The sequence below is a fragment of the Ictalurus furcatus genome, chromosome 7 (genome assembly GCF_023375685.1).
Source record: "Ictalurus furcatus strain D&B chromosome 7, Billie_1.0, whole genome shotgun sequence".
NCBI lineage: Eukaryota > Metazoa > Chordata > Actinopteri > Siluriformes > Ictaluridae > Ictalurus > Ictalurus furcatus.
Window position 1 is genome coordinate 4180979 of NC_071261.1, and position 72089 is coordinate 4253067.

At 39.1% G+C, this 72089-nt stretch overlaps 2 protein-coding genes and 1 pseudogene across 2 annotated transcripts in view; all 3 read left to right on the forward strand.

The window, feature by feature from the left end:
• LOC128609485 (carcinoembryonic antigen-related cell adhesion molecule 5-like) overlaps positions 1-2862 on the forward strand; it is a 19208-nt gene extending 16346 nt beyond the window's left edge. Inside the window, exons 11-13 of the mRNA XM_053627958.1 lie at positions 169-246; positions 397-452; positions 1645-2862. Coding sequence (XP_053483933.1) covers positions 169-246; positions 397-452 — 134 coding nt within the window. The 3' untranslated portion in view covers positions 1645-2862. The remainder of the gene's footprint in view (positions 1-168; positions 247-396; positions 453-1644) is intronic.
• An 8974-nt stretch (positions 2863-11836) lies between these two features.
• Positions 11837-54139, forward strand: LOC128610652 (Fc receptor-like protein 5; annotated as a pseudogene).
• Positions 54140-69224: 15085 nt separating this feature from the next.
• The window catches only part of LOC128609488 (high affinity immunoglobulin gamma Fc receptor I-like), an 8884-nt gene continuing 6019 nt past the window's right edge, over positions 69225-72089 (forward strand). Inside the window, exon 1 of the mRNA XM_053627969.1 lies at positions 69225-69255. Coding sequence (XP_053483944.1) covers positions 69225-69255 — 31 coding nt within the window. The remainder of the gene's footprint in view (positions 69256-72089) is intronic.

The window sequence follows — 72089 nt, forward strand, 5'->3', positions numbered from 1 at the left end:
GCTCCACATTTAAAATATATCTGTGTTCAGTTACATCCCATCATGCACCTGTAATTCTCCACACTGATTTCTTTTTTTTTTTTTCTCTTGTTTTTTTTTTTTTTACAAAGGTTGATTCAGATTAAAATGTTATCTGTGTTTGTTTTGTTCTGTTCACTGTCACTGCAGATGATGATGCTGGACCCAGTGATGTGATTTACACTGAGCTTGAACTCAAGCCACAGAAAAAAGCAAAGAAAAGTCAAGGTAAAGCTATCTGTACATATTTATATAAATTTGCATGTACATTACTTTTTATTGTTTTCTGATTTATTAACCAATTAATTTAGTTCATGTCTATTTAACAGTTGAGATGGCATTGATGACATTAATTCAGCGTTTCTTGTTTACATCTAGTGAAGGCCAGTGTAGAGTATGAAACTGTTTATTCACAGCTGAAGCAGAACACATAGGTAAGACAAAATCTGTTCTATTTTCAAATCTCCAATTGAGATAGAAATACTTAGAGAGATCTTAGAATTGTATAGAAACCCTAGTTCAAGTTTTGTGCCTTGCTCAGTAGGAGTTCAGTCGGAGTTATAAACAGTTATAAATATAAATAGTGTAATATAAATGCTACAGCCTCAGTTAGATTGCTAACAACTTTCTAAATTACTACACCTAAAGCAATTCTAAAAGCAAATAATGTCAAAAAGCAGCTGCAGTGTCCTCTCTTCCTGTTGCTGCAAGCCTTACCAGCTGCAGGGTATCATGATGTAATCACAGCAGAAGTGAGTCAACTGTAGAAATGCTCTATAGCTCTTAGCAGTAGAAAATAGAGATGTGCATTCTGGTTCCTCTCACGGCTCAAACACTCAGTAAACAAAGTGAGAGAGTCCTCTAGTACTTTCATTTCCTGGGGTTGATCTTTACTTTTAAAGAAAACTTCTAAACAAATTTAGGAAAACAAATGAACCTCAGTCTATAGAAAAAAAATAAACAACCCTATGGCAACCAGATCCCACAGCTGAACGTATAATGCATATTATGACAAATAAATCAGCTGCCTTCACAGTTTTTCACAGTAGAAACTGGATTTAATACACTTTTTATTTGTACTATATGTATTTATCTCCCACCAGTACCTGGCCCTATAATTTTACATTCACAAAGACTCATTTTTGCTGATGTATCATTAGCTACTGTGGAATACAGTGTGTTGATTAAACAAGCCCATGTCTCTTGTTCAAGACAACATCAAACAATCATCAATTGTTGACTCTACTGCCAATCCAATTTTTTTGGAAAATACCCTAGTAACATTTCTGTTAATAAAAGATAAAGTGGTTTAAAATCACATCTTTGATGCATTTTCATGAAATTTCCTCCTCGTATAGTACACTGACACTCCTATAGTGTCAGTGAAGTTAAGAGAAATTCTACTATAAGAAGTGCAAATATTGCAGTGTAATAACATACGTGACAGTTTCTCCTTAAATAAGCCATCACTATTTACTGCTTTATATTTAATAATTACTGTATATACTGAAATATAAATTTACATTGCCTTTTAAATGTTCCTTAATGATTTGCTGTTGGCTTAAAACACAAGTTTAACCATTTCAGGAACTAAAATCTAAAACAGCTGTAAATGTTCATTTACAGGTGCTGGAGGAGTGAATACACAACTGAACAGACGAGAGAGAGAGAAGTTCATCATGTGTGCACTGACAGTAAAATCGGAGTGAGATTGTTTTGTACAGGTTCTTTGCACTTATTTGGTTTAAAATGTGTGTGGGGGGGATTAAGAACGTGTGTATGGACAGCATTAAGAAGTATTTACAGGGTGTATTTTATTGATTGCTTGTGCCACTATTAGGACTGGTTGTAAAGCAAAAGGATTTAGTAGTAATAGTAAGAGTAATAAGTCAATGTGACTGACCTTTTATTCTTGAAAATGTTTTTTCACTCATGTGAGGGGCTTCATCATGTCATCTGTGTGCAGTTCACACCTACAGAACTGAAAGTCGTTACGATCACATACAGAGATACACTGATGTATTTTCCACCACATGGTACAACCACAATCTCCAGCCTACAGTTAGAAAGATCATGTATCATTTCATCATAACAAATATCACTTCATGGTTTCATTGTATTAAGCAACACTTTAAATAAATGCATGCAGATATCACAAACCACAAGAAGATGAATATCTATCACAAGCCCTAAACTGTGTGCACCAAATGTGTCTGTAATGTCACACGTCTTCCAGAAACTATCGTTTTAATGTATTTTTATTGCACTGTAACAAGCCTGTTAGAAAAGTCATGTGCATAGAGTGTACAGTTTTATCTCCAGCAAACGTTTGTACTCATCTCCATCCATGTGGACATAAGCAGTATCAGTATATGTAAAGTTAGAGGTGCTCAGTACAGTGCAAACTCTCAATTTATTTACTTGGTATTTTAATGTATTTTTTTTCTTTGGTTTAAATTTGTAAGCATTTCAGCGATTACAGTTGTACTTTTAGGTCACACAAATGATACCCTGCATTAAAATATACATGTATACAAAGCAGCTGTATTTTATTAAGGGGCGTTATTCACTGATTAACCTCCAGTTGCTTTACAAGTGATGACGTCCTATGAAACAATGCATATATTCATTCTCATGCATCATTATTGTTGTACTCTACAAGAAAAATACCTGCATTGCAGTAGAAATCATCAGCTCTGTTTCTCATTAATATTATGTTTAAAAAGTGGCTAAAGCTAAACAGAGAGCATGAAAAATTTCAGATGAGGAAATATTTTATCGATCCTGCATCACACAGACTGTGAATAAAGTCTACTGTAAGATATTGCAAATTTAAAAACAAAACAATCAAACAACAACAACAAAAAATGCATTCATGTGTTTTCTGTATAAAGGGGTCATTTTATTACCTTTACGCACTTGTCAAAAGATTACAACAGTGCCATCTTCTGGGTATAATTCATTTTAGAAAAGTCTACGCATTATTAAATTCTATGTCTTTGATAATGTACATTTTACATTAGTTTTTAATTTGTTTTTTTTTTTTTTTTTTTTTTTGGAAATACTAATGGTTAATGACCACAACCACCATTAACTTAAGTGGATAAAAGGCAATAATCAGCAATATGCGTTCACACAAATGACTTTATCTGAAGGTTTCATTGATGCAACATGACACCGAGTTGTTAGAAAAGATATATGTAGTGACGCCATAGTCTGATGACGTAAAGGAACCGATGAACCGGTTCATTGAAACAAAATGTCCGAAAGAACCGGTTCGTGGAAATGAATCAGACTTTCCATCAGCCGCCGCATGTAGGGTAGCGGCCCGCTTATAAAGCGGAAGCCCCGCCCATTCGGCATCAACCATTATAAAGAATAAATATCAGGTAAGTATGAACACAACAACCTCACACATAAAGATAAGTATACAACATCATAAACATATAGATATAAACATACAATATGATCATAATGTGAACATACACACATATTAACCACCTTCCTCATGTTCATTTCAATAAAAGTCCCCCTTTTCCCCCAGACACATAAACACTGGTGCAGAAATAGGACAGGAGTTTATCTCCTCCCTCTTGCTGTAGTCTCGGCGGACTGGACCCGGAAGACGGACGCGGACAATCTACAGCACAAACAAAGACAGACTATACAAATATACAGACACGTAAATAAAGATGTTCTGTTTTAAACTTATCTGGTGTGTGTAGTGTGATTATTGGGGATGTGGATCAGCAGGGAGAAGTAATATGTGATAAAAACCTTTGTGTGTGTGTGTGTGTGTGTGAAATGGAGCTGTAGCGCAGACCCACGTGTGCAGTCTGTTTCAGTGTTTCCCAACTGGTGTACCATCTGATGAGAGCAGGGTGCCGTGTAGAAATCCTTCAAACATTTCTAAAATGCTAAATTGTGTAGCTATAAAACATTTAATAGCCGATATATGATCAATATCTAATGTCTGAAATAATAACACAGACACAGAACTAATAAGACAGACACACGTGCATAACAATAATAATAAAAAAATATATATAAATAATAATAATTCCCTCCCCCTCTCTGACCTGTCAGCAGCACGTCAACATCAGTCTGTGTGTTTTATCCTAATAATGAGCGTGTGACGATGCGTGTGTAGTGCAAAAGAATATGGACAGATTTCTTAAAAGAAAAGCTCCAGGTGCTTCTGGTCCATCAACTTCATCCTCATGGAGATAAAGCCCTGTTCATACTTCCGCCTGACTCCGCAGCGCGAGCCTCCACAAACGCACGAGACGTTTATACTTGACGCGCTCGCGGTTGTAATATTATTTTAAACGAAAGGGGGCGACTCTGAGTAATCGTCCTATAAACCAACAGGAAGTAGGTGAGAGAAGAAGTAGTTTGTCTGAACAACCATAGCAACGTTTACAAACATGGCGTCTCGCGTGGAGTTGCTGAATGCTGAGGAGGAATTGTTGTGTTTGTTGTTGTTGATGTTTGTTTTCAGTAAACTTCACTAAAACCCACAGTGTGGAAAAAAAGAACAAAGAATCATATAAGAATCATATAAAACCCAGTAAACCTCGAGATTATCACATCACATTACAACAAAATATATAGCTATAAATATGAGAACATGTATAAAACTAAATTGAACAACCTCAATTTTTTTTATTTTATTCATTTCATTAAGATTTTTATTTAACATCGACCTTTACTTTCATTATATAGACTTATTTATTATTTATTGTAGGCTCATTTTGTAAATGTTAGCAATTACAGTAGATATCAGCAAAAAGTGGGAGCATCCTGCAAATGTAATTTCTCATATTTACAAAATCAGGTGATTATTATGTTCACCCATCAGTGTAAATGTCTCTTTATTTATAGAGACAAAAGAAAGTTATTACAGAATGATCACTCTGTATGTTCACCCATCAGTCTAAACGTCTCTGTGTATAAAGACAAGAGAATGAGGTTTAATCACTGTGTCTGAAGGTGTAGTGTAGTGACTGAGTTTATTTGTGAAGATACTGATGAATGAAAACATGGTGCACTCCCAAAAAAAAAAAACTTTCAGCATTGGCTTTATTCTATCAACAGTATGTACAAAGCAAATCGAAATCACTATTTTTAAAAACCTTTCCATGGATTTTTTGCCATCTGGCTCTCTCTATGGTCCTGCATGGATGGATCATAGAGAAGCCTGTACAATTGTACCTTTTGGTAAGAGTCACCTCAAAGTCATTAATTTTCGGATCCAGCAAGTTACAAAAAATGCCGTGCAAACCAGCATGAGAAACGAAGCCTCGTGCACTCAACGCGCTCGACCGCCCACTCCGTGATGACATCATTTTTGCCTCACCCTCCCTCGCGCTATTGTGGATGTGGCGAGTATAAACCAGGCTTAACGCTGTCTAGCATTAGTGCTTGTGTAGGGAGCCACAATCTTTTTTTAATTTTCAAAGGGTACCTTGACTGAAAAATGGTTGGGAAACGCTGATCTAGACAATGACTAAACTACTGCGTGTGTGGGCAGATGATGTGAAGTTAATTAGATGGGCGGAGTGTGAGTGCTGTCTTGTCTTCTGTCACACAAACTTCTATGGGAGGTCCAGATGACTTGTAATGAATAATGAAATAAGAAAAAGAGAATATAATATTATTGTGAATGAAGCAGCTTCACACAGATATAAACCAGTCAAGTTCATTTCACCAAATACTGTAATAAATAAAAGAGTTAGATTATTAGACATTATACACATTTACCCTGACTTCATGAGTATATAGTATATTTAATAAAAAACATAATGATAACTTTCTTTTCATATGTGAAGCTCAGTACCTCAGTAAAGCCACATTCATTGCAGTTACAGTGCCCTCCACTAATATTGGCACCACTGGTAAATATGAGCATTGAAAATGCCCATTTCCACCATCAGGGCAATATTTAAGAAGTTCCAGTCAACTGGAAATGCTGGAATTGCACGTGTGTCTATATTGTCTCACCGCAATGTGAAGAGGATGGTTCGAGTGGCCAAAAATCTCCAGGGGTCACAGCTGGAGAATTGCAGAAGTTAGTTGCATCTTGAGGTCAGAAAGTCTACAAAACTACAATCCAAAGTCACCTACATCACCACAAATTGTTTGGAAGTGTTTCAAGAAAAAAGCCTCTTCTCTCACCAAAAAACAAACTCAAGCGTCTTCAGTTTGCCAGACATGACGGGAACTCCAAATGGGATCGGGTTCTATGGTCAGATGAAACCAAAATTGAGCTTTTTGGCAATAAACACCAGAGGTGGTTTTAGCGCACACAGAGAAGTAGCCATATTGAACAGTACCTCATGCCCACGGTTAAATATGGTGGTGGCTCTTTAATGTTTTGGGGATGATTTTCTGCCAGAGGACCTGGACATTTTGTTAGGATACATGGCATCATGGACTCTATCAACTATCAACAGATATTAAATGAAAACCTGACTGCCCTGCCATGGCCATCCCAGTCCCCTGACTTGAAACCCATAGAAAACCTGTGCGGTGAACTGAAGAGGAGAGTCCACTAATGTGGACTGCAAAATTTGAAGGATTTGGAGAGATTCTGTATAGAGGAACGTCCTCAGATCCCTTGCCATGTATTCTCCAACCTCATCAGACATTATAGGAGAAAACTCAGAGCTGTTATCTTGGCTAAGGGAAGTATAGACTAATAGCATGCCAATAATTGTTACACACCTATATTTAAAAAATAAATATTTTGGATAAACCTGTGTTTTGTTTAGAATTGTTTGATATCCATGAGAATTTTTGTGAATTTTTTTTAACAAAATATCAAAAGGTTAAACAATAAATGCAATTTTTCACAGCCTTCTTTGCTCATATTTACCAAGGGTGCCAATATTAGTGGAGGGCACTGTATATCATGTTTTTACTTGCAGTACCTTGTAGAGGCAGTAGGTTCACACAGCATAGCCGAGCTCAGATGTACAGATGCTAATCTATGAATGTTTTCATTTAAATGGCAGCAGTGATACAGTTTAAGACTTCCTGATTCATTATGTAGTCTTATCTGAAAACTGTACACAACTGCAAATTAGCTCATGTCAGTCATTTCAGATCTGATTTACATTTTAAACAAACCATTCATATCTAGTAATGAATGTGATTAATTGACGTTATTATACAAAGAGTTTATTTGTTCTTCAGCAGATATGCGACTTTCATTTTAAATGATTAACAGTTAAGACATGAAACATTATTGTGGTTTGGTTTCTATTCTAGTTGAGCTGTGTGAGAAATGAGGAAATGCTGTCATTCACATTCTCAGTAAAGCCAAAATTAAAACAGCCACACATGCATGTTCTCACTCTAGTTTCTGTGGTAAACACCAACAGCACTCAGTGAGCTGAGCTAAAAATAAAAGATAAACACTTTGTGTAAAGGACATTAGACGTTGGATGTTAACTAACTTCCTTTTACTTAATTCTGATAAAACAGAAATACTTTTATTAGGCCCACGTGTAGCTAGAAGTAATCTTTCTGATCACATGGTTACTCTGGATGGTCTTTCTGTTTCATCATGTAAAGACCTTGGAGTGATTATTGACTCCAGTCTATCATCTGATGCTCATGTAGATAATATTACTAGGATAGCCTTCTTTCATCTCAGAAATATTTCTAAGATAAGAAACATATTGTCACTACATGATGCGGAAATACTAGTTCATGCATTCATCACCTCTAGATTAGATTACTGTAATGCCTTACTGTCTGGATGTTCCAGTAGGAATATAAATAAGCTACAGTTAGTCCAGAATGCAGCTGCTAGAGTCCTAACTAAAACTAGAAGATATGACCATATCACACCAATATTATCAATACTGCATTGGCTCCCAGTAAAATCTCGCATTAACTATAAAATACTTTTATTAACCTATAAAGCACTAAACGGTCTCGCGCCACAATATCTACTACTTAGATCAAAAGATGCAGGCTATTTGACGGTACCTCGAATAGTGAAGGCTACAGCAGGGGGAAGAGCCTTCGCTTATAGAGCCCCACAGTTATGGAACAGTCTTCCAATTAGTGTTCAGGACTCAGACACAGTCTCAGTGTTTAAGTCTAGGCTTAAAACGTATGTTTACTCAAGCCTACCCTGACTAGATTCTATTTTACTACTTCGCAGTCATAATAATCTTTTTTCTCCCCCTCTCCTTTCGCCGAGCCCCACACGAATTTATGGAGATACTAGAGATCCAGATCCTTTCTGCCTCTGGATGGAGCTCAAATCTGCTCTAATTCCAGACTGCTGGGACTATGGCTGCTCCTAACGCCATACAGACTTCATATAAATCCATAATGAACTTTTTCACACTATCTGTTGTTACCCAGATGAGGATGGGTTCCCTTCTGAGTCGGGTTCCTCTCAAGGTTTCTTCCTCTTAAAACATCTTAGGGAGTTTTTCCTTGCCACCATCGCCACTCAGTGGCTTGCTCAGTGGGGATAAATTCACACCTTTAATATCTATATACCGTGTTGATATTTCTGTAAAGCTGCTTTGAGACAATGTCTATTGTAAAAAGCGCTATACAAATAAAATTTTATTGAAATTGAATTGAAAACATAATGTTAGATGTCACTGCAGCATACATTAAAGACCTAAACATGAATTAGTGATGGGGATTAATAAATATAAAAGATCTAAACACTTGTTTATGGGATTAGTACATACAGTCCCCTCTGAAACTATTGGAACAGCAAGGCCAATTCATTTGTTTCTGCTGTACACCTGTAGACCTTTGGATTTAATATCAAAAGATGGATATGAGACAAGACTTTAGAGTTTTTATTTCTTGGTATTTACATCTTGGTGTTAAACATCATAAAACATAGAACCTTTTGTATCAGACCAAACAATTTTTAGGTGAGCAAAAGTGTAGGAACAGATAAGTTGAAGTAAACTGAAGTAAATAACACTTAATATTTGGTTGCATATCTCTTGCTTGCAATAACTTCATCAAGCCTGCAGCTCACTGACATCACCAAATTATTAATTCCTTCTTTTGTGATGCTTTTCCAGACTTTTACCAGAGTACATATCAGACTCTTTGCACTTTTTCCATTTAATTTGTTTTCATTTAAAACTTTTTTAGATTTCAATAGCATTTTATTTCTCAAGCCTATTTATTCAGTACCTGTCATCAGCATTACTCAGTAGTTGTTCATCTCCAGAAAAACACCTCCTACTGTCTCATGTAGCTTTATAGATTGTTATCTTATCATTTGCTCGAGCCATATCCCCCTGTAGATCTCGTCTGGTTTCCCACTGCAGCTAAGCAGGGGTGAGTTTGGCCATTACCTTCATGGAAGACTCTCTGGGGAAAACTAAGCTTGCTGCTGGAAGCAGCAAAGAGAGCATGGGGTGCTCACTCTGTGGGGTGCTCAGTGTGGGTCTTTGGGATGAGACATTAAACCAAGGTCCTATGGTCATTAAAAATCCCAGAACACTTATTTTTCTGTATAACCCTGGTGTCCTGGTGAAATTCCCCCATTGGCCCCCATCATGGCCCCCTAATAATCCCCATCCCTGAATTGGATACATCACTCTCCTCTCCACCGACGATATCTGGCTGTTCTGGGTGTTCTGGCATATCCAGGTGGAAGCTACACCCCCCCCCCCTCCATACAATACAAAACGCTTTGAGTGCCTAGAAAAGGTTGTACATTTAAGAACCCCATTTTGTGACTAGCAGAAGCCCTGCCTCCCAGCTTCATAGGAGGTTCTGACATCATGACCAGTGAACTTTTCTGATCTTTATGGAATGCATCAAACCCGAAACCTGAAGTAAATCTGACAGAATAGAAAAGTTTCTTGATTTAGGAAAGATCTCGTTCTTTTAAAAGAGTTAGCCTGCTTACTCAATCAAACGAGATAAAAAGCTTTACAGAAAGGTCCACTGGATGTCTTGTTGAGATCAATCATGAACCTGAGTGAAGTAGCAGAGGAACTGTACAAGTTCAGGAGTTGAATAAAGTTATGTTCTGCAAATTGTTGTTATAATTTCTGGGTTCACATGAAAAGAGCACATCAACTTTGGCCAGAACGGAAGTCTTTCTCTCTTTCTCTCTGTGTGTAAGAACACAGGAAGTGTAGTGGCTTTAACACAGACCACTGATCAGTCAGTCCTTCATCAGTGTGACAGGATGGAGCTCCGTCCACTCCGTGTGATGATCTGTGAGTAAATGTTTTCTTTGTGTCTTCATTAGAGTGAGTGGCGGCTTAAAACAGTATGTTCAGATGAAGTCTAATGTCCTGTGTGATGAGGTTAATATGTGATTAGAACATTTTCGTAAGAGTCTCTGATATGATTGTTGGATCAGTGTACATCCATATCAGTTGTGTGAGTTAGTTCATTTGAGTTGAGCCCTTGTGAGAATTTTTATTATTATTTGGTTACTGAGGTTAAGGTAAGGGTTACATTTATATGTAGAATAGTATTAATTAGTTACATTAATAATGATATCAGTGGGAGCGTACAGTACAGTCCCCTCTGAAACTATTGGAACGGCAAGGCCTATTCATTTGTTTCTGCTGTACACCAAAGACATTTGGGTTTGTGATCAAAAGATGGATATGAGACAAGAGTTTAGGATTTCAGCTTTTATTTCCTAGTATCTACCAATTGGGTGGTCTGAAAGAAATGTGCTATGTTCTACGTCGTTTAACACATCTACATATAAATACCAGGAAACAGAAGCTGAAATTCTAACCTCTCTTGTCCTTTTCATCTTTTGATCTCAAACCCAAATGTCTTCAGTCTGCAGCAATAACAATAACTTGGCCTGCTGTTCCAATGGTGTCAGAGGGGACTAAATATTTTTTTGTTTTCAGCATAGTTTATGTGGATTGCTGTTAATTGGGTGTGTCCTCACTGCAGCCTGTAGTGTAATGACATTAGATTAGATATACTACGTACTGGATGTTCTAACCTTAACACTAACCCCAACCCTAACCATAGATGGATAACAGTGACATACTGTTTCTGCCGTTGGCGCATACGTTACAACATACATTACGTAGTGGATCTATTCCAATCTAATCTAATCTAATCTAATCACACTACAGACTGCAGTGTCCTTTGGTTCATTTTAGTGCATATGTGTAGAATCTAAAATCTTCAGGATTTGGGTGTTATTTTGGGTTGTAGAGTGTCTGTGGTGACATGAAGTTTTTTTCTGAGCATGAATCAGATTTTAGTTCATGATATTTTGGGGGGCTTTTATCATGGATGGACATTTTCTGTTTCTTATAAGGTATGAAAGGAAGAGTACATGATCAGAGTGTTATGTGGTTAGTTTTAAATAAATAAATAAAAGATTGTGTTGATAAGTTGTGTGTGAGCATGTTTGTGAGGTAAGAACTGCGGCTGCATCCGAAATGGCATACTGTGACAGGTCTACTGCATTAGATTCAGTAGCCTACCTGCTGCATTAGATTCAGTACCTGCTACATTCAATTCAGTACCTACTGCATTAGATTCAGTACCTGTTACATTAGATTCGGTACCTATTGCATTAGATTCAGTACTTGCTACATTAGATTCAGTACCTTCTGTATTAGATTCAGTACCTGCTACATTCGATTCAGTACCTACTGCTCGGTCGTTGATACAGTACAGTACTGATCAGTAGTAAGTGGTAAGCATGAATACAAATGGGACATACTACTTGGTGCCGATTCTGACAGCTCGTCCGTGCCAGTCCCGTTGCATTATGGCAGAGGTTCTCAACCTTTTGTAACTAAAGCCCCCCCAAGCCTTCCCTATCATGTGGCACCCGACCATATTAGAGGAGACCAGGTATAATTATGATCTATTCTACACTATATATATATATATATATATATATATATATATATATATATATATATATATATATATATATATATATATATCACAAAAGTGAGTACACCCCTCACATTTCTGTAAATATTTGATTATATCTTTTCATGTGACAACACTGAAGAAATGACACTTTGCTACAATGTAAAGTAGTGAGTGTACAGCTTGTGTAACAGTGTAAATTTGCTGTCCCCTCAAAATAACTCAACACACAGCCATTAATGTCTAAACCGCTGGCAACAAAAGTGAGTACACCCCTAAGTGAAAATGTCCAAATTGGACCAAAAGTGTCAATATTTTTTGTGGCCACCATTATTTTCCAGCACTGCCTTAACCCTCTTGGGCATGGAGTTCACCAGAGCTTCACAGGTTGCCACTGGAGTCCTCTTCCACTCCTCCATGATGACATCACGGAGCTGGTGGATGTTAGAGACCTTGTGCTCCTCCACCTTCCGTTTGAGGATGCCCCACAGATGCTCGATAGGGTTTAGGTCTGGAGACATGCTTGGCCAGCCCATCACCTTCACTCTCAGCTTGTTTAGCAAGGCAGTGGTCGTCTTGGAGGTGTGTTTGGGGTCGTTATCATGCTGGAATACTGCATACTGGTCATGCTCCGCTTCAGTATGTCACAGTACATGTTGGCATTCATGTTTCTCTCAATGAACTGTAGCTCCCCAGTGCCGGCAGCACTCATGCAGCCCCAGACCATGACACTCCAACCACCATGCTTGACTGTAGGCAAGACACACTTGTCTTTGTAAATCCTCACCTGGTTGCTGCCACACACGCTTGACACCATCTGAACTAAATAAGTTTATCTTGGTCTCATCAGACCACAGGACATGGTTCCAGTAATCCATGTCCTTAGTCTGCTTGTCTTCAGCAAACTGTTTCGGGCTTTCTTGTGCATCATCTTTAGAAGAGGCTTCCTTCTGGGACGACAGCCATGCAGACCAATTTGATGCAGTGTGCGGCGTATGGTCTGAGCACTGACAGGCTGACCCCCCACCCCTTCAACCTCTACAGCAATGCCGGCAGCACTCATACGTCTATTTCCCAAACACAACCTCTGGAATGTAAAACATGTAGCATTCTATTCGTCTCGCATTATAAAAACATTCACATTGGGACGAACGGTGTGTCTCATTATCCATGACATTGTTAAATCTCCGGCTCTCAGCCCCTCACTGAACAGAGCAGATTCAGAGAGAGGTGTGGGTGCAGCATGAAAGCAAGACCTCACGCTTGCAGGACAGTACTGGCCACATTTGGAAAGTTGCTATGGTTTGTCCAAAAAGTCGCTAAATTTGTCACTAGGTGCTTATTTTTTTGCAAAAAGAATGTTGCTAAAGGGGTCTGAAAAGTCACTAAGTTGGCAACACTGGTCTGCAGTGACAGCTCGATAAAAGGCAGCTAAACTCCACCTGTACCCAGAAAAGAGAAAATACAGAGGGAGAGAAAAGACTGAGTTTTTCATTTATGCACAATATATTTGAAAAGCAGTAAAATACACAGAGTACACAACTGATGCCCTGTCTGTGTTTTTGTCGCGCCTCCCTTCCGATCTCTTCCCGCCTCCCCAGTGAGGCCCCTGGTTGAGAACCACTGCATTATGGGATAGCACAGTGTCCAGTGCTATTACTTTTGGTGTACTACCATAGGCTGAATATCCCTACTACCCTACTACACAGTAGGTGAAAAGCAGTACACCAAAGTCGTAGCATGTCAGAATTCTCAGTATTCATAAAACAGTAGGCGAGAAATACCCGGATGACCTTCTGATTCTGCAGTATGGATCCAGTGGACACTGTGGATACTGCACTATCCCATAATGTAACGGAACTGGCACGGAAAAGCTGTCTGCACCAACATGTCGGATGTAGTATGTCCAGGTTGTATTCATACTACACACACATACTGATCAGTACACACTGTATCAACGAGCTGTAGGTACTGAATCTAATGCAGTACGTACTGTCATGGTATGCGACAGGGCCGTTTCTAGACATAGGTGAACCAGGCAGTCCTTAGGGCGACACCAGCTTGGAGGCACCGATGAGCGCCCCAACGCCCCACCACCCCACTGACCCACCCACAAGAAAGAGAGTACCTGGCCTGGGCATTCGGGGCTATAGTCCCAAAGATTTTTTCTTTAGCCCCAAATAATTCAGTAGTGAATAATTCACCTAGTGAGCAGTTTGTCAATATGTAACTGAACATCAGTAAAATACTGAAGTGTTGTAATTTTATCTTCAGTAAATGGAGGTGAGACCAATCAGAAAGGGTTTACAGGAAAATACGTGGAAATTCTTGTGTCTTATTTGCTGACAGCTCTGAATTCTGCCAAAATCCATCTCACAGTCAGTGTGAGGGAAAAATGGATATACCCAGATTTTTTATTTATTTATTTTTAACCAGTAAAGGCACTGAAACTGAATCACTAACATCCTCTGATGCGTAAATGTTTATATGAGTTACAGTTTACGTGAACTTGATATGAGCAGAACACAAGGACAGATAATGTACTCTGCATGGTTCTGTAGCAGCTAAACCCATACGATGATAGCTTAGTTAGCTTAGCTTGACACTAAACTAGCCTAGTCTCGTGTTAGAGAGCCAAGTGGTTTTATATTTTATGGTCTGGTAGTCCTGCAAACAATGATAACACCGGAGGCAAGTTTTATGATAAATCCAACTTTTTATCTGATCAAGTCATACATTGGCAGGTAAATTACCACAGCCTCCGTTAAAAAAATAGGCTACTAGCTGAGCTGAGAACGTTGAGCTGGAGAACTGGAGAACTTTATCTCAAGTTTTACTACCTGTACCACTGAGTTGGGAATTGTGATTCATATCAAGTAGGTCCATCAGCAAGGTTTTTACAAACAGATTATGAAAGTTTATGCAGACACTTTGAGTAGTTTTCAACTCTCATTCATGAAATTATGGGGACATTAAGAAAACATCATGGGAGCATTAAGAGAACATTAGTGGAACATACTGCAAAACTATCTTTCCAAACCTATAAACATCTTTCTATTTCCATGAAGAAAACTTTAATGGCTAACAAAAAACAAACGTTAAAAATGTATGTTATGAGAACCAAACATTGTTAGCTGGGTATACCTGATATAATATTATCACCTGATTATACCCTTTTCCATGCATATACTGCCCCCCAGTGGTGACAGCCTCAAAATACATGCATTACACATACATTTACAGGTGCATCTCAAAAAAATTTTACATTGTGGAAAAATTTATTTTTGCCATTATTTAATATGTATATTTTATATTCATTACACACAAAGTGAAATATTTCAAGCCTTTTTTTGTTGTTGTTTTAATCTCGATGATTTTGGATTACAGCTCACGGAAATCAAAAATCTCAAAATATTAGAATAATGAACTTATAATACAATAATCAAAGAAACCTTGGCTTCCAGAACACCTCAGCAGTGCCACAGGCTGATTGCCTCCATGCCACGGCGCATTGATACAGTAATTTGTGCAAAAGGATTAAAGCCCTGACCGCGTATTGAGTGCATAAATGAACATACCTTTCAGATGCTCGAATTTCTGTATTATAATTTTTTTTTCTAATATTCTAAGATACTGGATTTTTGATTTCCATGAGGTGTAAGCTGTATTCATTGAGATTAAAAGAAAAAAAGGCTTGAAATATTTCACTTTGTGTAATGTATCTAGAAAATATGAAAGTATCACTTTTTGAACTAAATTATGGAGAAAAAAAAAAGAACTTTTCTACAATATTAAAATTTTTTTAGATACACCTGTATCTACAATGGCTCCTACACACCGACCCCATAATTGTTGGTGTGCAACTACAATCCATTAAATTATCAAAGGAGCCATGTGTATGTCCACTTTAGAGATCAGTCCTCAGTGTCTTCTAAAAACAGGCAGATTTTAATCACAGGTCTGTCCAGTAATCCTGTTTTAGTTTTGAGTTGTGCAGTTCGTATTAGTCCTCTACTGTCAGGATATGTTTGAGTTATTTTGTCAAGTAGCCAAGAACCCCATGGAGCTGCTGGATCCATGATGATCACAATATCACCAACAGCGAAGCTTCTGTGTGGTTTCATCCACTTCTGATATTCCTGGAGCAGTGGAAGGTATTCTCTGACCCACCTTTTCCAAAAAGATCAGACAAGTATTGGACTTGTCGCTCTTTACGCGTTTATGTACAGATCACTGTCTTTTAAAAGCCATGGTGGAAGAGGTGGTTTTGATTTCAGCTATAAAATGTGATTGGGCGTAAGAGCTTCCAAGTTGTTTAAATCATCAGAAGCTTTGTGATGGGGAGGTCATTAAGAATAGCTTCAATTTCACAAAGGATGGTGTGAAAATTCTCATCATCCAACGATTGTTGTTGGAGAGTGGAGTACAGGACCTTCTTTACCAGATGAATGAGCCGCTCCCACACGCCACTGTGATGCGATGCAGCAGAGGGATTAAAGTCCATTTGAGTCCCTCAGATAGAAACATGTATGCTGGATTTAGTCATGATCCAGTGTGTTCAAAGCTGTCTGGAGCTCTCTTTCTGCTCCAATGAAATTTGTGCCATTATCAAACTTTAATGCATGAGTCTCAGCCATTGTTTGTTCTCCCATCTTGCCCTGTAGACGCTGACAAACAAACATTCTGAAATTATTTTTCTACAGGCAGAGTTTCAATTTATAACTCATTACCTTTTTTGAAGTGTTGACATGTGGTTTCCTCCAGCATGACCTAGTTTTTATGAACATGTGGCCAGATGAGTTTGGATACATGGTGTTCCTTTGACAAGATAACAGGACGTTTCATCTCTTCTGGCATCGCTGCTCTACTAAGTCCTCCACCAACTTTGAGCACACCATCCATCAACACTGGATGAAGGTTATGAATATCACAGCTGCTCTTTACTCCAGATCTTCCATTTTGCAAGGCAGCAATCTCCCCCTTGTGCGTCTCTTGTTGAGAAAATCTGATGATTGCCGAATCTGCAACAGCAAGATCTTCTACTTCTACTTTGACCATGTAATCCAGCCTTTCAGATCTTCATTTCCCTTTTGACTCTGTCCTGCTCTGTGATAGGATCACCTGTTTCAGAAGAAAGTGAAGACTGAATGAACTTTCTATATTGTCTTAGCTTTAAGAGAACATCTTTGAACTTTAAAAGCCATGCCAGTTTCAGTTACACTCGACAGTCATCCTCACAGACATTTTTTCAGAGAAATGTTTCAGTACGTTGCACAGTCCAAGCCTGAATGTGTTCATTTACCTGTACGTGCTACTGAGGTCGGGTTTTTTTCCTCATAGGAAACGCAGCGCAGCGCGCGTTAGAACATGTGAGCGCGCGTGGACGAGCAAGGTGCGCGAGCACCTGCTTTTCCTTTGGTGACATTCGTGACATTTGGACACGTGCATTTGTTATGTTTGTTATGTCTCCTCCCTGTTCTGTCATTGGCTATTGTTTCACGTGTGTCTGAATTGCCCTCAGCCGTCAGCCATTATGAGGCTGATTATGTTTGTGTGTATATACCGCGCGCCTCCCAGCACACAGCGTAGAATGTCAGATTGGATTAGATTAGATTAGATTAGATTAGATTAGATTAGATTAGATTAGATTACGATAGATAGTCATAGTTCATGTCAGGTTTCGTGTTTAGATTCGTTTTTGTAGTTCACGCTGGTTTCTCCGCTCCCAGTTCATAGTCATAGTTCATGTTTCATGTTTTGTATCTCGACCTGTTTTCGGTGACCTCGACATAGTTTCCTGCCTTGCCCCGTGTAGGCCTGTTTGCCGATCGCCTGACCTCTTGCATGTTTTGGATCACGTTTTGGGTTTACCTGCCTGTGTTTCTCATTAAATAAAACTGTTCCTACTGCACTTGCATCCGTCCCTATCTCCCTTACGTCACGAGACGTGACATTAAACATGAGACAGTAATGAGCAGCATAGTGACCTGAGTGAAAATAGCTTTTTCTAAACCATTCATTACTGAAACAGGTCGATATATTGCATTTCTTATAGCTGAAGTGAAACTAAATACAGATTTTTGTTGCAGTATATGACATTGTTCTCATTTGTCTTCTTAAAGAAAAGAAACAAGTCAGCGTTACATCATATTCTCTGTTCCTCTTCCCTTTTTAGTGCTTATTTCACTTATCCGAGTCGGACAAGCTCAAGGTGATTTATACATATTTTATTGCCCATGTTGTGTACATGTTGGATTTGTATTAAGGTGGAGAAGATTGTTTGTACATTGTCATGCAGAATTTAAGTTGTTTACATTGACAGTGTGTGTTTGCTTTTTGACTTTTCCAGCAGTGATTAAACCAGTTCTGTCTGTGGAGCCGAATTCACCTCAAATATTCAGAGGAGAGACGGTTACACTCACATGTAGTATTTCGGGATGGAGTGGACCGTACCACTGGTACAAAGATCGTGTTTATAGTCACAGATCTGCTGAAAATTACTACACTATAAAAGTAGATCAGAGTCACAAATACAGATGTTACGGGTCTATTGATGGACGGTCAACGCTACTGAGTAATGAAGTGACTCTCTCAGTGATCGGTACATGTCTGATCTTACACTCCTGTAACATGCACTGATAGACATAATCATTACAAAACACACTGATTAAATATCAGATGGTCAGAGAAGGGTGTGTTTGACTGATTTGATGTATTTGTTGTAACTGTACAGAGAGACCAAAAGCCGTTCTGACTCTGCAGCCTGATGGACAGATATTCAGTGGACAGGAAGTCACTTTCACATGTGAAATACGAGGACATGCAGACACTGAGTGGATGTACAACTGGAATAAAGATGGTGTCCAAATATTCTTCTACACTGAGAGCAGGAAATATTCATTCACTCCTGTAGAGTCTCTCAGCGCTAAATACACCTGCAGCGGACGGAGAAGAAGCGACTCTCAGACCTAAGAGACCAGCAACACTGTTACACTCACTGTGTCAGGTGTGTGTGTGTGTGTGTGTGTGTGTGTTAATCTCTTCCTCACACCAATATTTAATAACTTCAGCATCACATCACTACATGCAGTGTGGATTAAGTTCACAAGATTTATTTAAAATGTCACAGATCCGGAAAAAAAAACAACGTTTAGTTACTTATCCTGTGTCTGGTAATGATTAATGGTGTAGTTGTACATTCACTGTGTTCAACATTCATAATAGTGAACACACTGATGAAGATGAATTCATTAAGAGTGTGTATTTATGCACCACTCATAAAGTGCATTTTGAAATAAAAAAGAAAAACCTTTTAAACTCCAGTGTGTTTGTTCGATTATGAAAAAATGTATTCAATTAATTCCATGTACAGTATATATAAAGTATAATGATATTGTCACAGCTCAGTCAGATCAGAACTTAATTTCCCAAGATGCAACACTCACTTCTCATGCACGCATGCGCTCACCATCCCCGGAGTTCTGATCAGACACACCTGGCACCAATCACACACACACACACACACACACTCTCACCGCTAGTACTTAGGGATGTCATTCACCTAGAGTCAATGTGAAGTATACGTTCAGTCAACTCGTTTCTCTGCGTTACCAAGCCGATCTAGTTAGTTAGTCTTCTCGTTATCCTCGACCCCTGTTTCCGGTTTCGACTACGCTCTCTGCCTGACCCCGTTTGTGTTGTTCGTCCGATCGCTTGACCATTGCCTGTCTTACGACTACGTTTGTTGAACTTCCCGATCCCACGCTCTACACCTGCCGCCCGCTCCTGCTTCCGTGCCGACTCGAGGTTCCTGACAGATATTATAAGACCATGTTGTCCATGTAATAAAGTCACACAGCTGTAACTGTTTAACAAATGCTGAATATAAATACATTATTAGACACAAATCATCTGATTAAGATGATAAAACTCTTGTTGATGTTGTAAAGAGGAAAACTTTAATATCATTTCATATCAACAGAAAAACCCAAACCGACTGTGAGAGTGAATCCTCAGAGCTCCGTCTACACTGGAGACAGAGTTACTCTGAACTGTAATCTGCTGTCTAATGGATGGACTTTTCTCTGGTACAAAGATCGAGTCCAAGTAGCTGAAGACACCAACACACTCCATGATACAGTCTCTAATGCAGGAGAAACAGTGTATCAGTGTAAAGCACGCAGAGGAAACTACGACTCAGAGCTCAGTGATCCAGTTACAGTTAGAGGTACGTCATGGTTTCTGCTCTCTCACTGCATGATTTAAGTTATTTCTTATTATATTTTAGATATTTATAAAGCCTGTCATTCATGAACAGTAGAGCAAAAGTTAAAGTAAAGTACCGCTGAGTGTGTGTTCATCAGGAAGAGAATCTCTGTTATAAGAGATACAGACTATCAGATATCAGTGTTATGTAGGGATAATAAATCTCATGGTAGTAGAAAGATGGAAATCATAATTACACAGCACTCATGTTAATCAGACTCATGATGGTGTTTATAACTGTAACTGAAACACAGACATTAGTGCTGAAACACTCACTACAGAATATTAAATTATGATCAATATAGAAAGAATGTACAGTGTGTGTCTGATACCAGAGGCCTTAAAGCTACACTGTAAATAAATCACCTGCTTCGTCTCTATAAGTGCTGACTAATCACTTTGGAAATCATACATAAGAGACCTGGAGCCAGATCACATCAGGATCTCGAGTAATTGTAGGATTTTTTTTTCTTTTGCTCCACTCTGCTTCCTTACCAATGACCAAAACATGGAATTATACAGAATAAAATGTGATGTCATGAATCGCCTTTCATTTTATTAAACAAATCTGAATAATACTTTACTATAAATACATCTATCACAATACCGAATGATTAGAATCAGGATCTGTTGAAGATGCTGGACTTTTTGGTGCAAGTGGTTATAACTTGTCCAAAACATTTACATGTGTAATGTTACATTCTTTTCCAAAATCTTCTAAACTCTCTACACTCATGAAAACCAATCAATCAAAAGCATATTAATTATTTCAGGAAATATCTTACTATCTTTGTACAGCGCTCCCAAAACCTGTGGTGTCCATAAATCCTGATGAACAGGTGTACAGAGGAGAGACTGTCACTCTCAGATGTGACATACAGGATGAAGAGGACTCTGACTGGATCTACAGCTGGAATAAAGATGGTTCTGGTGTCAGTAGTGAACAGGAGTACAGAATCAGTAGTGCTGAAACATCTCATGCAGGTAAATACACCTGTAGAGGAAGAGAGAGAGGAGGCTCACACTCCTCACACACCAGTGATGCTGTTACACTGACTGTATCAGGTGAGTGTGATCATCTCCTCAGCACTCAGTACTGGTGTAGATTAGAGCTGCACAATATGCATACAAAGTGTGATATGCAGTAAAGATGTTGGACTTTGAGATGATGATGTGAAATGCAGTCGATGAAGACTAAAGATGTGATTTTTATTTATTTGCTGAGTCAATGTGCTGCAAAATGCTGAACATGAAAATGTCCCAGGTTTATCCAATAATAAATAATATTAGTGGCAAAATATCTCTTCTTTTATTATTACTGCATTAAGTGTAAAATGAAATAATAAAATGCATTCTGCTGGTTCAAACATTTTATATTGAAGGATGTTTTAAATAACAGTCAAACATAATGCAGTACATTTTGTCTTTACACTTTTTCTTGAATAAGAGAACAATGTACTTCACATTAAATCTACTCTCACAAAAACTAAATTACTTTCATAAATACCACAAAATATTTTGATAGATATTCATGAATAATTTCACTATGACAGGAGTCTTTACAGTGTATCAGTAATAGTGTGTTTGTCTGTAGTAGTGATTAGTGTGTTAAACAGTCTGAGACAGAACATGAACAGTTAACATCCTGAACTGTGTGTTTCATCTCCAACTGCAGAAAAACCTAAACCTGAACTCACATCAAGTCGTGAAGGAGCTGTACTGAAAGGAAACTCCGTGACTCTGTCCTGTACACTGAAGCTGCAGTCTGCTGGATGGAAATTTTACTGGATCAAACCCACACAGAGCACTGAGACTGAGACTGAAACAGACTACTACAACATCAGCTCCGTTAGAGTCTCTGATGGAGGTCAGTACAGGTGCAGAGCTGGAAGAGGAAACCCAGTCTACTACACACACTACAGTGATGCACTCTGGGTAAATGTTACTGGTGAGTGAAAAAGGTTGGCACTTCTTAACAGATTTTATATATTATTACATACGTCTACACTGCATCATCACTAATTACTTAAATATATAGTAGTTATAGTATTATAGAACTCTACATTATTGAAGTATATTTGTATTTGCAGTGTTAATAATGTTATCAACTAGCTTATCAGTTCATGCTAAACAATACAGCACTGTCCAAAAGTCAGTCTGATTTTTATTTTGTGTTTATTTAGATGTTTATTTTTATGTCTTCTACATTATCAGTAGTAAAGCACAAATATAACTGTCCTAATGTTCAATTAAATGTTCCAGAGAAACGCTTGTATATGGCTAAAGAAACATATTAAGTTTCAGATACCTTTTCAGACTCATATCTTGAAATTTGAATACTCATGAAACTTGTATGTATTAGATCTATGGCCTGTTCATTTATGCTTTATATATGATTAATTATAATTTATTATTAGTATGATTATAATTATTTAATTATCCATGGTATTTTTCCCTCCAGTTCTATCAGATGGAAAAGCTCCACTGTCGGTACTGAAGCTCCTCAGCAGTGCAGTAGCGGCCTCTCCGTATGTGCTGGTGACCATCATTCTGGCAGTGAAATGTTACAGAGCTCGAAGTAAGACCTCAGTGTTCTTCATTAGCCTTAAAATTAAACCCTGACATTTAATAAGAGGCTAATTTGAAGTGTTCATGAGTGTGTATTTTACAGCTGACCCTGATGAGGACAACAGACCGTACAGTGTGATAGAAGCTGAAGCGTCTGTCTGAGTCTCAGGTTATTACATTATTTTATCATCTAGCGTTTATATAACAGCAGCTCCCCGTGCAACAGAGAACACTGCATTTAGCCCATGGAGCTGTAACGTGATGAACGAACGACTCTGACCCGAAGACTCGAGAGCTGAAATAATCATTTCTGTTTCCGGGGAACAGACGTGAGAAATGCGACGTGACAAAAGAAAGAACGACTCGGATCGGGAGGTGAGGTGAACTAACAGACTGTATAGCCTGAAGACCTAATGCTAAGCTATTAATTAATCATTTCTGTTTCTCATAATTTGGCCTTGGCTGCAATAGCCTATATTTTATCTTTTATTCCAAATGTGATCAACGTTTGCGTAAGTACTAGATGTGTTGGTGAATTTAACATGTAACATTTTAATTATATTCTGCTGAAATGAAAGAAATGACTTGAAAAAAGATTTTTCCATTTTGCTGAACGAGATTCAAAGATCCGAGTCAGTAAAATGGTCCGAACTTCCCATCACTACTGCTCACTGCAGAGCCAAATAGATGGAGCTGGACGTCTAGCTCCACCTCTCTTGATCTAGTCTAGTAATCTATGGGTCTAGTCTAGTTTCACCTCTGTGGATGTAGTCTAGTTCCACCTCTATGGCTCATTTCGCCACCTACTGGCTGTTAACGTCAATGCAAGCCCTTCATTAGATCAAACTTACCTAAAGGGGAAAAAATGTTGATTGTTAATGCACGAAGGTTAGGTCAAAGTAACCATGAGACTTGCATGGAACTGGAGATGCTGGCATAGCTAATATTGCCTTACCTTTCTTTAACATTTTTCATGATTTCATGATTTTTCTGCACTGTTTCTGTGACAAACTGCATGACTAGACTACCTTCCATTTTCCCCACTGTATTAAGGCTATGTAAGCTATTTGTGAATTTTCTCAGCCATATGTGATTCATTAATGTAATAGTGTGCTCCTAATATGCTGTTTGCTTTTAAACATGGGAACTGAGTTACCCTTGCAGGTGTGATTAAAAATAAATAAATAAATAAAATGATCACCTATCTGCTTGTCTTATCTCTTTTGTTGCTTTTAAATGTACACTTAGGGTCTCCACCTCATGAAAGAAAAATGAATGCATGTACAACGAGAGTATCATTGTGAATATAATTTAGATGGAAATATGTGAATATAATTTTGGATGGACTCAGTCCACATGTGATTGTCTTCATATGGTAATAAGCAACTTGTCTTGTAGTCTGAACCCATCCACGTGTCACACTAAAGAACAAAACAAGAGGACACGTGTGGTCTGAGACTGGTAGCAAGGCAACCAACTCCATGAACATTTGGTAGTAGACTGGGAGTGTTACTTAATTTACAATTTATTAGTCACATACTCCACTGCCCTCAAGTGTTGCTGAATTTATTTTATTTCTATTCACCTTCATTAACAAAATCTACATCTAACATAAAAATCAGTCTTCACTCTAGGAAAAAAAAATATAATAAGATACAAAATAAAATTTTAGTATATTCGGTTTCAAGAACACTTTTTTTCCCCACAAAACTTTAATGGGATAAAAAAAAAACAACATTTTACAAAACCTAAAACTACACGTAAAAGCAATATTTTCACAGATCTACCCCACTAATTAGCTTGTTAACGGTGAGGTTTGTGCAGGCAAGACACGTGAATATTTCTTTTATCGCATATTTCCTGCATGAAAAACTCCATGTCCTCTAATCTCTCGAAGGTGAAAAGGAAGGGAGCCCGGATTTTATCTTCGTCCATTTCACTTTCATAAAAAATAGTGTTGATAAACAGGTCCTGCATTGTGATGGCCAACAAGGCATCATCCTCGTTCATCCTCATGATCCGTGGTAAGTGAACTTTCCCAGCAAAGTGGGGTCTGTTCTCCTCCACCCCCTCACAGGCAAGCAGAGTCTGTTTCATCACCGCCGAGTCCTTTGTACAAAAAGATAAGACATTTCAATAAACATGTAATTAGTCAAGTGCTGCTCAAACACTTTTATGAAACAAGAAAGGTAATTACATAAACAAACAATAGTCAAACAATACATAAGCGTTCCCTGTATATACATGGGTTCTCTGTGTTGGGGTGACCTCCATGAGATCTGGCACAGATGGGGTGACCTCCATGACATCTAACACAGATGGGGTGACCTCCATGACATCTGGCACAGATGAGGTGACCTCCATGATGTTTAACACAGACAGGGTGACCTCCATGAGGTCTAACACAGATGGGGTGACCTCCATGATGTTTAGCTCCAGTAAGATTGTTTGTTTGTTGACTGACTGTTGGACTTGACGTTGAAGAAAAAGTGACAAAACAGTAAAAAAAAAATTTCCAGTGTGCATTATTTTTTATTTATTACAAATGACCTGCATACTGGGAATGCACATAATGGACATCTTCATCCAAACTATAGTTATGAGTATCATACCTTACCAGAGGAAATGCCTGTAGTGACTGATGGCACCACCACCTCCTGATTACAGGCATGTCAGACTGATAAATGATGACAATTGAAAATCTTAATCATAAAATTTTAGTTGTGTTTACGGTCCTTTTTGCTGAAAAAAATAACCATAAATTGATAAAAAAAAAAACTCACAGCTGTAAAATCAAAGCGCTTTGCAAGGGTCACATACAGGGCGTACTGAAATACAAAATCAAAACTCTGATGTTATATTAACAAATGCAGTGTTTAGCACACACAGAGGCAATGGTATAGCAATTATATGACCACTTACCATCAACATGAATATCCCACAGTCCGTCCCTCCAAGCTGAAGTGGTGTCCCTGTTAATGAAGAGTGGAATAAGACCAGATACTGTACATACAGTCTATAGTGTACTGTGAATGTAGTATATGATGACACTCCACTGCTGATAATAATGGTTTACATGCAAAGAAGTTAAAAGCTGTTCCTCACAGTCTCTCAGTAAGGACATTGTAGCTGTCGCTGAAAGCAACATGGGTCTTTTCTTTCTTTAAGCCTTTAAAGTATTTATTTGTTATGTTATTATTACAATAATGCAATGTAAATATTAATAGTAATTTGCCTATGTGAGATTTGTTTTACAAGGGTTGCAGAAATAGTGACACCTACAGGTTAAACTAGTGAGCTGCATTTAATTTAAGTTACTGTGGTCATGTGATTAGCCTAACTAATAGCAGTGCAAAAATGTGCATGCAGTTTTTTGGTGCTACGCTGTACACGGAGTTAGATGCTAAAGAAGAGAATAATTAAACAGTAAAGCGTTACAGCAACTCCTAGATTTCTGGTCGGAAGGCGCACACGGTATGTTGGTTTGTGATGTTGTGCATTTCATGTTTGTATTGCAATGTAATAGCGCAATGTTTCCTAGGGCCATTAATGCTAGTTTAATATGTGAGCAAGATGAATGAATACTCATGGACTCTTAAGAACATGCTTATGTACAATATGCTCATGTGAGAATGTGTTATGCACTTTATTTCAGTTTTTCACGGTGTTTGATGGTGTTTGATGGTGTTTGATGGTGTTTGACGGTGTTTGACGGTGTTTGACGGTGATTGAATGCGCTTAAGTTGTGAAGGAATGCAATTAAAGAAACGACAAACATCAGTTGAAGCGTACGTTTTAATCTGACCAGAAGAATAAGTTTGGGAGCAGCTACAGTGAAAAACGTGGCCTACTGCCTTTGGTAAGGCAGTGAAGAAGAACGTAGGCCTATTCTGGAAAAGCAGTGAAAAACGTGGCCTGCTGCCACGAGCCACAGTGAAGAACATACTGCTTCGTGAACTGCAGTGAAAAAGTATTGTTTGGTGTGTTGTAAAACATCGCCATCCATGGACATGTACAACGTAGCCATTGGAGAGTGAGCAACGATCGCCAGCATCCCAGGGAATATTGTACGGGCCCGCCCCTTGTGAAGTCTCCGTCCCGCACTCAACGTAAACGACCTGCCTAATCATCCTGGCATTCATCCAACGTGACCTCGCGAGCTTCAGTTCAGCGTGAAGGTGGAACCCAGAAGAAGACGGTGCTGCAGCTGCCAAGAACGGCCACAGGGAAGCAACAACGCGACATCTTTGGACAATTGAGTTTGTGAACATTCATTACATCTGGATTCCAGGTCAGACTGTGCATTTACATTTCTCAGTTTTGTTTAAATTGTTATTTATTGCAATTCCAATTTATTATTTGAAACAAAGGAAAAATGAGAACTGCATCTGAATAGTTTTGTAAGTTGAATAGCAGTGTGTATATAACGTACTTGTTTGATCATTTGAAAGTGTGTATTTTCCTGGTCATTCTAGTTTACCTTTCATCATTTAATATTTCAGTAGTGTTGTTTCAAAATAGTTTACTAAAATGGATCAAAGCACACCAGATGTTTGTGTACTAGAAGGAGTACTACAGGCTCTAGAAAACGAGAAAACAGAATTAGAGAAGGAATTAGAAACTGAACTTGAAACCTCAGAGAAACAAAGAATTGAAGAACGGTTAGCTGAAATTAATAAAGACCTCCAAATACATAGGATAGGGCTCCAGGAGCCAACACCTGGCGCTGAACAAGCAGTGAGGCGGTCAGAAAGAGAAAAACACCCAACAGAAAAGATGCTTGAGCTCATTAAACAGGAGAGCATAAAAAAGGAAAGAAAGTTCATGTTAACATATGTAACCTTCAAAGCTGAGGTTCAGTATATTAGAACTAAACTAAAGGAAGAATGTTGTAAATCAGACTTAGGCGAAATGATGAGAACCTTGGAAAAGTATGAGTCAGAATTAAAGCAGGAATATAAGAGCTTACGTGCACTGACCACACCAGCCCAAGATATACGAAGGAGAATGGATATCTGCACATCAGTGACTTCTGAAATAACTACACTTCTGAAAGTGCGTTACGCAGAAGCTGATAAAGAGTTTAATGCAGAAGCTGTTAAGGAAACTCTTTCAAAATTACTCCAGAGAGAAGACGCAAGGTCAGTTTATGGGTCAACTGTGTCAAGAGCTGGAGTGGGTAGTGTGCAAGATAGTCAAGTGTCAGTAAAGAAAGCAGAGGCGGCGGCACGCTTGGCATCGAAACGTGCTGAACTTAACAGGGAAAGGGAAATATCTGCACAAAGAAGAGAGGTGCTAGCTCAGCAAGAGAAGTTAAAACTGATGGAAGAACAAAGAAATCTTGAAGCTATGGAAGCTGAATACAATGTATATGCTGAAGAGGAATTAAAATTGAATGCTGAAATAGGAGAAACTAGAGAAATCTTCACTTTGTCTCCAAGTCAGCTTCCAGTGCAGCATAACAGCACTCCATGCACCCAGAATCCCAAAGACCTTTCAATCCCTTTTTGTTCTGAAAGCAAAATAGAACCAAAATCAAATGAAGCCTCGCTAGTTCAAGCATTAAAAGAATCCCTGGCAATGACTAGACTTCCAGCACCAGAGCCGTTCATGTTTACAGGAGATCCACTTAAATTCACTGAATGGCGTACCTGCTTCAAGGCCTTAATCGAAACAAGTTGCACAAACCCAGCTCATAGGCTATATTACTTGAAAAAATACATCAGTGGAGAAGCACTTTCTGTGTTAGAAGGAACATTTTATAGAAGTGATGAGGAAGCCTACACACAGGCTTGGGATGCCCTTAACAAACGTTATGGTCACCCCTTCATAGTTCAAAGAGCATTCAGGGGGAAGCTGAGTAGCTGGCCCAAGATTGGACCAAAGGAATCACTGAAATTAAGGGAATTTAGTGATTTCCTCATCTCCTGCAAGAATGCAATGCCTTACGTTCATGGTCTAAAGGTTTTAGATGATTGTCAAGAAAACCAAAAGCTGTTACAAAAACTTCCTGACTGGGCAACAACCCGCTGGAACCGGTACGTCACTAAAGCACTAGATGAAGGGAAGCCATATCCTGCCTTTAAGGAGTTCTCAGACTTTGTAGCCGAAGAGGCACGTGTTGCTTGCAATCCAGTTTCTTCTCTTTTTGCATTAAAACAAGCAGATGAGAAAAATGGAAAGGAACAGAAGCGTCTCAAAGCCAGCACTCTAGCAACGTCAACAAAGGTGTTTCAAAGATCAAGCTTCACTTCAAAGGACTCAAGTGCATCAGGAAGTTCTACAACCAACTCTCCTGCCACTCAAACCAAAAGACAAATAGATTGTGTGTGCTGTCAACAAAATCACTTTATTTATAAATGTGAAAAGTTTGCAGCGATGCCTCTAGAGGAAAAGAAAAAATTTGTCATTAGCAACAATATGTGCTTCGGGTGCCTCAGAGTCGGACATGTTGCAAAAAATTGCAGAAAGAGGGCTACTTGCAATATTTGTAGACAAAGTCATCCATCTCCACTTCATGAAGAACGCCCTGTAGGAGAAAAGTTAGAAGCATTACCACAAAAGGACAATTCTTCCATTGCCTTGTGCACCGTGAGAATGGACAATGGTGATCGCACTTCCATGATTGTTCCAGTGTGGCTCTCTAGTGTGGCCAAGAATAGTCCAGAGACTTTAGTGTATGCATTACTGGACACACAGAGTACCAGTACCTTCATTGACCATGATGTCTGTGGAAAAATTCAAGCACACACAGAACCTGTCAAACTGAAGTTGTCAACAATGACTGACAAGAGTTCAATACTGAATTGTCACAGAGTTGTTGGACTGAAGGTGAGAGGGTACAATTTACAAGAGTACATTGAGCTACCTCCAGCATACACTCAAGAATACATCCCACTAGAGAAGAATAGCATTCCCACTCGTGAAACAGCAGCAGGGTGGACTCACCTTCTGAGCATAGCCGAAGAGATGCCAGATCTGTTGAACTGTCCTGCAGGACTTCTGATTGGCTATGACTGTGCACGGGCTCTGAAACCAAAAGCAGTGATATCAGGGGAAGAGTATGAACCTTATGCAGTCAAGACAGATTTAGGCTGGAGTATAGTTGGAGCCAAAATGCCTTGCACTGACATAAGGGATGGCGAAGGGTTCTGTCATCGTATCTCTGTGAAAGAACTTCCACCTATCACACCTGCCTCTGTGATCAAAGCATTAGAGAGAGATTTTCTTGACACAAATCCAAGAGAAAAGACAATATCCCAAGATGACATTCAATTTCTGCATCTCTTGAATGGGAAAATTCAACATAACGAAGAGGGACATCTGGAGATGCCTCTACCATTTAGAAAGCGTCCTCAGCTTCCAAACAACAAGCAGCTGGCTACAGTCAGATTGAAACATTTAAAAGGAAAAATGGAAAAGAGTCCAAAGTACAAGGAAGATTATATCAAATTCATGGACAATGTCTTTAGAGATGGTGATGCAGAAGAAACAAATGCCACCCCAAAGGAAGGCAACACATGGTACATTCCGCACCATGGGGTGTATCATCCTAGGAAGCCTGAGAAGATTAGGGTCGTATTTGACTGCTCTGCCAAATGTGAAGGCACCTCTCTGAATGACCACCTCCTCACAGGACCTGATCTAACAAATACTCTGACTGGAGTGCTGTGTAGATTTCGCCAGCATCAGATCGCGATTAATTGCGATGTTGAGAAAATGTTTCACCGCTTCCACGTAACCCCAGAAGATCGGGATTTCTTGAGGTTCCTGTGGTGGGAAAATGGGAACACTGCAAGAGAGCCCAAAGAATACCGGATGCGAGTTCACATATTTGGAGCAGCATCATCGCCTGGATGTGCTAACTATGGCATGAAATACCTCGCCAGCAAATATGAGAATGATTACCCATTGGCTGCAGTCTTCATCCGGAAAAATTTCTATGTGGATGATGGGCTTATCAGTGTCGATTCAGTTCAAAGAGCCAACCAGCTTGTGAATGAAGCACGGGAAGTCTTTAGTAAAGGACAGCTGCGCTTACACAAATTTGTCTCTAACAACAGAAAGGTTTTGGATGCAATTCCAGAGAGTGAACGGGCAAGTGCAGTGAAGGATGTGGACCTGAACTACAGCGAGCTTCCAATGCAGAGTGTGCTGGGAGTGAAGTGGAGCATAGAGACGGATGCGTTCTCATTCAATGTCGTCCTCAATGAAAAGGCAGCCACCCGGCGAGGAATCCTATCAACGGTAGCTAGTGTATACGACCCATTAGGATTTCTCTCTCCCTACATCTTGACTGGGAAAAGAGTGCTGCAAGAGATGTGCAAACGAGGTGTAGGATGGGATGAACATGTTCCCCTTGAACTGAAGCCAAAGTGGGAAACATGGCTCCATGACCTGGAAAATCTTGAGAAAATTCAAATACCAAGATGCTTCATTCCTGATCACCTCAGCACAATACGAAAAATTGAGCTGCATCATTTTTCAGATGCCAGCAATAATGGCTATGGGCAATGTTCTTATATCAGGATTGTTGCTGATGAACAAGTACATTGTGCATTAGTCATGGGTAAGGCCAGAGTGGCACCCACAAGGGTGGTCAGCATTCCACGCCTTGAGCTCACTGCAGCTACAGTCTCTGCTGCTGTGAGTAGTGTCCTTAGAGAAGAGCTGGAGCTGAAAATAGACCAGGAGTTTTTCTGGACTGATTCACAGGTGGTGCTCGGGTACATCAAGAATGACGCCCGACGCTTTCATGTTTTTGTAGCAAATCGCGTCCAGAAAATAAGAGACACTACTGATCCTAGTCAGTGGTTCTACGTCGAAACAAGCCAGAATCCAGCCGACCACGCATCTAGGGGTCTCAAGGTGGCAGACCTAATAGAATCAAATTGGCTCAGAGGACCAAAGTTCTTATGGGAACAAGAAATTGTTTTTAGCCAAAGATCCCCAGAGCTTTTTGTAGGTGACCCAGAGGTCAAAGTCCTGAAAACAGATGCTGTTGAAAGAGACAGCTTCCTCCATAGGCTGTCAAGACTCTCAGATTGGAATACAACCCTCAACATTATTGCTCGGATTCAGAGACTGGCACACAAAGACAGGTCTGGACCCATTAGTGTAGAGGAACGAAGAGAAGCCGCTCTTGTGCTCATCAGAGCAGCACAAAGAGAAGCCTTTGAAAAGGAGTTGAAATTGTTTAGTCAGGAATCCACAAAGCTACCAAAAACTCACAAGATGTATCAACTTGACCCTATCTTTCAGAATGGATTGCTCAGGGTTGGTGGCAGGTTGAGAATGTCCTCCGCATCAGTTGAGTTGAAACATCCAGTGATCCTTCCTAAGGAAGGCATTGTCACACAGCTTATACTTGACCACTGTCACAAAAGGACTCAGCACCAAGGCCGAGGTCAAACCTTGAATGAGCTCAGAGCCAGCGGATATTGGATAATAGGTGCAAGCAAGGTAGTGGCCAAGCACATCAAGAGTTGTGTCACTTGCAGAAAGGTGCGTGGACGGACTGAAGAACAGCGAATGGCAGACTTACCTGTTGACCGAGTAGATCCATCTCCTCCATTCTTGTACACCGGAATTGACTGTTTCGGGCCATTCAACACGAAACAAGGTCGAAAGGAATTCAAGCGGTATGGTCTGTTGTTCACATGTCTAAGCTGCAGGGCCATCCACTTAGAAATGTTGGAGGATCTCACAACAGACGCATTTTTGAATGCTTTGAGATGCTTCATAGCAATTAGAGGAGCGGTAAGACAAATCCGATCTGACCAAGGTACTAATTTCCTTGGAGCAAAGAATGAGTTGGAGAGAGGTCTAATGGAACTTGACAAGGAAAGGATTTCAACTTACCTTGCAAGAAAGCAATGTGACTTCCTGATGAATGTGCCTGAAGCAAGCCACATGGGAGGCATTTGGGAACGCCAAATACGGACGGTTAGGAGCGTGATGAGTTCTGTTCTGGCACAGGCTAAAGGGAGACTGGATGACACCTCTTTGAGGACATTCTTCTATGAAGCCATGTCAATTGTTAACAGTCGTCCACTCACAACAAACACAATCAATGATCCTAAAGGTGTTGAACCTTTGACACCTAACCATTTGCTCACAATGAAGTCCATTGTGCCCCTCGCGCCTCCAGGCAAATTTGTCCGGGAAGATTTGTATGCCAAGAAGAGGTGGCGTAGAGTGCAGTACCTCTCAGAACAATTCTGGAGCAGGTGGCGCAAGGAATACCTGGCCAGCATAAGCCTCAGACAACAGTGGCATGTGCCCAGAAGAAATGTGCAAGTTGGGGATGTCGTTATTGTCAAGGATGACAATATTCCCAGAAATGAGTGGAAGCTAGCCAGAGTTGTTGAGGCAAGGGCAGATGGTGATGGTCTTGTGCGAAAGGTCAAAATTCAAATAGGACAAAGTAATTTAGGAAAGAAAGGTGAGCGCATAACGCAACTTTCTTCACTTGAGCGTCCAGTTCAAAAATTAGTGGTGCTAGTGGAGCAGAATTCATAGACTAGTATCCTAAAACATTAAACAGGAAATATTAAACTTTCAGACTAAGCTGTTCAAAACCAAGTGTCAAAAATTAGTTGCTAAATGTATAGGAAAATTACACGATTTATTCAGTTTATTCAGAATATGGTTAACATAAATCTTTGTAATTTTGGTGGCAGTGTAGCTGTCGCTGAAAGCAACATGGGTCTTTTCTTTCTTTAAGCCTTTAAAGTATTTATTTGTTATGTTATTATTACAATAATGCAATGTAAATATTAATAGTAATTTGCCTATGTGAGATTTGTTTTACAAGGGTTGCAGAAATAGTGACACCTACAGGTTAAACTAGTGAGCTGCATTTAATTTAAGTTACTGTGGTCATGTGATTAGCCTAACTAATAGCACTGCAAAAATGTGCATGCAGTTTTTTGGTGCTACGCTGTACACGGAGTTAGATGCTAAAGAAGAGAATAATTAAACAGTAAAGCGTTACAGCAACTCCTAGATTTCTGGTCGGAAGGCGCACACGGTATGTTGGTTTGTGATGTTGTGCATTTCATGTTTGTATTGCAATGTAATAGCGCAATATTTCCTAGGGCCATTAATGCTAGTTTAATATGTGAGCAAGATGAATGAATACTCATGGACTCTTAAGAACATGCTTATGTACAATATGCTCATGTGAGAATGTGTTATGCACTTTATTTCAGTTTTTCACGGTGTTTGATGGTGTTTGATGGTGTTTGACGGTGTTTGACGGTGTTTGACGGTGATTGAATGCGCTTAAGTTGTGAAGGAATGCAATTAAAGAAACGACAAACATCAGTTGAAGCGTACGTTTTAATCTGACCAGAAGAATAAGTTTGGGAGCAGCTACAGACATAGTCCAATGGCCAGGTGAAATTTGATTTACCAAGTTTCTATAATAAAACATTAATACAATACATTTCATTATTATACAACAATATATCTTCTGGAGCAGTCACATGTAAGCAGAATACAAAGTTGATCATAATGTATTATACCATGGTCAGTCTCAATACTGGATTCTGATTGGTTAGAAGGTGATGTGCATTAAGACACCACACTATCTGGCACAGATCGGGTGACCTCCATGAGATCTAGCACAGATGGGGTGACCTCCATGATGCTGCACAAAGTTACTGCACAGGCAGTTCCAGAGAGCTTGCGTAGACAGATACTGACAGTGTCTTCCCAAAATTAATGACAGTGTGTGTGTGTGTGTGTGTGTGTGTCTGTATGCGTGTGTGTGTGTGTGGCAGGATAAGTGAACTACCCGATTGACCCTGCTCGGGGTATGGCTTTGGCAGATCAATAAGGTCGGAGCTACCCTATGATTTAAGGACCTTTATTTTGGCAGGCGCATATGTGTATTGGTGATTCAGAGTTCCTCGCTCCCTGGCATTTCCGGTTCAGTTTCAGTTCCCGGTTCAGTTCAGGTACGTTGGGGCTTTGCTCAGGGTGTAATGAGGTGAACATCTCAAGGCTAATTTGTTTATTTATAGTTTTGGAGCGGTGCTGGTGGCGCGTGCGTTCAGTGATAGTAACATTAGCCGCGCGTGCGTTCAGTGACAGTAACATTAGCCGCGCGTGCGTAATCATACAACTTCGTGTCTGGTGTTTGTTCAACCCAATAGTAAGTGCACCTCTCCCTTTTTCACACTGGGACTTGGTAGATTTAGTTTGACTCTGATATTTGTGCTGAGGTGAGAGTGGGGAGTTGAGCATCTAAATCTCCTCTAAGACAAATCCCTAGCTGAAGACGCTACATGTGACACTATTGATGGGGTGTATGTTGTGGCTTTGTCCTATTGTCTCCACACTATAGTGGCTATACTTTTCATTTGATTTACTGTTAACAATCATTCTGGTTCTGTTTAGGAGCTGTTTAACTGCCTCTATTTCATGTGGTGGTGTCAGTGGGCCGGAGTGTTCTAGCCACCACATCACAGTGTCTGTAATATTTTAGTTTTTCTTTCTTTGCTTATTGTTTAGTGTATTGTGTAATTCTGGGTTAATTGGTGTTTTTCTTTCTCTCCAGGAGCCAGTGAGTCTTGGTGGACAGGGCAAGCTAGCTGCCTTCATTCGGTGGTGTGTGCTTCACAGCGTGCTCAGTGTGCCGGCACAACAACCTCCTTATGGTGTAGGTAGTGTTTAATGATTTGGTTTTAATTAAGGTGGGTTTGGATGACCTCCCAGGAAGTAGCTGGCCTGCCTTGTTCCCACCAAGCCTGGGCCTGGAGAATTGCTTAGTTTTAAAATTCTTATTGTGCTTCATGGTTGAGTGACTTTATATTTATAAGTTTTAATGATGCTTAAGTGTGATAATAAAATGTAACTTTTATTGATACTCATGTCTCACTCTCATGTTCTTTGCCTTCAATCGGTAAAACTTATTTGGGAGTATTTCCCTGGTTCTCCCCCAGGGTGGCGTAGTCGGATTTACTAAACTGTGAATAACAGTTCTTTCCATGCAGGATTGATATATAATATAAATCCAAGAACATTACTGAACTAGAGGCCACTGCTCATGAGGAATGGAATGAGATTCCTCAGGACCGCTGGCAGAAGCTCTGCATCTCGTTATCAGCAGGTCATAACAGCAAAAGCGTGCTCTACTAAGTACTAAAAATGCCATGAAGGGGTTGAGTAATTTTGATTGTAACTGTACGACTATACTTATCATAATACACACTGCCTACACTTGCTAAAAGTTGCCAAAGGCCGTGTCCACATGTGTCGGGTTATTCACGCCCACTGTTTTGGTAGGGGATGGGATGGATGTTAGCTAGCTCATTTAATGCCAATCGTATGAATCGGTTATAATAGACAGTGTTAACATTAGCTGAAACAAAACTTAAAATGTGTCACTGAACCACAAATGATCTATATTTAGCTTCTCATTTTTTGATGCTATGGAAACATTTTACACACGTCTCAAAGTTCAATTTATCTTTAGAGTTCAGTTTTACATACTGCCATTATGTTGAATTGTCTGTGACTGTCAGACTGAGTCAACATTTCCCACTCTGATCATCACTGGGCTTTAAAGCGGTTGTGGTGTTTTGCTTTTCTCAGCAGTGTGGGTTAAACAGTGAGAAAGAGAGAGGAGGTGCTAAACTGATTTTGCACTGCTGATCCATCATTTCACATTCTCAGGCTAAATGAAGAAAAAAATATTTACATGATGGTGAAAATAAATTAATATTGACAACATATATCTTGACTATAATTATATAATAATTTTATAATTAGACTGGATTGCTTTTTTCAAAAAAGTTCACAATATTAATACTTTTGACAACACTACTCTCACATCTAACTCCACATGGACCAGCAAACTAACCCCTGCATGTAGTGATGGCCAGTTCTTGAATGAATTGTTCTTTTGAGCTGATTCTCCAGAAGTAATCAGTTAAGCTGGTTCACAAAATCAAACTGAATCTAACTTTAATTCCGGGTTGATGACGCAAGATGCACAGCTGTAGTAGCACGCTCCACAGCATGTCTGACTCAAAAAGAACCGTATGAGTCGGTTCAACTAACTGTCGAGGTTTGCCGAGGATTAGCGAGGATTCAGACGAGTGAGTTACTGACACTATGCACATGACTTGAACGAGCCTGATGTGAAATGTAAATTTCTTTAATAACAAAACAAAACGTATTGGAATTATACTTATGGCTAGTTTTATTAAATACATTCTTATTAAAATATGGAAAATCCTTTCTATCAAGAAATATAAATGAATTTTATTATAGCTTATTGTGTATGCAGATTATATTTTAAGTTGTTAAGCTAAATCATGGAGTTTATAAGACTAGTTTATTCTTTCCTTATACTTTAGACACATAGAACATATCTGTGTTTGTACATCAGTGTATGTTATGTATGCTGTAGGTGTAAAACTTTAATGGAGGAGACTTGTCCAAGATGTGGCCTACTCAATACTGGTCAGTGGAATCCGACATGAAGGATCAGCAAATTAAACTGTGACCACAAACGCCATTAACTTAAGTGAATAAAAGGCAATAATCAGCAATATGCGTTCACACAAATGACTTTATTTGAAGGTTTCATTGATAAAGCATGACACTGACACATGCACTACGCCATTGCTTAATGATGTTAAAGCAGGGGTCGGGAACCTTTTTGGCTGAGAGCCATGAACGCCACATATTTTAAAATGTAATTCCATGAGCCATACAATATGTTTAAAACTAAATACAAGTAAATGTGTGCATTTTATGTAAGACCAACACTTTTAAAGTACAATAATTCTCTGAATTCTTTTTAATAACGTTGTTATGCTGCTGCTAACCAATGATGAAAAAAGTACTTCTTAGCATTAATGCGACTTCTGGTGCTGCATGGTTTTGCTGATGGCTTTGTAGTCTGGTTGATACGTGGTGAGGTTAAGCTTCATGCAGGCGTTGAGACTTCCATCCGTTAAACGTGATCGTGGGTTGATCTTAATGTTCTTTAGATGTGAGAAAGACTGCTCACATGCATACGTAGAGCCAAACATTGTCAGTACAGCAATACTCACACGCTGCAGTGTGTGCTATGTGACGGGAAGCGCGTTCCAAGTTTTGACAATCAGCTGGTCCGCGGGTTGAAGTTTTTTCATTTCTCCCCACTTGTGTTTGCTCGCCAACTCTGCTTGCTGTCATGCAAGTCTTCCCAAATCTTCATTCAGTGACTTGAACTTATTCACCCACATGTCTGAGGCCTTCAGGTCAGCAGCTTGTAGCTCAGAATCTCTGACGGAGACACCGGGGATGTAACTCAGGTCGGCGCTGTCCACTGCACACTCGTGTGGATGGGTGATGAACTTAAAAAGACGAGTGCGCTCACGAAATTCTCCAAAGCGCGCTTTGAATGACTGCAGGAGATTAGATGTGAAGCCGCTATGTAGTATGGCGTGTGTCGAAGTGCTGCTTTATATTTGACCGTTTCATCGATGCAGTTTTATCATTGCATATTAGACACACTGCAGAACCTGCTCTCTCCACAAAGGTGAATTCCTGTCCATTCCTGCTGAAAAGTACGATACTCATCTTTTTTTCTTTTAGCCATCTTCTTCGATAAAAGGGTTTCTGCAATTAGCTAGCTGACTACTTGATTAAAAGGAGGGAAGTTTACTTCCTGACCTCACAACGACCCATGTGCGTTACGCATTATCCAATAAAAATTTGGTGTTGTCCCGGAGGACAGCTGTGATTGGCTCCAGCCACCCGCAACCATGAACATGAGCGGTAGCAAATGAATGGATTGAAATACATGAGAATGTTTTATATTTTTAACGTTATTATTATTTTTTTAATTAAAGATTTGTCTGCGAGCCAGATGCAGCCATTAAAAGAGCCACATCTGGCTAGCGAGCCATAGGTTCCCGACCACTGCGTTAAAGGAACTGATGAACCGGTTCATTGAAACAAACTGTCCGAAAGAACCGGTTCACGGAAATGAATCGGACTTTCCATCAGCCCCCGCATGTAGGGTAGCGGCCCACTTATAAAGCTGAAGCCCCGCCCATTCGGCATGAACCATTATAAACAATAAATATCAGGTAAGTATGAACACAACAACCTCACACATAAAGATAAGTATACAACATCATAAACATATAGATATAAACATATAATATGATCATAATGTGAACATACACACATATTAACCACCTTCCTCATGTTCATTTTAATAAAAGTCCCCCTTTTCCCCCAGACACATAAATACTGGTGCAGAAACAGGACAGGAGTTTATCTCCTCCCTCTTGCTGTAGTCTCGGCGGACTGGACCCGGAAGACAGACGCGGACAATCTACAGCACAAACAAAGACAGACTATACAAATATACAGACACGTAAATAAAGATGTTCTGTTTTAAACTTATCTGGTGTGTGTAGTGTGATTATTGGAGATGTGGATCAGCAGGGAGAAGTAATATGTGATAAAAACCTGTGTGTGTGTGTGTGAAATGGAGCTGTACGCAGACCCACGTGTGCAGTCTAGACAATGGCTAAACTACTGCGTGTGTGGGGAGATGATGTGAAGTTAACTAGATGGGCGGAGTGTGAGTGCTGTCTTGTCTTCTGTCACACAAACTTCTATGGGAGGTCCAGATGACTTGTAATGAATAATGAAATAAGAAAAAGAGAATATAATATTATTGTGAATGAAGCAGCTTCACACAGATATAAACCAGTCAAGTTCATTTCACCAAATACTGTAATAAATAAAAGGGGTTGATCAGGGGTGCCCAATACGTCCGGTCGATCGCAAAGGAAGTGCTGGTAGATCCCCATTAAAAAAAATAGATGTTAGCGATGATGTAGAGGGCAGCCAGTCTGAGATCTCGTCTTTTCTCTCACCATGCGTGTGCGATCAAACGCGCCAGCGCTAAAGGCTATCGAGCGAAATCACTGAGTTAACTTTCCAATTTATTCCTACTGAAGAAAGGGTACAAAATGAGTGAGGTAGCGGGATCAAGCAAGAAACCGAAGACTTATCACTTCCATGCGGAATGGGAGGATGATTTTTTTTCACGATGTCATATTCGAAGTGCGTTTGTCTGATCTGCCAAGCTACCATTGCTATTCCGAAAAAGGGAAATGTGGAGCAGCACTTTAGGACTGTTCATAAAAACTACGATACTGACTACTTTTACATGGACAGCAGTAATCTAATTATTGACCTTACTCTGACTAAGATAATAATGTGATTAAGGTGTTTACGTGAATCGCTTTTAGAATACTCCTGTCATGTTCCCGTTTTACATGTTTTAGAACATAATTACATTAACGTCACACGTTATTACGTCACCGCGCCATGCTGTCCGACGTCCCTCCAGAATTTCACGTGTCAACATACAGTTCGTCTTCGTTATGGTACCGTATACAGTTTTGGGTGTTTTTATTTTTATTTTTTTACGAACGTTTTAAGTGCAGTTAATTATTTGTAATGCTATACGTGCTAATAGACGACTGCTTGAAGCCGTGGGCTGCGTCTCAAACCGCGTACTTACCGTCTATATAGTAGCCGAGATACATGTATTTTTCCCCACTACAGGCCTATAGTAGGAAAGTATGCGGTTTGGGACGCGGCCGATCTCTCTTGTTCGCCGTAAAACGTAAAACTGCCGTGTGTGATCGTGTCCTGTCGCAAAATGCGGTGAAAACTCTCACACGACGTTCATAGTGTGATGAAGGTGTTTACATGTCTGTAATACTCGTCTGTAATGCGACTAAAACAGCAGTACTCCACCTGTCTTAATTCGATTAGAGCTTAATTCGAGTGTGACCTTAATTAGATTAAGGTAAGTAAAAATAGCTGTTTACATGGTAGTTTCTTAATCAGAGTATGGTCTTAATCGGGTTAAGAGTGGATTATTTAGCAAAAATGCTAAACATGAAAGAGATCGTAGATGTGGCAACAAAGATCGCCTGTTCTATACGTGCTAGATCACTTCAAATACGGCTGTTCGTGCGCATCTGGAGAAGGCAGACTGCGACCACTCTGAGCTCCTGCTACACACTGACGTGAGATGGCTTAGTAGGGGTAAATTCCTGCAGAGATTTCGAGAGCTCTGTCCGGAGATAAGCGAGTTTCTTTTTGCTGTTAAACATGCAGAATGCACCCAACTCAATGATGATCAGTGTCTGCTGGACCCAAGTCCAGCATTTTTAACCGATCTGACCAACATGTTAAATGAGCTTAATTCAGAGCTGCAAGGAAAAGACAAAACCGTGGTCAATATGATCGGCTCAGTTAATGCCTTTAAACGGAAAATGCAACTTCTGTCCTCAAAGCTGCAGCGCCATGATTCTGGGAACTTCCAAAACCTCGCGTCAGATCTGGAGACGCAGCGGAATTGCGGCTTGTGCGCAATTGAACATTGCACGCTACACGGAGCAGATTGACAGCTGTCGGTCAGAGTTTGACAGACGCTTTCAAGACTTTGCTTTACTGGAGCCAGTCGCTACATTCATGTGCTACCCATTCAGGGACAATGTTGAGGTTGATTCACTCGCATCGAAAATTGCAACGCTGTTTCACCTGAACTCGTCTGAAGTGGAGGATGAGATTTTGAAACTACAGACTGACATTCAGCTGAAGTCCGGGGCTCATGGACAGTTTTGGAACTTCCTCACAGGGGAAAAGTACCCAAACATGAGGAAACGTGCAACCTCCTTGACTGCATTATTTGGCTCTACTTATTTATGTGAGTCAGCCTTTTCCCACATGAAAATTATTAAGTCCAAATACCGTTCCACAATGACTGATCATCATTTGGAGGCCTGCTTGAGGCTGGCTACCAGCAGCTACTGTCCGGACTATGCAACCCTGGCTGATTCTATTCAGTGCAAGTCATCAGAGTAAGGTAATGACCAAAAATGTACTGAATTGTAGTGGGCCATAAGGGCTCATGCAGTTATACAAGGTACATGAACATATATTGTGTGTTTATACATATTTGAAGTATACTCAGTATATATATGAGTAAATATATGTTTCGCATTTTTAGCGTAGGTAGATCTCTTTGACTGGTTATGTTACAAGTAGCTCGCAAGTCAAAAAAGTGTGGGCACCCCTGGGTTAGATTATTAGACATCATACACATTTACCATGACTTCATGAGTATATAGTATATTTAATAAAAAAACATAACGATAACTCTGGGTTCATATTTGAAGCTCAGCACCTCAGTAAAGCCACATTCATTGCAGTTACAGTGCCCTCCATTAATATTGGCACCCTTGGTAAATATGAACAAAGAAGGCTGTGAACAATTGTCTTTATTTTTCAACCTTTTGATCTTTTGTTAAAAAAAATAAAATCACGAAAATACTCTGCTCTCATGGATATCAAACAATTGCAAACACAGCACAGGTTTATCCAAAATATATCAGTGTTAAATATAGGTGTGCAACAATTATTGCCACCCTTATGAATTCATGTAAGAAAATGATATGTGAAGTGTATTCCCATTGATATTTTACATTTTTAGTACACCTGGGTGACTACGAACAGGAAATTGTTCAACCAAGATAAATATGAGGTAACACAGGCCAAGTCTCAACGCACTGTGAAGAGGACAGGTCGAGTGGATAAAAAATCTCCAAGGATCACAGCTGGAGAGCTGCAGAAGTTAGTTGTGTCTTTGGAGTCAGAAAGTCTCCAAAACTACAATCCGACGCCTCCTACATCACCACAAGTTGTTTGGAAGGGTTTCAAGAAAAAAAGCCTCTACTCTCATCAAAAAACAAACTCAAGTGTCTTCAGTCTGCCAGACACTACTGGACCTTCAAATGGGATCGGGTTCTATGGTCAGATGAAACCAGAATAGAGCTTTTTGGTAATAAACACCAGAGGTGGTTTTGGTACACACAGGGAGGTAGACTTATGGAAAAGTACCTCATGCCCACGGTTAAATATGGTGGTGGCTCTTTAATGTTTTGGGGCTGTTTTTCTGCCAGAGGGCCTGGACATTTAGTTAGGATACATGGCATCATGGACTCTATCAAATATCAAGAAATATTGAATGAAAACCTGACTGCCTCTGCCAGAAAGCTTCAAATGGGCCGTGTTTGGATCTTACAGCAAGACAATGATCCAAAACATACATAAAAAAAATAAAAACCTGTGGGGTGAACTGAAGAGGAGAGTCCACCAGCATTTGAAGGATCTGGAGAGATTCTGTATGGAGGAACGGTCTCAGATCCCTTGCCATGTATTCTCCAACCTCATCAGACATTATAGGAGAAGACTCTTGTCTGTTATCTTGTCAAAGGAGGTAGCACAAAGTATCAACTTAAAGGGTGCCAATAATTGGTGCACACCTATATTTAACAAAGATATTTTTATATAAGCCTGTGTTTTGTCTGCAATTGTTTATCCATGATATGTGATAAACAAGATATGTGATTTTAAATGATTTTAATGATTACACATTTTAAATGATTAGCAGTTAAGACATGAAACATTATTGTGGTTTGGTTTCTATTCTAGCTGAGCTGTGTGAGAAATGAGGAAATGCTGTCATTCACATTCTCAGTAATGCCAAAATTAAAACAGCCACACCTGCATGTTCTCACTCTAGTTTCTGTGGTAAACACTAACAGCACTCAGTGAGCTCAAGGTCCCGGTTCACTATGGTCATTAAAATTCCCAGGACACTTCTTGTAAGGAGTAGGGGTGTAACCCTGGTGTCCTGGCGAAATTCCCTCATTGGCCCTTATCTATGATGGCCCCCTAATAATCTCCATCTCTGAATTGGCTACATCACTCTCCTCTCCTCTCCACCAATGGATGGTGTGTAGTGGGTGTTCTGTTGCATCATACACACTGGTGGTGGTTGAGAGGACACCACCCCCCCCCCCCCCCTACCGCCCGTTCAATGTAAAGTGCTTTGAGTGCCTAGAAAAGCACTATATTGATCTAAGGAATTATTATTATTATTATTATTATTATTATTATTATTATTATTATTACATACAAATAAAATGGATGAAAATACGTACAGATTTATTGGAAAAATCTAAGTCTTGGAATCCCTTTCACTGATCACATCTAGGTTGTACATTTAAGAACCCCATTTTGTGACTAGCAGAAGTCCTGCCTCCCAGCTTCATAGGAGGTTCTGACATCATGACCAGTGAACTTTTCTGATCTTTATGGAATGCATCAAACCCAAAACCTGAAGTTAATCTGACAGAATAGAAAAGTTTCTTGATTTAGGAAAGACCTCATTCTTTTAAAAGAGTTAGCTTGCTTATTCAATCAAACGAGATAAAAAGCTTTCCAGAAAGGTCCACTGGATGTCTTGTTGAGATCAGTCATGAACCTGAGTGAAGTAGCAGGGGAACTGTACAAGTTCAGGAGTTGAATAAAGTTATGTTCTGCAAATTGTTGTTATAATTTCTGGGTTCACATGAAAAGAGCACCTCAACTTTGACCAGAACGGAAGTCTTTCTCACTTTCTCTCTGTGTGTAAGAACACAGGAAGTGTAGTGGCTTTAACACAGACCACTGATCAGTCAGTCCTTCATCAGTGTGACAGGATGGAGCTCCGTCCACTCCGTGTGATGATCTGTGAGTAAATGTTTTCTTTGTGTCTTCATTAGAGTGAGTGGCGGCTTAAAACAATATGTTCAGATGAAGTCTAATGTCCTGTGTGATGAGGTTAATATGTGATTAGAACATTTTCGTAAGAGTCTCTGATATGATTGTTGGATCAGTGTACACCCATATCAGTTGTGTAAGTTAGTTCATTTGAGTTGAGCCCTTGTGAGAACTTTTTTTTATTATTTGGTTACTGAGGTTAAGGTAAGGGTTACATTTATATGTAGAATAGTGTTAGTTAGTTGCATTAACAATGATATGAGTGGGAGCGTACAGTACAGTCCCCTCTGAAACTATTGGAACGGCAAGGCCTATTCATTTGTTTCTGCAGTACACCAAAGACATTTGGGTTTGCGATCAAAAGATGGATATGAGACAAGAGTTTAGGATTTCAGCTTTTATTTCCTCGTATCTACCAGTTGGGTGGTCTGAAAGAAATGTGCTATGTTCTATGTCGTTTAACACGTCTACATATAAATACCAGGAAACAGAAGCTGAAATTCTAACCTCTCTTCTCCTTTTCATCTTTTGATCTCAAACCCAAATGTCTTCAGTCTACAGCAATAACAATAACTTGGCCTGCTGTTCCAATGGTGTCAGAGGGGACTAAATATTTTTTATTTTCAGCATAGTTTATGTGGATTGCTGTTAATTGGGTGTGTCCTCACTGCATCCTGTAGTGTAATGACATTAGATTAGATATACTACGTACTGGATGTTCTAACCTTAACACTAACCCCAACCCTAACCATAGATGGATAACAGTGATGTACTGTGTCTGCCGTTGGTGCATGCGTGTTACAACATGCAGTACCTAGTGGATCTAATCCAGTGTGTCATTACGCTACAGACTGCAGTGAGGACCTTTTGGTCCATTTTAGTGCATATGTGTGGAATCTAAAATCTACCATCTTCAGTATATGTGTGTTATTTTGGGTTGTAGAGTGTCTGTGGTGACATGGAGTTTTTTCTGAGCGTGAATCAGATTTTGGTTTGTGATATTTTCATGGGCTTTTATCATGGATGAACATTTTCTGTTTCTTATAAGGTATGAAAGGAAGAGTACATGATCAGAGTGTTATGTTGTTACTTTTAAATAAATAAATAAAAGATAGTGTTGATAAGTTGTGCGTGAGCGCGTGTGTGGTAAAAACTGCGGCTGCTTCCGAAAAGGCATACTGTGACAGGTCTACTGCATTAGATTCAGTAGCCTACCTGCTACATTAGATATAATGTAGCAGGTACATGGTCAACATGGTCTTATAATGATATTATAAGACCATGTTGTCCATGTAATAAAGTCGCACAACTGTAACTGTTTAACAAATGCAGAATATAAATGCATTATTAGACACAAATCATCTGATTAAGATGATAAAACTCTTGTTGATGTTGTAAAGAGGAAAACTTTAATATCATCATTTCATATCAACAGAAAAACCCAAACCAACTGTGAGAGTGAATCCTCAGAGCTCCGTCTACACCGGAGACAGAGTTACTCTGAACTGTAATCTGCTGTCTAATGGATGGACTTTTCTCTGGTACAAAGATCGAGTCCAAGTAGCTGAAGACACCAACACACTCCATGATACAGTCTCTAATGCAGGAGAAACAGTGTATCAGTGTAAAGCACGCAGAGGAAACTACGACTCAGAGCTCAGTGATCCAGTTACAGTTACAGTTAGAGGTACGTCATGCTTTCTACGCTCTCACTGCATGTTTTAAGTTATTTCTTATTATATTTTAGATATTTATAAAGCCTGTCATTCATGAACAGTGAGAGCAAAAGTTAAAGTACCGCTGAGTGTGTGTTCATCAGGAAGAGAATCTCTGTTATAAGAGATCCAGACTATCAGATATCAGTGTTATGTAGGGATAATAAATCTCATGGTAGTAGAAAGATGGAAATCATAATTACACAGCACTCATGTTAATCAGACTCATGATGGTGTTTATAACTGTAACTGAAACACAGACATTAGTGCTGAAACACTCACTACAGAATATTAAATTATGATCAATATAGAAAGAATGTACAGTGTGTGTCTGATACCAGAGGCCTTAAAGCTACACTGTAAATAAATCACCTGCTTCGTCTCTATAAGTGCTGACTAATCACTTTGGAAATCATACATAAGAGACCTTGAGCCAGATCACATCAGGATCTCAAGTAATTGTAGGATTTTTTTTCTTTTGCTCCACTCTGCTTCCTTACCAATGACCAAAACATGGAATTATACAGAATAAAATGTGATGTCAAATAAATGGATTAAAAAAACAACAACAATTATTCATATGAAAAATCTCAAACTCCTGTTCATTTTATTAAACAAATCTGAATAATACTTTACTATAAATACATCTATCACAATACCGAATGATTAGAATCAGGATCTGTTGAAGACGCTGGACTTTTTGGTGCAAGTGGTTATAACTTGTCCAAAGTATTTTTCAGAGTTACGTGTGTAATGTTACATTCTTTTCCAAAATCTCCTAAATGCTACACGTTCATGAAAACCAAAATATCAAAAGCATACTAATTATTTCAGGAAATATTTTATTATCTTTGTACAGCGCTCCCAAAACCTGTGGTGTCCATAAATCCTGATGAACAGGTGTACAGAGGAGAGACTGTCACTCTCAGATGTGACCTACAGGATGAAGAGGACTCTGACTGGATCTACAGCTGGAATAAAGATGGTTCTGGTGTCAGTAGTGAACAGGAGTACAGAATCAGTAGTGCTGAAACATCTCATGCAGGTAAATACACCTGTAGAGGAAGAGAGAGAGGAGGCTCACACTCCTCACACACCAGTGATGCTGTTACACTGACTGTATCAGGTGAGTGTGATCATCTCCTCAGTACTCATTAACCTCAGGTTCACCTCAGCACTCAGTACTGGTGTAGATTAGAGCTGCACAATATGCATACAAAGTGTGATATGCAGTAAAGATGTTGGACTTTGAGATGATGATGTGAAATGCAGTCGATGAAGACTAAAGATGTGATTTTTATTTATTTGCTGACTCAATGTGCTGCAAAATGCTGAACATGAAAATGTCCCAGGTTTATCCAATAATAAATAATATTAATGGCAAAATATCTCTTCTTTTATTATTACTGAATTAAGTGTAAAATGAAAGAATAAAATGCATTCTGCTGGTTCAAACATTTTATATTGAAGGATGTTTTAAATAACAGTCAAACATAATGCAGTACATTTTGTCTTTACACTTTTTCTTGAATAAGAGAACAATGTACTTCACATTAAATCTACTCTCACAAAAACTAAATTACTTTCATAAATTCCACAAAATATTTTGATAGATATTCATGAATAATTTCACTATGACAGGAGTCTTTACAGTGTATCAGTAATAGTGTGTTTGTCTGTAGTAGTGATTAGTGTGTTAAACACTCTGACAGCAGAACATGAACAGTTAACACCCTGAACTGTGTGTTTCATCTCCAACTGCAGAAAAACCTAAACCTGAACTCACACCAAGTCGTGAAGGAGCTGTACTGAAAGGAAACTCCGTGACTCTGTCCTGTACACTGAAGCTGCAGTCTGCTGGATGGAAGTTTTACTGGATCAAACCCACACAGAGCACTGAGACTGAAACAGACTACTACATCTTCAGATCAGTTAGAGTCTCTGATGGAGGTCAGTACAGGTGCAGAGCTGGAAGAGGAAACCCAGTCTACTACACACACTACAGTGATGCACTCTGGGTAAATGTTACTGGTGAGTAAAAACAGGTTGCAAAACACTGCATCATCACTAATCACTTAAATATACAGCAGTTGTAGTATTAGAACTGTATATTATTGAAGTGTGTTTGTATTTGGGTTAATAATAAAACAAAAATAAAATAATAAAATTAATAATAAAATTATGTTTCTGCAGAGAGTCCTAAAGCTGTGGTGACCATAAAGCCTGATAAACATGTGTTCAGAGGAGAGACTGTGACTCTCAGATGTGAAATACAGGGAGGAGGAGACACTGAGTGGACATACAGCTGGTATAAGAAAGATTACACACTCTACCCATACCGCACAACACAGGAGTTCAGCTTCAGCTCAGTTAGAAATGATGACAGTGGTGAATACACCTGCAGAGGGAGGAGAAGTGACTCTCAGAGCTCAGAGATCAGTGATGCTGTTACACTCACTGTATCAGGTGAGTGTGTGAGTTTGTTTTATCTTATCATTAATTATATATAAGATTACCACTCTGTATGATTTTATTTATTTATTTTTACATTTGTTGTCCATCAGATGCGGCAGAGGCAGTAGTGAGTGTGTCTCCACTGCGCTGGCTGACTGAAGGAGACTCAGTGACTCTAAGCTGTGAGGTTAAACACTCCTCTACAGGCTGGACATTCAGCTGGTACACAGAGGTTCCCTCCAGAGACAGTCAGGGTTCCCTCAGGTACAGTACAGCGCTCCTCTCAGACAGCAGCAGAGGATCTGGAGGCTCCTACACTCTCAGTCCTGTTACTGTGAAGCACACAGGAGTTTATATGTGCAGAGCAGAGAGAGGAGAACCGGTCTTTCACACACGGGACAGTAACCTACAGCCACTGTGCATCACTGGTGAGGAAATAAATCAACAATAGAGTTGAGTTGGAGTGTAGCAAATGTACATTTATTAATATTAAGTGTTGTATATGTGCTAATGTGTTGTGTAATAACTGTTTATATTTAAACTCCTTAGTGAGGAATGTGTAAAGCAGCTGAATAAGCACCTGATAGTAGATTTTTATTCAGATATCATTGTCTAATCAGAGCAAGTATTAGTCCTGTGGTAATTTTAATGTTACACATGTTTACTAAACTGTACACTGAAATTAACATCATAATAAAATCAAAATACATGTTAATTTTCAGAATAAGATCTGAATTATAATGTGTGTGTTTCAGGTGAATCTCCTCCAGTGTCTCTGATCATCAATCCCAGCAGAACTCAACACTTTACTGCTGACTCTCTCTCACTGAGCTGTGAGGACCAGAGTAACTCTACTGGATGGACAGTGAGAGGATACACACACAGTGAGACAGTGTCTGATTGTTCATCAGGTTCAGGATCTACATGTAACATCAGCTCCCTCTCTACATCACACACTGGAGTTTACTGGTGTCAGTCTGAATCTGGAGGACGCAGTAATCCTGTCAACATCACAGTGCACCGTGAGTCTTCAATGTTCTCATCAGTAATAGATGTACAATATACGGGAATAAACATAACACTTTTATAATCTACTGAATTGTTGAAAATAAATTATAATATTGTTATAAAGAAACTGAGTGCAGTTTCTAGGGTGACACAGATTTGATGTTTTTATTCAGTCGATTCTAACAAAAGACCAACAGATAGCGCTGTGTTCAGGGCTGCAGAGATCTGAGACACAGAGGTTTATACACACATCTGCACACAAAGATCAGACTCAGAGAATAAAAAAGAGGAAAAAAGGAATACAGAGAGATGAGACTTTTTGGATGTTGTTGGCTCAAATTTAGCCTATTACCCAAAAACACTTAAAATTCAACATAGAAGCCAATACTCACATCTACCTCTGAGCCCAGTTGGAGATAGAAAAAATACACCAGCCGTGAGTGAGAAGAAGCAAGGGTCCAGCTTTATTGTTCCATTCCACCACACGAGATCCACACCGATGAGAATTCTCAGAAGTGATCCCCATACCCTGAGCTTAAGCTCCAGTATTTATACTGTACTTACACAGTAAATAACCCATATGTTTCAAGAAGACTATGATCTCACTACCAATAGGGTTAAAAAAGAGCTCATCTACCTTACTCTTATGTTCCAGAAAAGGGCTATTCCACTTACACATAGAATCAAAACCGGGGGTTTCAATTTACACATAAAATCAGAATCCAGGGATTTCTAATAACCCAGAAAGTCAAAACCAGAGAGTTTCAGTTACCCAGAGAACAAAAACCAGAGATTTTCAGTTACCCAGAGAATCAAAACCAGAGAATTTCAGTTACCCAGAGAATCGAAACCAGTGAATTTGAATTACCCGTAAAATAGAAAGTGGACAAGACTAAACAATCTAGAGTGACCTTGGTCTTACTGTTATCTCGCGGGGGGGGGGGGCAGCTTGACTCAGCCACCCTTATAAATGGCTCCTCATGGTTCTTTCTTAAAATTAAGGCCTTCCTTGCGAGACAAGAACCTTCACCATTTGAGTCATGAGTAAGTTACATTTCTCTGTATTTCTAGTTTATAATTTATTTTCATATTTGCTCTATATTTCTTATTTTATATATATTTATACTACTTGAAAAGTGGTTTACTGTACTTCCAACTTCTTAATATCATTACAGTTCTACTGTCCTGCATATCCTACTATTCTGTTTTTTTATAGAGAGTTTCTCTATTACTATAAGATATTATTAAAGTTATTCATGTGTGTGTATGAGAAAGAGAGAGTGTGTGTGTATGTTGTGTCTACTTGCCCGCCCTTGACTGTACGAGCGTGTGTGTGTGTGTGTGTGTGTGTATATATTAGCACTCCTCAGCTCAGCTCGTATACCTCTTTTTGACTTTTTTGACTACTACTGCTCTTAAAGATCTTCAAAGTGTAATTCCAATTTGTCAATGTCCGCCTAATCCCGCTTCTATGTGTCTAGGTGCCCGTCGTCAGTCCTTCCTCTCCCCTTTGCTGGATGCTAGGTCTCCCTTATGTTTATTTTATGACATTTTTTATCCACAACATTTCCCCCCTCTGAGGCTATAAAGCCTCATACACCACCTTAATTAAGCGGGTATCTGTGGAGGAACTGGTTCTGCCGCACCCCATGGCCGTCCCCCGCTAGCTGTCGGAGGATTACTCTATCGAAGCCATAATCCCTGCGCCCGTCCCCGTACTCAAATGGGTCCCTTACATTAACCACTTCTACGCAACACTGATCGAATAGGAGCTGAGGAGGTTTTGTAGACCTGGTGGGAGACGCGCTAGCGCCTGCACCCCGGGGTCTCATAGTAGATTGGCAGCTGGAGAATGGGCCTACGTCCACTTTGCGCCGGACATGTGTAGATGTACCTAGCCATAACTCTTAACCCTTAACTTACTTCTCCTTTCAACTATATATATATATATATATATATATCGAATCTAACTACCTTGATTATACGTTTGTTTGCCTACATCGATTATAAGTGTGATTAACTGAGTTCCCCTAATCATTCATTACTACTACTACTGCCGTACGTATGAGTGGCCACTACAGTAACTAACTACTTGATTGGATCTACACGTCCCTATCTTTCTCAACTAGGCCTGTCAGCCCACAGTTTTGTATTTGTCGGGACCTGCAGAGTCTTGCTTCCCCCCAAGAAACAAACCCCAATCCTGCGCAGTCAGGGGTGGGCGAAAAAACCTCCTATGAGGAAAAATTCCCACCCTGCCAGCACTGTGTGCTCGACAGCACCATTATACTTTTCTCATGCCTGAGTGCGTCATATCACAAACATTTTATAACATTTTATAATAATACAACTTGTATTGTAAATATAACCTTTATCACGAACATAAAGAACAAGGTAGACAGAGTTGAGCAAGACACACACACACACACAAAGCAGGCAAGAGAGAGAGAGAAGAGGCATAAATACATTAGACTTACATAAATAAAACTATTATCCCCATATAGAAGTTAGACTGCAGAGGGTAAACCTAAAAAAGCTTCTCTCAATGTTTTAACAATAAGAATATAAACAGAAATAAGAAATAAGAATAACTCATGAAGACTAGTTTAGTTTCAGGATGTTAAGAATTACAGTGAAAGCTGCTTTCACATCTGAATGTTACTGATAAAACTGGCATTTAAGCACATTTTCTCTTTCACACATGAAGACTCTGTGAGCGCTGCACTGTGTACACTCTCTCTGATATCTACCACTGATTTACTGTAGCTCTCTGTGTTAAAATCATTACTGTATTTTACACACTTTCTGATTTCAGTGGCTTCTTTCTCTTTCCTACAGATGGTCATGTGATCCTGGACAGTCCTGTCCATCCTGTGACTGAGGGACATCCTCTGACTTTACATTGTTTATCTCGCAACTCAAATACCTCAGCTTCTGGTGTTGATTTCTATAAAGATGGTTCAGTCCTGCAGAACAAGACTACAGGAGAGATGACCATCAGTACTGTCTCAAAGTCAGATGAAGGTTTCTACCACTGTAAACACCCAGAGAGAGGAGAGTCACCCAAAAGCTGGGTTTCAGTCAGAGGTGAGAAGCCTTGAGAGAATTTCTTTTTATTTGATTCTCTTTTTATTAACAAAGTTTATATGCACAGTGTTTTCAGTCAGCTTTCAAAGTATTTGATTCCCTTTGTAACAATAACATTTAATGCTACTAATGTCTGAATCTGGAGGACGCAGTAATCCTGTCAACATCACAGTGCACCGTGAGTCTTCAATGTTCTCATCAGTAATAGATGTACAATATACAGGAATAAAGGTAACACTTTTATAATCTACTGAATTGGTGAAAATAAATTATAATATTGTTATAAAGAAACTGAGTGCAGTGTCTAGGGTGACACAGATTTGATGTTTATATTCAGTCGATTCTAACAAAAGACCAACAGATAGCGCTGTGTTCAGGGCTGCAGAGATCTGAGACACAGAGGTTTATACACACATCTGTACACAAAGATCAGACTCAGAGGAGAAAAAAGAGGAAAAAAAGAATACAGAGAGATGAGACTTTTTGGATGTCAGTATCATCTTTATCACTAGCATAAAGGCAAATATAACTGCCCTATTGTTCAATTAAATGTATGTGGTTAAAGAAACAACTTTTCAGACTCATATCTTCACATGAAACTTAAATGTATGATCTGTAAATGTATGCTTTATATATGATTAATTATAATTTATTATGATGATGATTATATAATTATTTTATTATCCATGGTATTTTCCCCTCCAGTTCTATCAGATGGAAAAGCTCCACTGTTGGTACTGAAGCTCCTCAGCAGTGCAGTAGCGGCCTCTCCGTATGTGCTGGTGACCATCATTCTGGCAGTGAAATGTTACAGAGCTCGAAGTAAGACCTCACAGTGTTCTTCATTAGCCATAAAATTAAACCCTAACATTTAATAAGAGTCTAATTTGAAGTGTTCATGAGTGTGTATTTTACAGCTGACCCTGATGAGGACAACAGACCATACAGAGTGATAGAAGCTGAAGTGTCTGTCTGAGTCTCAGGTGTTTACATTATTTTTTATCATCTAGCGTTTATATAACAGCAGCTCCCCGTGCAACAGAGAACACTGCATTTAGCCCATGGAGCTGTAACATGATGAACGAACGACTCTGACCCGAAGACTCGAGAGCTGAAATAATCATTTCTGTTTCCGGGGAACAGACGTGAGAAATGCGACGTGACAAAAGAAAGAACGACTCGGATCGGGAGGTGAGGTGAACTAACAGACTGTATAGCCTGAAGACCTAATGCTAAGCTATTAATTAATCATTTCTGTTTCTCATAATTTGGCCTTGGCTGCAATAGCCTATATTTTATTTTTTATTCCAAATGTGATCAACGTTTGCGTAAGTACTAGATGTGTTGGTGAATTTAACATGTAACATTTTAATTATATTCTGCTGAAATGAAAGAAATTACTTGAAAATAGATTTGTTCATTTTGCTGAACGCGATTCAAAGATCCGAGTCAGTAAAATGGTCCGAACTTCCCATCACTACTGCTCACTGCAGAGCCAAATAGATGGAGCTGGACATCTAGCTCCACCTCTCTTGATCTAGTCTAGTAATCTTTGGGTCTAGTCTAGTTTCACCTCTATGGATGTAGTCTAGCTCCACCTCTCTTGATCTAGTCTAGTAATCTTTGGGTCTAGTCTAGTTCCACCTCTATGGCTCATTTCGCCATCTACTGGCTGTTAACGTTAATGCAAGCCCTTCATTAGATCAAACTTACCTAAAGGGGAAAAAATGTTGATTGTTAATGCACGAAGGTTAGGTCAAAGTAACCATGAGACTTGCATGGAACTGGAGATGCTGGCATAGCTAATATTGCCTTATCTTTCTTTAACATTTTTCATGATTTCATGATTTTTCTGCACTGTTTCTGTGACAAACTGCATGACTAGACTACCTTCTTTTTTCCCCACTGTATTAAGGCTATGTAAGCTATTTGTGAATTTTCTCAGTCATATGTGATTCATTAATGTAATAGTGTGCTCCTAATATGCTGTTTGCTTTTAAACATGGGAACTGAGTTACCCTTGCAGGTGTGATAAAAAATAAATAAATAAAATGATCACCTATCTGCTTGTCTTATCTCTTTTGTTGCTTTTAAATGTACACTTAGGGTCTCCACCTCATGAAAGAAAAATGAATGCATGTACAACGAGAGTATCATTGTGAATATAATTTAGATGGAAATATGTGAATATAATTTTGGATGGACTCAGTCCACATGTGATTGTCTTCATCAAATGGTAATAAGCAACTTGTCTTGTAGTCTGAACCCAGCCACGTGTCACACTAAAGAACAAAACAAGAGGACACGTGTGGTCTGAGACTGGTAGCAAGGCAACCAACTCCATGAACATTTGGTAGTAGACTGGGAGTGTTACTTAATTAACCATTTATTAGTCACATACTCCACTGCCCTCAAGTGTTGCTGAATTTATTTTATTTCTATTCACTTTCATTAACAAAATGTACATCTAACATAAAAATCAGTCTTCACTCTAGGAAAAAAATATATAATAAGATAAAAGATACAAAATAAAATTTTAGTATATTAGATTTCAAGAACACATTTTTTTCCCACAAAACTTTAATTGGTTAAAAAAAAAAAAACATTTTACAAAACCTAAAACTACACGTAAAAACAATATTTTCACAGATCTACCCCACTAATTAGCTTGTTAGCGGTGAGGGTTGTGCAGGCAAGACACATGAATATTTCTTATCGTATATTTCCTGCATGAAAAACTCCATGTCCTCTAATCTCTCGAAGGTGAAAAGGAAGGGAGCCCAGATTTTATCTTCGTCCATTTCACTTTCATAAAAAATAGTGTTGATAAACAGGTCCTGCATTGTGATGGCCAACAAGGCATCATCCTCGTTCATCCTCATGATCCGTGGTAAGTGAACTTTCCCGGCAAAGTGGGGTCTGTTGTCCTCCACCCACTCACAGGCAAGCAGAGTCTGTTTCATCACCGCCGAGTCCTTTGTACAAAAAGATAAGACATTTCGATAAACATGTAATTAGTCAAGTGCGGCACAAACACTTTTATGAAACAAGAAAGGTAATTACATAAACAAACGATAGTCAAACAATACATAAACGTTCCCTGTATATACATGGATTCTCTGTGTTGGGGTGACCTCCATGAGGTCTGACACAGATGGGGTGACCTCCATGACATCTAACACAGATGGGGTGACCTCCATGATATTTAAGACAGACGGGGTGACCTCCAAGAGGTCTAACACAGATGGGGTGACCTCCATGATGTTTAGCGCCAGTAAGATTGTTTGTTTGGTGACTGACTGTTGGATTTGACTTTGAAGAAAAAGTGACAAAACAGTAAAAATTTTTCCAGTGTGCATTATTTTTTATTTATTACAAATGACCTGCATACTGGGAATGCACATAATGGACATCTTCATCCAAACTATAGTTATGAGTATCATACCTTGCCAGAGGAAATGCCTGTAGTAACTGATGGCACCACCACCTCCTGATTACAGGCATGTCAGACTGATAAACGATGACAATTGAAAATCTTAATCATAAAATGTTAGTTGTGTTTACGGTCCTTTTTGCTGAAAAAAAAAAAAAAAAACATAAATTGATAAAAACTCACAGCTGTAAAATCAAAGGGCTTTGCAAGGGTCACATACAGGGCGTACTGAAATACAAAATCAAAACTCTGATGTTATATTAACAAATGCAGTGTTTAGCACACACAGAGGCAATGGTATAGCAATTATATGACCACTTACCATCAACATGAATATCCCACAGTCCGTCCCTTCAAGCTGAAGTGGTGTCCCTGTTAATGAAGAGTGGAATAAGACCAGATACTGTACATACAGTCTATAGTGTACTGTGAATGTAGTATATGATGACACTCCACTGCTGATAATAATGGTTTACATGCAAAGAAGTTAAAAGCTGTACCTCACAGTCTCTCAGTAAGGACATAGTCCAATGGCCAGGTGAAATTTGATTTGCCAAGTTTCTATAATAAAACATTAATACTTTAATTATTATACAACAGTATATCTTCTGGAGCAGTCCCATGTAAGCAGAATACAAAGTTGATCATGTTGTATTATAAAATTCTCAGTCTCAATACTGGATTCTGATTGGTTGGAAGGTGGTGCGATTAAAACTACTGCACAGGTAGTTCCAGAGAGCTTCATAGACAGACAGTGACAGTGTCTTCCCAAAATCAATGACATCTTTATATACATGTGCATGTGTGTGTGTGTGTGTGTGTGTGTGTGCGTGTGTGTGTGTGTGTAATGTGATGTAAATGGTGAATTCTCCATGCGTACTGAGGTTACTTTTGGAGTTCCACAGGGTTCTGTTTTAGGCCCACTGCTCTTTACTTTATATATGCTACCCCTAGGTCAAATTATTCGTAAACATGGAATTAGCTTCCACTGTTATGCTGATGATACACAGTTGTATGTTTCAGCGAAGCCAGAGGACAGACAGAAGCTTAGTAAAGCTGAGGATTGTGTAAAGGACATTAGACATTGGATGTTAACTAACTTCCTTCTACTTAATTCTGATAAAACAGAAATACTTTTATTAGGCCCACGTGTAGCTAGAAGTAATCTTTCTGATCACATGGTTACTCTGGATGGTCTTTCTGTTTCATCATGTGCAGCAGTTAAAGACCTTGGAGTGATTATTGACTCCAGCCTATCATTTGATGCTCATGTAGATAATATTACTAGGATAGCCTTCTTTCATCTCAGAAATATTTCTAAAATAAGAAACATATTGTCACTACATGATGCGGAAATACTAGTTCATGCATTCGTCACCTCTAGATTAGATTACTGTAATGCCTTACTGTCTGGATGTTCCAGTAGGAATATAAATAAGCTCCAGTTAGTCCAGAATGCAGCTGCTAGAGTCCTAACTAGAACTAGAAGGTACGACCATATCACACCGATATTATCAATACTGCATTGGCTCCCAGTAAAATCTCGCATTAACTATAAAATACTTTTATTAACCTATAAAGCACTAAACGGTCTCGTGCCACAATATCTAAGCGACCTTTTGGTTTTATATAATCCGCCACGCCTACTTAGATCAAAAGATGCAGGCTATTTGACGGTACCTCGAATAGTGAAGGCTACAGCAGGGGGAAGAGCTTTCTCTTATAGAGCCCCACAGTTATGGAACAGTCTTCCAATTAGTGTTCGGGACTCAGACACAGTCTCAGTGTTTAAGTCTAGGCTTAAAACGTATTTGTTTACTCAAGCCTACCCTGACTAGATTCTGTTCTACTACTTCGCAGTCATAATAATCTTTTTTCTCCCTCTCTCCTTTCGCCGAGCCCCACATGAATTTATGGAGATACTAGAGATCCAGATCCTTTCTGCCTCTGGATGGAGCTCAAATCTTCTCTAATTCCAGACTGCTGGGACTACGGCTGCTCCTAAGGCCATACAGACTTCATATAAATCCATAATGAACTTTTTCACACTATCTGTTGTTACCCAGATGAGGATGGGTTCCCTTCTGAGTCGGGTTCCTCTCAAGGTTTCTTCCTCTTAAAACATCTTAGGGAGTTTTTCCTTGCCACCGTCGCCACTCAGTGGCTTGCTCAGTTGGGATAAATTCGCACCTTTAATATCTGTATACCATGTTGATATTTCTGTAAAGCTGCTTTGAGACAATGTCTATTGTAAAAAGCGCTATACAAATAAAATTGAATTGAAATTGAATTGTGTGTGTGTGTGGCAGGACATGTGAATTAATCTATTGGCTTTGCTCGGGGTATGGCTTCGGCAGACCAATAAGGGCACGGATTACGAATCTGAGAGCACGGTTTACACATGGCTGTTTTTTTCTTTCTTACCTGACACTAGGGGGCTCTGTAGGTTCGTTTCCCCACACAATCACTTTACTATTGATGGGGTGTATGTTGTGGCTTTGTCCTATTGTCTCCATACTATAGTGGCTAGACTTTTCATTTTATTTACTGTTAACAATAATTCTGGTTCTGTTTAGGAGCTGTTTAACTGCCTCTATTCTGACTGAGTGAACATTTCCCACTCTGATCAACACTGGGCTTTAAAGCAGTTGTGGTGTTTTGCTTTTCTCAGCAGTGTGATTTAAGCAGTGAGAAAGAGACAGGAGGTGCTAAACTGATTTTGTACTGCTGATCCATCATTTTACATTCTCAGGCTAAACAAAGAAAAAAAAATAATATTTACACAATGGTGAAAAGAAAAATGAATATCTAATATATATATATATATATATATATATATATATATATATATATATATATATATATATATCCATCCATCAATCCATCTTCTACCGCTTACTCGTTTTCAGGGTCGCGGGGAACCTGGAGCCTATCCCAGGGAGCATCGGGCACAAGGATGGGTACACACATATAATATATACATATGTATATATATATATATATATATATATATATATATATATATATATATATATATATATATATATATATATATATATTAAATACTAATTATATAATAATAATTTTATAATTAGACTGGATTGCTTTTTCAAAAAAGTTCTCAATATCACTACTATTGACAACACTACTCTACTCTCACATCTAACTCCACATGAACCAGCAAACTAAACCCCGCATGTAGTGATGGCCAGTTCTTGAAAGAATCGTTCTTTTGAGCTGGTTCTCAAGAAGTAATCAGTCAAGCCGGTTCACTGAATCGAACTTTAATTCTGGCTTGATGATGAAGACACAGCTGGAGTAGCATGCTTCGCACCATGTCCAACTCAAAAAGAACCGAATGAACAGGTTCATCTAACTGTTGAAGTTTGCCGAGGATTACTGAGGACCCGCTATGTGCTGTGACGTTAATGGCAGTAGTGGAATGAAACATTTATAAACTGACAGATCTTTGTTTCTGTTATTTTTGATTTATTTAAAAATATGTGCAAACTAAGGTCTTGAGAATTTGAAGTAGGCATTTTACTCTACAACATTCCTATTAAACCTAAATATATTTGTTTTCCAGTTGTGAACTTGTGATTACATTTGTCATTAGACTTAATGGATGCTGTTCAATGATGCTTCTCTTTATGCATCGACACCAACATAGTAGCCTATAATGACGATCCAGGGTGTCTGCCACGAGCCTGAGACCCAGTTCGAAATGAACAAGTTGGAGACTACACTAGGTCAAATCAAACCTACAGGCAGAGTTGATTTTTCATTATATTCGACTCAAAAAGTACCGTATGAGCCGGTTCAACTAACTGTTGAAGTTTGCAGAGGATTCAGACGAGTGAGTTGTTGACACTATGCACATGACTTGAACGAGCCTGATGGGAAATGTAAGTTGTTGTTTTTTTTTTAAATAACAAACAAAACATACTGGAAATATGCTTATGACTAGTTACATTAAATACATTGTTCTTAAAATATGGAAAAACCTTTCTATCTAAGTTGAAGCTAAATTGTGGAGTTTATAAGACTAGTTTATTCTTTCCTTATACTTTAGACACATAGAACATATCCATGATTGTTTATCAATGTCTGTAATGTGTGCTGTAGGTGTAAAACTTTAATGTAGGAAACTTATCCAAGATGTACGCTACTCAATATTGGTCTGTCGAATCTGATATGAAGGACCAGCGAATGAAACTGTGACCACAAACACCATCAACTTAAGCGAATAAAAGGCAATAATCAGCAATATGCGTTCACACAAATGACTTTATTTGAAGGTTTTGTTGTGGATAAAAATGACATGAAATAAATATGAGGGAGGCCTAGTATGAGTAATATGTAATTTTATTGAAAATTCACAGGACTGGTGGGTGCGTAATCTTGAGGAGAGCGGTAGGGGGAAGAAAATGGGGTGCGTCCTGGGGACATGGGATAGTCAGCAAGGGTGAAATAAGGAGAACACTGAGAGTACGGCGGACTGACAGGTGACAAGAGGGAAGAATGGTCCGAGCCCAGATCAGAGAAGGTGACATCATCCTCAGACTGAAAGCTGGAGGGAGGGTCAGGCGGAGGGTCTGTCTGTGTAGAGGCGTCAATACACACATTCACGGGGTGGATTCTGTATCTGAGAGGGGGGGGAACCCCGCATTTCCATTTCCAGAGGGGGTGCTGCGAAGAACGTTAAGTAGCACCATGATGTCAGCAGTGAGATGCACGAGCTGATAGTGAGTGTTCAGATCCAAATCCAGCCCCTCCAGTAAAGGAGAGAAGGAAAAATGACGACGGGCACCTAGACACACAGAAGCGGTATTAGGCGGATATTGACCAATTGGATTCACACTTTAAGATCTTTAAGAGTATCACACTATGGTTTATTAGTCACAGAGAAATATAAGAGCTGAGGAGTGCAGGCTGAGAAACACACACACTCTCGTACAGTCAAGGGCAGGCGTGCAGACATAACACCCACACACACACACACACACTCTCTCTCTGTCTCTCTCTCTCTCACACACACACACACACACACACATAACATTATAACTTTATAAGAATAATAAAAAGGAGTATTAAGATATTATAAGGGTAATATAAAGAGTAGTAGATATGTAGGATATTAGAAGGATAATATAATGATATTATGAAGTAGGGAGTACAGTAAACCATTTGCAAGCAGTATAACCATATATAAAATAGAGATATAGAACAAATATGAAAGTAAATTATAAACCAGAAATACAGAAAAATGTAAAAGAAACTTACTCATAATTCAGATGGTGAAGATTCTTGTCTCGCGAGGAAGGGTCAGGCGTGGTGTAGACGGGGGCCTTAATTTTAAGAGAAACCATGAGGAGCCATTTATAAGGGTAGCTGAGTCAAGTTCTGAGAATTCTCATCGGTGTGGATCTCATGTGGTGGAACGGAACCGATAAATCTGGACCCTTGCTTCTTCTCACTCACGGCTGGTGTCTTTTTTTCTATCTCCAACTGGGTTCACAGATGTGAGTATTTGCTTCTATGTTGAATTTTAAGTGTCTTTGGGTAATAGGCTAAATTTGGGCCAGCAGTTTCATTGATACAACATGACACTGAGTTGTTAGAAAAGGACTATGTAGTGACGCCATTGCTTGACGACGTAAAGGAACCGATGAACCGGTTCATTGAACAAACCCTCAGAAAGAACCGGTTCGCGGAAATGAATCGGACTTTCCATCAGCGCCCGCATGTAGGGTAGTGGCCCGCTTATAAAGCTGAAGCTCCGCCCATTTGGCATGAGCCATGATAAAGAATAAATATCAGGTAAGTATGAATTATTTCTATGGGTGGTTACAGGTCTGACACTAGCTCTGTGCTCGCTCGTGTTCCTCAGGTTTCAGTATTAGGCCCTTTACTTTTTCATATTTATTTATCTCCACTTGGGCATTTGCTGCGATCGTTCGGCCTCCGTTATCACTTTTATGCTGACGAAAGCCAAATCTACATTCACTCAAAATCTGGTGAAAACCTTGATGTCTGTTTTCTTTCTGATTGTATTTCTGTGATAAAAACGTGGATGAATAATAATTTTCTGTACCTGAATGTCAGTAAAACCGAAGTTATGCTTATAGGTTCCCGTCAGCAAATTCTCAAAGCTGGTCCACTGTCTTTATTTGTTGATGGCTCTGTTCTAGAGACTCAAAGTAAAATGAGGAACCTTGGAGTAATTTTTGATACCGGTCTTACATTTTTGATTCTTTTGTACAGAGCACTGTTGAGCATCCTTTTTTTCACCTCAGAAACATAGCAAGACTGCACCCTATGCTAAACTTCTCTGTAGCTGAAAAACTGATAAACTCATTTGTTGTCACTCGGCTGGATTACCGTCAGAGTTTCTAAATCCACAATCAATAAACTCCAATATGTTCAAAACTCTGCTGTGAGGATCCCGACTGGGACCAGGAAATACAATCATATTACTCCTGTTCTGGAGTCCTTGCACTGGCTCCCGGTCAGGTTCCGTGTTGATTTTAAAATTATGATGCTGACATACAAAGCATTACATGGTTTGGCTCTTCATTACTTGTCTGCTTTATTAATTCCTTACACCCCAAATCACAGACTGCGCTCCTCACAGTGTAATCTGTTAACTGTTCCACAAACCTGCTTAAAATCTATGGGTGACGGGGCTTTTTCTGTCTATGTTCCTTCCCTTTGGAACTCTCTTCCTCTTGAACTTAGGGAAGCTCAGACCTTTGGCATTTTTAAAGCTCAACTTAAGACTTACTTTTTAAACTTGCATTTGACTGCTGATGTCTACTTTTTCATTATTATTATTATTTATTTATTATTATTATTATTATTAACTTTTATTTATTTCATTTTTTTCTGTGTACTGCTTATTGTGTGTACAGCGCTTTGAGAAGCTGCTTTTAAAGGCACTCTATCAAAGTTTATTATTATTATTATTATGAATACAACAACCTCACACATAAAAATAAGTATACATCATCATTAACATATAATATGATCATAATACGAACATACACACATATTAACCACCTTCCTCATGTTCATTTCAATAAAAGTCCCCCTTTTCCCCCAGACACATAAACACTGGTGCAGAAATAGGACAGGAGTTTATCTCCTCCCTCTTGCTGTAGTCTCGGCGGACTGGACCCGGAAGACGGACGCGGACAATCTACAGCACAAACAAAGACAGACTATACAAATATACAGACACGTAAATAAAGATGTTCTGTTTTAAACTTATCTGGTGTGTGTAGTGTGATTATTGGGGATGTGGATCAGCAGGGAGAAGTAATATGTGATAAAAACCTGTGTGTGTGTGTGTGTGTGTGTGTGTGTGTGTGTGTGAAATGGAGCTGTAGCGCAGACCCACGTGTGCAGTCTGTTTCAGTGTTTTCCAGCTGGTGTACCATCTGATGAGAGCAGGGTGCCGTGTAGAAATCCTTCAAACATTTCTAAAATGCTCAATTGTGTAGCTATAAAACATTTAATAGCCGATATATGATCAATATCTGATGTCTGAAATAATAACACAGACACAGAAATAATAAGACAGACACACGTGCATAACAATAATAATAAAAAATATATATAAATAATAATAATTCCCTCCCCCTCTCTGACCTGTCAGCAGCACGTCAACATCAGTCTATGTGTTTTATCCTAATAATTAGCGTGTGACGATGCGTGTGTAGTGCAAAAGAATATGGACAGATTTCTTAAAAGAAAAGCCCCAGATGCTTCTGGACCATCAAACTTCATCCTCATGGAGCTAAAGCCCTGTTCATACTTCCGCCTGACTCCGCAGCGCGAGCCTCCACTGCCTGCGCGCGCACCTCCCCAAACGCACGAGGCGTTTATACTTGACGAGCTCGCGGTTGTAATATTATTTTAAACGAAAGGGGGCGACTCTGAGTAATCGTCCTATAAACCAACAGGAAGTAGGTGAGAGAAGAAGTAGTTTGTCTGAACAACCATAGCAACGTTTACAAACATGGCGTCTCGCGTGGAGTTGCTGAATGCTGAGGAGGAATTGTTGTGTTTGTTGTTGATGTTTGTTTTCAGTACACTTCACTAAAACCCACAGTGTGAAAAAAAGAACAAAGAATCATATAAGAATCATATAAAACCCAGTAAACCTTGAGATTATCACATCACATTACAACAAAATATATAGCTATAAATATGAGAACATGTATAAAACTAAATTGACAACCTCAATTTTTTTTTATTTTATTCATTTCATTAAGATTTTTATTTAACATGGACCTTTACATTCATTATATAGACTTATCTAGTATTTATTGTAGGCTCATTTTTTAAATGTTAGCAATTACAGTAGATATCAGCAAAAAGTGGGAGCATCCTGCTAATTTCATTTCTCAAATTTACTAAATCAGGTGATTATTATGTTCACCCATCAGTGTAAACGTCTCTTTATTTATAGAGACAAAAGAAAGTTATTACAGAATGATCACTCTGTATGTTCACCCATCAGTCTAAACGTCTCTGTATATAAAGACAAGAGAATGAGGTTTAATCACTGTGTCTGAAGGTGTAGTGTAGTGACTGAGTTTATTTGTGAAGATACTGATGAATGAAAACATGGTGCACTCCCAAAAAAAAAACATTAACTTTATTCTATCAACAGTATGTACAAAGCACATTGAAATAACTATTTTTAAAAACCTTTCCATGAATTTTGTGCCATCTGGCTCTCTCTATGGTCCTGCATGGATGGATCATAGAGAAGCCTGTACAATTGTACCTTTTGGTAGGAGTCACCTCAAAGTCATTAATTTTCGGATCCAGCAAGTTACAAAAAATGCCGTGCAAACCGGCATGAGAAACGAGGCCTCGTGCACTCAACGCACTCGATGGCCCACTCTGCGATGTCATAATTTTTGCCACACGCTCCCTCGTGCTATTGTGGATGTGTCGAGTATAAACCAGGTTTAACGCTGTCTAGCATTATTGTTTGTGTACAGTAGGGTGCTACATTTTTTTTTTAATTTTCAAAGGGTGCCTTGACTGAAAAATGGTTGGGAAATGCTGATCTAGACAATGACTAAACTACTGCGTGTGTGGGGAGATGATGTGAAGTTAACTAGATGGGCGGAGTGTGAGTGCTGTCTTGTCTTCTGTCACACAAACTTCTATGGGAGGTCCAGATGACTTGTAATGAATAATGAAATAAGAAAAAGAGAATATAATATTATTGTGAATGAAGCAGCTTCACACAGATATAAACCAGTCAAGTTCATTTCACCAAATACTGTAATAAATAAAAGGGTTAGATTATTAGACATTATACACATTTACCCTGACTTCATGAGTATATAGTATATTTAAAAAAAACATAATGATAACTCTCTGTTCATATTTGAAGCTCAGTACCTCAGTAAAGCCACATTTATTGCAGTTATAGTGCCCTCCATTAATACTGGCACCCTTGGTAAATATGAGCAAAGAAGGCTGTGAAAAGGCTGTGTGTTGTCTTTATTGTTTAACCTTTTCATCTTTTGTTTAAAAAAGTCACCAAACTACTCTGTTCTCATGGATATCAAACAATTGCAAACACATCACAGGTTTATCCAAAAATATCTTTGTTAAATATAGGTGTGAAACAATTATTGGCACCCCTATGAATTCATGTAAGAAAATTATATTTGAAGTATATTCCCATTGATATTTTATTTTTAGTACACCTGGAGAAATTGTTCAACCAAGATAAATATGAGGTAACACATAGGCCAAATTCCCTTACTCATTCATATATAAGGTAATTTTCAAAAAAGTGAACTGATGACTGTTGGGGAGGGGGCACTCCAGGTACCCCTGGACTCATTCCCTTTCAAAATTAGTCTAAAGAAATTAAAGTATATGTGGGTTATGCATCAGCCCCTGTTATCTAATCTGAAGCAAGATATTGAGCAGTGGGATCCCTTGCCTCTCTGCCTGGGGGGCAGAATCAATACTATAAAGATGAATGTGCTGCCTAAATTTTTATGTTTTTCAGTGTTTCCCAGTGTTTCTTACAAAATCCTTCTTTTCAAATCTGAACAATCAGATATCAGCCTTTATCTGGAACAAAAAGCCATCACGGATCAAAAGGCATATATTGCAGAGACCTCGAGCGAAGGGAGGGATGGCACTCCCAAACTTTATGTACTACTACTGGGCAGCTAATATAAGATCATTGTTGTACTGGATGGGGGAGAGTGTGGCAGCCCCTGTATGGACAATTATGGAGGGGGCGTCCATCGCGTCCACCTCCCCGGCAGCCCTACTGTGTGCTAAATTACCATTCGCACAACCTCAGTCTAGCTTTACCTCTAATCCAGTTGTTGTACACTCAATCAAAATTAGGAATCCGTTTAGAAGATCTTTCTCTCTTGGGGACTTGTCACTCATGGGGCCAATTGCAAATAATCATCTGTTTCTCCCATCTTTGTTGGATAAGACTTTCGTTACTTGGTCTAGAAAGGGAGCTGTCTTACTGTCTGATCTCTATTTTGAGGGCGTTTTTGTGTCATTCGAGCAGCTCATGCAGAAATATGACATTCCCAGATCGCATTTTTATAAATATTTGCAGCTTAGAAGCTTTGTGGCCTTAAATTCGGACACCTTCCCGTTGTGCCCTTCCAATTCGCTATTAGATGCAATTTTTAACTGTAAACTGGCCAGGAAGCAGACAATAAGGGTTATCTATGACCTACTCAGCATGCATGATTTGTCGTCCCTAGATCTCCTTAAGAATAAATGGGAGGCGGACTTAGGCGAATCAATTTCTGATGCTGATTGGTGCAAGGTAATCCGGGGGATTTTCTCCTCCTCCATATGTCTCAGACATGCGGTTGTCCGATTTAAAATTGTTCACCGTCTGCATTGGTCCAAAGCTAGACTCTCGAAGATTAATTCCGGCATAGATCCCACATGTGATCGATGCAGACAGGCCCCAGACACTCTGTTGCATATGTTCTGGACATGTCCAAAGCTGTACACATTCTGGCAATCTATATTTGAGACCTTTACTAAGATATTGGGAAGAGTAGTACAGCCGTCCCCTCTTATTGCGATGTTTGGGGTGACCCAGGAGAATACTCCTTTCAGATGGTGCGAGACCAGCATGATGTCCTTCTGCACTCTCCTGGCCAGGAGATTAATATTGTTTAGATGGAAGGATCCTGCTCCACCAGTGTATGGTCATTGGATCAGGGAAGTCATGTCTCCTCTTAAGTTGGAAAAGATTAGGTACACTGTCATGGGGGCAACTGGGAAATTTTACAGAATCTGGCAACCTTTTCTGTTTTTTGTCAGAGACGTGGCTGCTGACAGTATTGTCATGTGATCATTGTCTATAATTTTATTTCTTTTGCTCTCTTCTATGGTGGTCTGGCTTTATAATATGTAATATGTATGTTCTGTGTCTGGCAAGGGGGGGGGTTGTTCTGTCTGTTTGGTTGGTGTTGTATGTTTAATTTGAAAAATGTTAATAAAGAAACCTTGATCAAAAAAATAAATAAAATAACCATTCAATGAATGTTGTGATTAATTGACATTATTACACAAAAAGTTTATTTATTCTTATTTGTTCGTCAGCAAATATGTGATTTTAAATGATTTTAATGATTACACAGTTTAAATGAATAGCAGTTAAGACATGAAACATTATTGTGGTTTGGTTTCTATTCTAGTTGAGCTGTGTGAGAAATGAGGAAATGCTGTCATTCACATTCTCAGTAATGCCAAAATTAAAACAGCCACAAATGCATGTTCTCACTCTAGTTTCTGTGGCAAACACTAACAGCACTCAGTGAGCTGAGCTAATAATAAAAGATGAACATAATGTTAGATCTTATCTCATCTTATAACACATTACTTTGTGCTTTCATTAAATGCATCTAAACACAGAGAACTCAGAATGTAAATAACTTGAATCATCAACAGGCAGTAAGAAGAATTAACATAAAAGCTTTAAGTACAGTGCTGTGTTCACATAAACTGGATATTTTATCTGCTAGTCTGTTGAAAATTGTTAACAGTAAGCAAGATGCAAAAAGGAGGAAAATCCTGAGACTCAGTGGAGGTTCACTGTGACCTTCAGCAGCAACAGGAACCTGTAGAACTGTGGAAAGCTAATGGGATTCAGTAAATAAAGAGCTAATTGTTTATCATACTTGTGGGGATTAGTATAAAATTTATACATTAAATACCTATTAGTGAGGCCAGTATGGCGTGCTCACTTAATGGTCTATGTGGGTCCAAATGCACAGTCGTTGGGATGAGACATTAAACCAAGGTCCTGGTTCACTATGGTCATTAAAAATCCCAGGACACTTCTTGTAAAGAGTAGGGGTATAACCCTGGTGTCCTGATGAAATACCTCCATTGGCCCTTATCTAGCATGGCCCCCTAATAATCTCCATCTCTGAATTGGCTACAACACTCTCCTCTCCTCTCCACCAATGGATGGTGTGTAGTGGGTGTTCTGTCACATCATACACACTGGTGGTGGTTGAGAAGACCACCCCCCATACATCTAAGGAATTATTATTATTATTATTATTATTGTAAAATGGATGAAACTATGCACAGATTTATTGGAAAAATCTAAATATTGGAATCCCTTTCACTAATCACATCTAGGCTGTACATTTAAGAACCCCATTTTGTGACTAGCAGAAGCCCTGCCTCCCAGCTTCATAGGAGGTTCTGACATCATGACCAGTGAACTTTTCTGATCTTTATGGAATGCATCAAACCCAAAACCTGAAGTAAATCTGACAGAATAGAAACGTTTCTTGATTTAGGAAAGACCTCGTTCTTTTAAAAGAGTTAACTTTTCAATCAAACGAGATAAAAAGCTTTCCAGAAAGGTCCACTGGATGTCTTGTTGAGATCTATCATGAACCTGAGTGAAGTAGCAGAGGAACTGTACAAGTTCAGGAGTTGAATAAAGTTATGTTCTGCAAATTGTTCTTATAATTTCTGGGTTCACATGAAAAGAGCACCTCAACTTTGACCAGAACGGAAGTCTTTCTCTCTTTCTCTCTGTGTGTAAGAACACAGGAAGTGTAGTGTCTTTAACACAGTCTACTGATCAGTCAGTCCTTCATCAGTATGACAGGATGGAGCTCCGTCCACTCCGTGTGATGATCTGTGAGTAAATGTTTTCTTTGTGTCTTCATTAGAGTGAGTGGCGGCTTAAAACAATATGTTCAGATGAAGTCTAATGTCCTGTGTGATGAGGTTAATATGTGATTAGAACATTTTCATAAGAGTCTCTGATATGATTGTTGGATCAGTGTACATCCATATCAGTTGTGTGAGTTAGTTCATTTGAGTTGAGCCCTTGTGAGAACTTTTTTTATTATTTGGTTACTGAGGTTAAGGTAAGGGTTACATTTATATGTAGAATAGTGTTAATTAGTTGCATTAATAATGATATCAGTGGGAGTGTACAGTACAGTCCCCTCTGAAACTATTGGAACGGCAAGGCCTATTCATTTGTTTCTGCTGTACACCAAAGACATTTGGGTTTGCGATCAAAAGATGGATATGAGACAAGAGTTTAGGATTTCAGCTTTTATTTCCTAGTATCTACCAATTGGGTGGTCTGAAAGAAATGTGCTATGTTCTATGTCGTTTAACACGTCTACATATAAATACCAGGAAACAGAAGCTGAAATTTTAACCTCTCTTCTCCTTTTCATCTTTTGATCTCAAACCCAAATGTCTTCAGTCTACAGCAATAACAATAACTTGGCCTGCTGTTCCAATGGTGTCAGAGGGGACTAAATATTTTTTATTTTCAGCATAGTTTATGTGGATTGCTGTTAATTGGGTGTGTCCTCACTGCAGCCTGTAGTGTAATGACATTAGATTAGATATACTACGTACTGGATGTTCTAACCTTAACACTAACCCCAACCCTAACCATAGATGGATAACAGTGATGTACTGTGTCTGCCGTTGGTGCATGCGTGTTACAGCATGCAGTACCTAGTGGATAAAATCCAATGTGTCATTACGCTACAGACTGCAGTGAGGACCTTTTGGTCCATTTTAGTGCATATGTGTGGAATCTAAAATCTACCATCTTCAGGATTTGTGTGTTATTTGGGTTGTAGAGTGTCTGTGGTGACGTGGAGTTTTTTATGAGTGTGAATCAGATTTTGGTTCATGATATTTTTGGGGGCTTTTATCATGGATGAACATTTTCTGTTTCTTATAAGGTATGAAAGGAAGAGTACATGATCAGAGTGTTATGTTGTTACTTTTAAATAAATAAATAAAAGATAGTGTTGATAAGTTGTGTGTGAGCGTGTTTGTGTGGTAAAAACTGCGGCTGCTTCCGAAAAGGCATACTGTGACAGGTCTACTGCATTAGATTCAGTAGCCTACCTGCTGCATTAGATTCAGTACCTGTTGCATTAGATTCAGTACCTGCTACATTAGATTCAGTACCTATTGCATTAGATTCAGTACCTGCTACATTAGATTCAGTACCTACTGCTCGGTCGTTCATACAGTACAGTGCTGATCAGTAGTAAGTGGTAAGCATGAATACAAACCAGACATACTACTCGGCACCGATTCTGACAGCTCTTCCGCGCCAGTCCCGTTGCATTATGGCAGAGGTTCTCAACCTTTTGTAACTAAAGCCCCCCCAAGCCTCCCCTATCATTTGGCATGCCCCCCATCCCCCCTCCATATTAGAGGGGACCAGGTATAATGATTATCTATTTTATATATATATATATATATATATATATATATATATATATATATATATATATATATATATATATTCTATAATCTATTTTTTGATAGATAGATAGATAGATAGATAGATCAATAAATAGATAGATAATTTTTTTTTTGCTTTTGTGTTTTTGTACTTTTTTATTACTTTTCATAACTTTCATAATTTAAAAAAAAATTTTTTATGACTTATAAAAGTATATAACGGACAGGTATTGAACATGAATGATAAGAAATGTTTCTGAACACTATAACTACTTTGAACAGAGAACTAGGCTGTAATAACATGGACTATTTTACATGTAAAACATCTTGCATTACATTCGTCTTACATTCAAAAAACATTCACATTGGGACGAATAGGGACGAAGGGCGCGTCTCCTTATCCATGACATTGTTAAATCTCCGTCTCTCACCCAGATAGCAAAATGTGTCTGGCCACTTGTGGGCCACATACTTGCTTTAGTTCTAGCCCAGTATACGCCTGGGTCCCCGGGCCAAAACCAGCCCACACACTGCATACCGACACACACAATTTCCTCCAGCCCAGATCCGGCCCAGACACTGCAAACTGACACACACAATTTCCTCCAGCCCAGATCCGGCCCAGACACTGCAAACCGACACACACAATTTCCTCCAGCCCAGATCCGGCCCACACACTGCAAAACGACACACACAATTTCCTCCAGCCCAGATCCGGCCCACACACTGCAAACCGACACACACAATTTCCTCCAGCCCAAATCCGGCCCACACACTGCAAACCGACACACACAATTTCCTCCAGCCCAGATCCGGCCCACACACTGTAAAGTGAATTATATTGTTTTATTTGGCCCGAGTCTGCCCCAGACACTGTAAGACAGATCTGGCTGAGAGTCGGCTTGGTCCCCGGGCCAGATGTGGCCCAGAAACTGCTAAATGTACTTCATTTTAGTAGGGAAACTCAAATTCAACCATTTAATAAGATTAAGGGTTTTTAATAAACATTAACAAATACACTACAATATGAACATTTATTAACAACACACTTTTAAAAACAACAAAATAACAAATAAATATATTTACAGTATATTTAAAGGCAAAAACAAATCCTCTCTCACACACACACACACACACACACACACACAGCTACCAACACACACACAGAAAAATTCAACCACTTAAAAACATCAAGGACTTTTATAAACAATTAAAAATACAATATGAACAATATGAATTCATAT